Source organism: Cucumis melo, chromosome 6, assembly GCF_025177605.1.
Source record: "Cucumis melo cultivar AY chromosome 6, USDA_Cmelo_AY_1.0, whole genome shotgun sequence".
NCBI lineage: Eukaryota > Viridiplantae > Streptophyta > Magnoliopsida > Cucurbitales > Cucurbitaceae > Cucumis > Cucumis melo.
Window position 1 is genome coordinate 8736062 of NC_066862.1, and position 71657 is coordinate 8807718.

At 33.3% G+C, this 71657-nt stretch overlaps 7 protein-coding genes across 12 annotated transcripts; 2 read left to right on the forward strand and 5 right to left on the reverse strand.

The window, feature by feature from the left end:
- Window positions 1-2039: 2039 nt before the first annotated feature.
- LOC103485697 (pentatricopeptide repeat-containing protein At3g49170, chloroplastic) lies at window positions 2040-4877 on the reverse strand. The gene has a single exon (XM_008443393.3). It carries the CDS (start codon window positions 4737-4739, stop codon window positions 2190-2192), a length of 2550 nt encoding a protein of 849 aa, XP_008441615.1. The 5' UTR covers window positions 4740-4877; the 3' UTR covers window positions 2040-2189.
- Window positions 4878-9680: 4803 nt separating this feature from the next.
- On the forward strand, window positions 9681-10184 carry LOC107990507 (uncharacterized mitochondrial protein AtMg00810-like). Its single transcript, XM_017043921.1, has one exon. It carries the CDS (start codon window positions 9681-9683, stop codon window positions 10182-10184), a length of 504 nt encoding a protein of 167 aa, XP_016899410.1.
- Window positions 10185-11883: 1699 nt separating this feature from the next.
- Window positions 11884-12771, forward strand: LOC103485747 (uncharacterized). Its single transcript, XM_008443441.1, has one exon. It carries the CDS (start codon window positions 11884-11886, stop codon window positions 12769-12771), a length of 888 nt encoding a protein of 295 aa, XP_008441663.1.
- Window positions 12772-14607: 1836 nt separating this feature from the next.
- Window positions 14608-16111, reverse strand: LOC103485698 (RING-H2 finger protein ATL22-like). 2 transcript variants are annotated; one of them, XM_051086973.1, is made up of 3 exons: window positions 15905-16111; window positions 15434-15507; window positions 14608-15200 (listed from the first exon to the last, which is right to left on the reverse strand). In XM_051086973.1, the coding sequence occupies exons 1-3, from the start codon at window positions 16077-16079 to the stop codon at window positions 15165-15167; spliced, it is 285 nt and encodes a 94-aa protein (XP_050942930.1). In that variant the 5' UTR covers window positions 16080-16111; the 3' UTR covers window positions 14608-15164. The 2 variants fall into 2 exon arrangements, with proteins under 2 accessions (XP_050942930.1, XP_008441616.2); XM_008443394.3 differs by having other exon boundaries at window positions 14632-15200; window positions 15434-16111.
- A 6475-nt stretch (window positions 16112-22586) lies between these two features.
- On the reverse strand, window positions 22587-26212 carry LOC103485700 (RING-H2 finger protein ATL20-like). Its single transcript, XM_008443396.3, has 2 exons — window positions 25419-26212; window positions 22587-23183 (listed from the first exon to the last, which is right to left on the reverse strand). Exons 1-2 carry the CDS (start codon window positions 26113-26115, stop codon window positions 22756-22758), a joined length of 1125 nt encoding a protein of 374 aa, XP_008441618.1. The 5' UTR covers window positions 26116-26212; the 3' UTR covers window positions 22587-22755.
- Window positions 26213-28441: 2229 nt separating this feature from the next.
- Window positions 28442-39516, reverse strand: LOC103485701 (glutamate synthase [NADH], amyloplastic). 2 transcript variants are annotated; one of them, XM_008443397.3, is made up of 22 exons: window positions 38644-39516; window positions 38332-38451; window positions 37926-38039; window positions 37581-37733; window positions 37346-37446; window positions 37170-37263; window positions 36590-36699; window positions 36375-36478; window positions 36060-36239; window positions 35623-35966; window positions 35482-35543; window positions 34927-35396; window positions 33968-34837; window positions 33565-33719; window positions 33121-33282; window positions 31431-33032; window positions 31076-31291; window positions 30693-30961; window positions 30222-30527; window positions 29857-30124; window positions 29485-29742; window positions 28442-29173 (listed from the first exon to the last, which is right to left on the reverse strand). In XM_008443397.3, the coding sequence occupies exons 1-22, from the start codon at window positions 39031-39033 to the stop codon at window positions 28865-28867; spliced, it is 6657 nt and encodes a 2218-aa protein (XP_008441619.2). In that variant the 5' UTR covers window positions 39034-39516; the 3' UTR covers window positions 28442-28864. The 2 variants fall into 2 exon arrangements, with proteins under 2 accessions (XP_008441619.2, XP_008441620.2); XM_008443398.3 differs by lacking the exons at window positions 37346-37446; window positions 37581-37733; window positions 37926-38039; window positions 38332-38451; window positions 38644-39516 and adding an exon at window positions 37046-37108 and having other exon boundaries at window positions 37192-37263.
- A 20156-nt stretch (window positions 39517-59672) lies between these two features.
- On the reverse strand, window positions 59673-65198 carry LOC103485702 (uncharacterized). 4 transcript variants are annotated; one of them, XR_007822031.1, is made up of 8 exons: window positions 64904-65198; window positions 64758-64811; window positions 62296-62369; window positions 61895-62012; window positions 61531-61589; window positions 61189-61352; window positions 60863-60993; window positions 59673-59919 (listed from the first exon to the last, which is right to left on the reverse strand). XR_007822031.1 is itself a non-coding variant. In XM_008443400.3 (6 exons), exons 1-6 carry the CDS (start codon window positions 65003-65005, stop codon window positions 61274-61276), a joined length of 486 nt encoding a protein of 161 aa, XP_008441622.1. In that variant the 5' UTR covers window positions 65006-65195; the 3' UTR covers window positions 61040-61273. The 4 variants fall into 4 exon arrangements, 1 of the variants encoding a protein (XP_008441622.1); XR_007822032.1 differs by having other exon boundaries at window positions 59673-59931; XR_007822030.1 differs by having other exon boundaries at window positions 59673-60993.
- Between the last annotated feature and the right edge of the window lie 6459 nt (window positions 65199-71657).

Here is a 71657-nt window from a genome sequence, read left to right on the forward strand (position 1 = left end):
TACTTTTAAAGTATTTATAAATTAAAAAAAAACATTTATAAACACTTCGAAAATCAATTCAAATAGATGACGTGCAATAGTGTGTATCGAGATGGAGTTGACTACTCTTACACACGTGCACATCCTTGAAGCATTCATTCTTGGAATATAAGGGTGCAATGCACCTGTAAGAAAAAAACAAATAAATATTTGTATTTTTTTCTTTTTAAAAAAATAATTACATGAGATAAAGTTTAAAAAATATATAGAAAACAAAAGTTAATTTGGACAAAAGTAGTAAGAAACAATGTATTTTTCCGTGTAACCTCATAGTATACTATAATAATGTTAGAATAAAAGATATTAGATATATTATATATAAAAAATACTTAAAACAAGAAGATTTCAGGTTGGGATGTGTTTCATAATTAGTTTCACAATTCACAAATGCTACATAACTATAAACATCCTCCCTCTTTTGTTTTTTCCCAAAGGACTTCACAAATTCATGCTACCTGAGATACTTTAAAATCTGCTTAATAGAAAAAGAAAAAAGAAAAAAAGGGATTCATTATAGGAACATATTTTCGAAATATTACGTCATTGAGTGGGAATCATACCTAAAGTAAACATTTCAAAAACGAAAAAAAAATGTCTCTCCTACGGTACGGACAAAAGATTGTGTTTACGAATTTAATTTATTTTAGTATTTTATTAAGATATTTGACATATAATATTCTTTTTAAAATATCTAATAATAATAAATATTTTAATGATTGGAGGGGAGAGAGTTCACGTGTTGGGGAAGAACAAGCTAAATTAAATGTATTCACAATTCGAGTTGTAACAAATCTAATCTAATTGTCTCTTTTCAAATAAAATAAAATAAAATGACGGTTGAAAATTTTAATAAAAATTTGTCTGGAATTTAAATTAAAACAATTAGATTAAAAATCGAAATTGAAAACTTACTACATTGAGGCACGCCAATAACGTTACAATCTTTCAAACGATTATGTGTAGAAGCTAAAATCGCTTTACTTCAACCAGCCATTTGCTTGTATGCTAAGAAGGGAAAAAACACAAGAAAAACAAGTGTTCTGGGAGGAGCCACAGTTCCCACTAAAATTATGGAGGATTTAATAAGTGTAGGAAGTTTGAATTGACTGTTTGAATAAATATAAAAATAATATTAGATATTTTGGAAAAAATGTTTAAAATATCCAACAAAAACTAGGTGTCTCTTCTCACTTCTCATAATCATTTCTTCTTCATTCTTATCCTTTAATTTCTGAACATTTCTAATATTGACTCATCTATCAAAATATATGTATATAACTACACATAAAATATTAACAATGATAATGATAATTGTTATGGGTCATCCAAAACCAGAACTTTCGAATTCAGGAATAGCAATCGTCGTGTGAGGATCGAAGAATCACGTAAAACGGGCCAAGGAACCAAGGGAGGAAAAGACCAAACGACAGAAGGGAGTTGGATTGAATGGCCCAACTCGCCTGCTTCAGCCCTTGAGAGCCAACGCCTTGTGGGTCGTGATCTTTGCCTCCTATAACCAGTCCAAATAAACTTTTTCCAATCATTTTTAGCTTTGGGGGTTCAACTCCACCACACTATATATAGGGGTTATAAGGACACCTAGAGATAAGTTTCCTCACTCATCTCTAGCTTAATCTAATCCTTTGCAAATAGTAAATACTACACCGATGTTTTTTTTTTTTTTTTTTTTCTTTTGTATTGTAGGTGAAAGTCCTGTGAGTTCCCTTGTCTGGATTTTGCCCTCAACAATAATAATGAGTAAAGACAATGAATTGAAAGTAGAAAATCAAGGAAGTCAAGCCCAAAGCTGGACTTCACACCGTCCACAAGTCTTTTTTTCTTTTTAACAATACTATCTACAAGACTTGTCTTTGTATATATCAATGAGCACGAGAAATCACAATAATAATAATAAATAAAGCCAACGAATTGAAAGAAGAAAATCAAGTCCGGAGCTGGCTTCAGTCATCTACGAGGGGTTATCTAAATTGCGATGAATATGAAACATGTTAATGCTCAATAAATTTCATTTTGTACGGTGATTAAAAAAATAACCGTCGGGTTGAGAATCATTATTGGTAAGACATTTTCAACATCAAAGTTAGGGATGAAGAAGACATATCTGCTCCTGTTTTAAGTTTAAAATATCATCACCAATACTCATTGCAGGAGCATCTTCCATCTTTAATATGATGAAACCGGTTTGCATCTCTAACAATGATCTCTCTGCCTGTGGCCATTGAAATGTATTTGATTGCAGAGTGACAATCCCCACAAATTCGTAGGTTCTTGAAAACTCTGATGGGTTTCATCTTGGATGTGCTAATGAGACCAAACGCCACTGCTATTTTCTCACTATGCTGAAACAAAAGTTTCTCCTTTTGTTCTTCGTCCACATCATGAAGCACAAAATCCAAATTTGGGACATATCCAAGTTTCTTAATGTTTAAAGACAGGTTTTGAAGTTCATCGTATATTTCCTCAGCTTTTGGGTGTGAAGTATCACCAACATAAAACTTGTGCACTTTATTTTCAACCTCTACCCAGCTACAACCTGCTTCTTTGATCAAGTTTTTTTCTTTCATCGCCTTTCTGATGTTTGAAACTTCATCCCACTGAGAGGTGGATGCATACAAATTTGATAGCAAGATGTATGCAGCAGGATCATGTGGCTCTTGTTCGATAATCATTTTGGCAGCATGTTTCCCTAGCTCTACGTTACCATGGACTCGGCAGGCTCCAAGAAATGTTCGCCATACAAGTGCATCAGCTTTGTAAGGCATTGAATTGATAAACTGAATGGCTTCAGAGAGAGATCCTGAACGACCTAGTATGTCAACCATACACGCATAATGTTCCATCCTCGGAATGACTCCATGCTCTGTATACATTGATTTGAATTGTTTCCAACCCTCATTAACAAGTCCAACGTGGCTACAAGCTGATAAAACAGCAATGTAGGTAACCTCATTTGGTCTAATACCTTCCTGGAGCATCTTGTGGAACAGTTCCAAGGCTTGTGTTGCGAACCCATGTTTTGCAAAACCTGTGATAATTGAAGTCCAAGAGATGACATTTCTGTGTTCCATGTCTTCAAAAACTTGGAAAGCAGATTCAATATTTCCACACCTAGAATACATAGAGATTAAAGCATTGCACACAGATTGATTCAATTTCAACCCTGATTTTATCACCCGAGCATGAATTTGCTCGCCTTTTCCTATTGTACCGATGCTGGCAGCTCCACTCAGAAGGCTAGCAAATGTAAAAGCACTGGCCCCCATCCCTTGATCCTCAATCTCATTGAAAAGTACAAAAGCTTCCTCAGAATTTAAGTTCGTAGCATATGCATCAATTACCGTGTTATAAGAAATCAAATTCTTCTCAAACAGAATATCAAATGCTTTCCGTGCATCATCAATTCTGCCAGATCGTGCATACATGCTAATAAGTGAGTTTGCAACACAATTAACTGATGAAAAACCGAGCTTTACTGCATGAGTAAAAACCTGTTCTCCAATCCGTAGAGCAGCTAGATTTGCACAGGCCTTCAGAGTGCTGGAAAACGTAAAATGGTTCGGTATAACATGGGTTGAGATCATTCCACGAAAAAGATCAAGAGCTTCTTCATCATATCCCCCTTTTTGAACATATCCTGTGATCATTGCGGTCCAAGAGAAGACATTATGATCCAGAATCTGATCAAAAACCTTCCTTGCTGGACACATTGATCCATCCACGGAGCATTTAGCATACATATTTATTAGACAACAACCCACACATCGATCCAGAGTCAACCCATGTTTTATTGCTTGAGAATGCAACTGCTGCCCTAGCAATAACAATTCCATATTTGCACAAGCGGATATTACACCACTTAATGTGAATCTATCAGGTTCGTATCCACTTAATATCATGTCCAAAAACAAATCAATAGCTTCCCCTGCACACCCAAATTGCATCAACCTAGTAATCATCAATGTCCAAGTAACTGCATTTCTTTCAGGCATTTTCTCGAACACCTTAAATGCAGAAACCAAATCCCCACGTCCCTTTACAAACATATCAATCAACCCACACCCAACACATACATCCGATTCAAAATACCCAGTTTTAATAACAAATCCAAAGATAGAATCACCCACCGATACAAATTCAGCACTCGAACACGCACGAGTTGCAGCGGCAAAGCAATACTCATTTGGGTAATAACCATTTTCAATCATATCAACAAACGTAAGAAGCGCGCGAAACCCCATATTGTTATTGGCAAAGCAAGACACCATAGCACTCCAAGAAATCAAATCCCTACTACTTCCCATGCGCTGAAAAATGGAGGTTGCTTTCTCCCATTGCCCGCACTTGGAGTACAAGCTAATCAAGGAATTAAGAGTGACAGAATCGAGTTGAAGATTCGATCGAGTGAGTTTTTCATGAACCAGTGTACCAAGATCAAAACTTCGAGTTCTAATACATTTTTTGAGGAAAAGGGAGTAAGTTTGAAGATCAGGGTGAGATCCTTGGTGCACCATGTGTTCGAGAGTTGAGATTGCTTTGTGAAGGCGGCCATTATTGATTTCTTGAATCAAACGATCGGTGAGGGGATTAGGGTTTGTGAATGAGGGGAATTGAAGAGAAGATGATGGGTTTGGAGAAGGGAAAGGAATTTTGAGGGTAGTGGGAAGAGGCAGACTCTGCATCTTTCACCTTCTAACTGAATTAACGGCTGCTCTTTTTTCGCGCCGTCTTTTTAAGCGATAGGGAGTATCAAATTTCAATGGTTGAAAACAAAGGATTTTTTTTTTTTTTTTTATCATTATAATAAAGATTGTTGAAGTAATTTGATTTAGATTGCGTTCAGAGGTTTCAAAAACACAGATTTTAAGAAGAAAAAATAACATTATCGAGTTTAAGCTTCAACTGCAAGGAGAGATGACATTAATATGGAGTACGTGTGATTATGTTAGTTTTTATTAAGTTACTCAATCGAACCTAAAAATTAGAATAATATAAGTCTACAGTTATTCATAGAGAATCTAAGTCAATTAGTTTTCTTTAACATGTTGAATAGAATGATTGAATCCGTTGGAGTTTTTGTCTAAAAGATTTTATGGAATATCTTTGACTAAATATCTTTGATCATTGAATTAAAAGATGAGATATTTAAGAGATAAAAGATTTACCACTATGATAGGAATCTTGTTGAGAAAAGAAGATTTATACATATATTATACATGTGTATAAATAGGACGTTACGTAGTTGTTACGCGTGTGACGAAGAAACGGAAAAACACAAGTTGAAGAAGATCTTTCACGTCAGGGTCGTCCGCAGAAGCTACTGGGTTCCAAAGGTACGATGATCTTATGTCTATAAGATCGCCATGTTAATCGTAGTAACTATAATTGATGAGTAACAGACGAAACAGTGATTTGTGTGATCACGAAGATCTTTAGAGGGATCTAAAGACATTGTCAAAGATATTCACTCATGTGTACAAGGGGAGCCTGAAGCTAGACATCGTAAAGATAAGTAATTCAGGGGGAGCCTGGAGTCTGATGTCAAGACGCATGTCATTAAGTTATATTATTGAACAGAGTACCATAAGTTTTATCGATGAATATTGACTCAAGTGAATATTAATAAAGATTACTCATCAGGGCTGTACGCAGCTCCTCAGACATAGGCAATATTAGCTGAACTGGGTTAACAAAGTTTCATGTGTTATTCTCTTCTACTGTCTCTCTAGCTATTACAACTGTTATTAGCTTTAGTATTAACTGAAGACTTATTTGATTATCTCATTGTTTTTTCAATTGGTATCAGAGCGGGTTATTAGATCATGGGGATAATCAGAGAGGGACCATCAGCTTCTCGTCCTCCTGTACTGGATGGTAAAAACTACTCTTATTGGAAGCCTCGCATGGTATTTTTCATTAAAACCTTGGATGGAAAAGCATGGAGAGCACTTGTTGGGAGTTATGAACCTCCAAAGGTCACTGTGAATGGAGTATCAGTGCCAAAACCAGAAGTTGACTGGACAGATGCTGAATAACAAGCTTCAATTGGAAATGCAAGAACCATAAATGCTATTTCCAATGATGTGGATTTAAACGTATTCAAACTTATTAATTCCTGCACTACTGTTAAAGAAGCTTGGAAAATATTGGAAGTTGCATATGAAGGAACTTCTAAAGTGAAGATATCTAGATTGCAGTTGATAACTTCAAAATTTGAAGCCTTGAAAATGACTGAAGAAGAGTTAGTCTCTGAATACAATGAGAGGGTTCTGGAGATAGCTAATTATTCGCTACTACTTGGTGAAAAGATATCTGAGTCCAAAATTGTTTGCAAAGTGTTACGCTCTTTACCCAGGAAGTTTGACATGAAGGTCACTGCCATAGAAGAAGCCCAAGATATAACGGCGTTAAAACTTGACGAGCTATTTGGGTCGCTACTTTACTTTTGAAATGACTATGTCGGATAGAGAAAGTAAGAAAGGTAAGGGGTTTGCCTTTAAATCAACTTATGAACAGGAGACCTCTGTAAATCAGTTTGGTAATCAAGCTAATCAAGATGAGTCAATAGCTCTCTTAACGAAGCAATTCTCTAAGATGGCCAGGAAGTTCAAAAGTCTGAATACTGTTGGAAGAACTGAAAAAACTGGAAGACATGATGATGAGAACTCTACAAGAAACGTTAATGACCTCTCTTACAGAAGAAATAGCGACCATGGTAAGAAAAAGGAGGATTTAGGGAGGTCGTTTAGATGTAGAGAATGTGAGGGGTTTGGTCATTATCAGGTCGAATGTCCCACTTATCTCAAAAGACAAAAGAAAAATTATTATGCTACCTTGTCTGATGAGGACTCAGATGATGACAAAGATGATCATGGCATGAATGCTTTCACAACGTGTATTACAGAAATCAACTCTGAAGTTGATAGTGAGTGTTCCGATAATGATGAGGATGAAGAGCTAACACTTGAAAAACTCAAAATGCTAAGGAAGGAAGACTTAGAAGCCAGAGCTATTCAAAAAGAAAGAATACAAGATTTGATGGAAGAAAATGAACGGTTGATGGGAGTCATATCATCTCTGAAAGTAAAATTGAAAGAGGTTCAGAATGAGTATGATCAGATAACTAAGTCTGTGAAAATGCTGAATTCTGGAACTGATAGCTTAGACTCAATCCTGAACTTAGGGTAGAATGATTCAGGTAAAGATGGCCTTGGGTTTGATGCTTCAACTAGGAGTGTCAAGATTACGCCAGAATTAAAATTTGTTCCAGCTTCAGTAAAAGAAACAACAGAACCAAGTTGTAAAAAGTTGAGTACTGATACAGGTGCTACATTTTCTAGATGGGTCTATTATTATTGTGGTAAAAGAGGTCATATTCGATCATTTTGCTATAAATTACTAAGAGACAGGAGATCAGCAGAAATCAAAACTTATAAACCAGTAAAATAATTGTATGTTCGCCAAAAGGAACAATAATGTAAGGGGAACTTACATGATTTGGAGAGTGAAGACTTCTAAGAAGTGCAATGTTGCATTTACAACAGTTCAATCCCATGTTGATGCTTGTTACTTTGACAGTGGATGTTCAAGACATATGACTGGCAATCAATCATTCTTTACTGAATTAGAAGAATGTGCCTCAGGTCATGTTACTTTTGGAGATAAAGCCAAAGGAAGAATTATTGCAAAAGGAAACATTGACAAAAGTAATCTACCCTGTCTTAATGAAGTTAGATATGTGGATGGATTGAAGACAAACTTGATTAGTATAAGTCAACTATGTGACCAAGGATACAGTGTAAACTTTAACAACACTGGTTGTGTAGTTACAGAAAAAAATAATCAAGTGTTCATGAGTGGCAGACGAGAAGCAGATAACTGTTATCATTGGAGTTCCAATGGTTCAAACATATGTCACTTAACTAAAACTAATCAAACCTGGTTATGGCATTGGAAATTGGGGCACATTAGCTTGAGAAGTTTAGATAAAGTTATCAGAAACGAGGCGGTTGTAGGCATTCATTCGTTAGACATCAATGACAAATTCTTTTGTGGTGACTGTCAAGTTGGAAAACAAACCAAAACTTCTCACAAAAGGCTAAAGGAATGTTATACATCAGAATTCTTGAACTCCTACATCTTGATCTTATGGGTCCCATGCAAACTGAAAGTTTTTTTGGGGGGGGGGGGGGGGGAGGGGGAAAGAAGTATGTGTTATTTGTTGTGGATGACTACTCTAGATTCACACGAGTTCGGTTCTTTAAAGGCAAATCAGATACTGTTAAATTATGTATCAGTCTATGTTTGAACTTGCAACGTGAAAAGGGACAAAAGATAATCAGAATCCGCAGTAATCATGGGAAGGAATTTGATAATGAAGATCTTAATAATTTCTGTCAGACTGAAGGAATTCATTGTGAATTTTTTGCTCCCATAACTCCTCAACAAAATGGAGTAGTTGAATGAAAGAACAAAACGTTACAAGAAATGGCTCGAGTTATGATACATGCCAAAAATTTACCTTTGAATTTTTGGGCAGAAGCCGTAAACACAGCATGTCATATTCATAACAGGGTCACTACACGATCTGGTACGAAAGTCACATTGTATGAATTATGGTAGGAAAGGAAACCAAATGTTAAGTATTTTCATATTTTTGGAAGTATTTGTTATATTTTAGCCGATAGAAAGTATCATCAGAAGTGGGATGTGAAATCTGAGATCAAAGGATCTTTCTTGGATATTCTCAGAATAGTCGAGCGTACAGAGTCTTTAATATTAAATCCGGAACTATCATGGAAACAATCAATGTTGTGATTAATGATTTTGAATCTAATGTCAACCAGTTTAATATTGAGGATGATGAGACCCATGTTACACCTGATGTTACTTCTACTCCTCTTGATGAAATGCCTAAAGGTGATTCTTAGCCAGACAGTAGGAAGACTAATTCAAAGAAAATAACTAATGAATCCATGAATGATGAACTCGTGCTTGTCCCCTCTGCACATGTAAAAAAGAGTCATCCTCCAAGTTCCATAATCGGTGATCCGTCAGTTGGAATCACAACCAGAAGAAAAGAGAAAGTATACTACACGAAAATGATTGCTGATTTATGTTACGTGTCAGCAATAGAACCCACATCTGTTGAGAATGCTCTTAAGGATGAATACTAGATACATGCTATGCAAGAAGAATTACTTCAATTTAAGCGTAACAAGGTGTGGACCTTGGTTCCCACGCCTGATGGGGTTAACGTTATAGGAACTAAGTGGATTTTTAAGAATAAAACTGATAAATCAGGGAATGTAACGAAGAACAAAGCTCTTCTGGTGGCTCAAGGTTATGCTCAGGTAGAAGGTGTTGATTTTGATGAAACCTTTGCACCTGTGGCTACACTTCAAGCTATTCGCCTTTTGCTCAGTATATCTTGCTTCCAAAAATTTAAATTGTTTCAAATGGACATTAAAAGTGCGTTTCTGGATGGATACTTGAATGAAGAAGTCTATGTAGCACAACCTAGAGGGTTTGTTGATTCCAAATTTCCTTAATATGTCTATAAACTTAATAAAGCTCTATATGGATTAAATCAAGCACCTAGGGCGTGGTATGAACGACTAACAATGTATCTTGGTGAAAGAGGATATTCCAGGGGTGAAACTGACAAGACACTATTTATAAATAGAACCAACACTGATCTCATCATAGCTCAAATTTATGTTGATGACATCACTTTTGGTGGATTTCCTAAAACACTTGTTAATAATTTCATTAACATAATGAAGTCAAAATTCGAAATGAGCCTAGTATGCGAACTGTCTTGCTTTCTGGGGTTGCAGATCAAACAGAGAAGTGAAGATATGTTTATATCACAAGAGAAGTATGCCAAGAACTTAGTCAAGAAGTTTGGTCTGGATCAGTCACAATACAAAAGGGCTCCAGCTGTGACTCATGCTAAAATTACCAAGGATACGGTAGGTACTGCAGTCGATCTTAAATTGTACAGAAGCATGATTGGAAGCCTCCTACATTTAACAACAAGCAGACCTAATATTGCCTATGGTGTGGGATTATGTGCTCGGTATCAGTCAGATCCACGTACCTCTCATTTAAATGCAGTTAAATGAATAATAAAAATATGTTCACGGAACAACTGATTTCAGGATTCTGTACTCCTACCATACATCCTCTGAACTGGTGGGTATTGTGATGCAGACTGGGCAGGTTCTTCTGATGATCAAAAAAGCACTTCTAGTGGATGTTTCTTTCTTGGGAATAATCTTGTTTCATGGTTCAGTAAGAAATAAAATTGTGTATCTCTATCAACAGAAGAAGCAGAGTATATAGCTACAAGGACTGGGTGTACTCAAATGATATGAATGAAAAATATGTTGAATGAATATAGGATTATCCAAGATGTTATGACCTTATATTGTGATAATATGAGTGCCATAGATATATAGAAAAATCCAGTCCAGCATAATCGCACTAAGCACATCGATATAAAGCATCACTTTATTAGAGAACTCATTGAAAATAAGGTTATTACATTACAACAAATTCGCTCGAATTCACAATTGGCTGACATTTTCACTAAACCCCTTGATGCAACCACGTTTGAGCATTTACGTGCCTGTTTAGGAGTTTGTAAAATATAGCTCCTTAATTAGCTAAAATGACGGAGCACTTTTGCACGTTCCGTAATGATGGATTTTTCTACGCCAAAATAGGGATTAACGCCTATTTCTTCGGCTTCCGTGGTAATCCTTCTTGGTAAGAGAGAGTAATTAAGAAGGCTTCAGGGCTTTTTAAGCTGCACGTTTCATTCTCGGATCGTCAGACTTCTTCATCTTCTTATGTTCAACTGTGATTTTGGTTGAAGTTTATTATTCCTAAGAAGATTCAACAATGGTGAACACTTGTAAGGGAACCTACACTGACAAGTCCACTGAGGAAGTGCTTAAAGCTTCGAGTCCAAGAGCAGCTGTGCATGGAATACGAGTTTGTGGGCAACGATTCAAAAGCACTCCGCCATGGAGACATATAAACTTCCGTCTGAAAAAGCACATGCAAACATTCCTAGTGGTTCGACTAAATCGATACACGAAGAAATAGTTTCTGGAAATGTTATGAAAGATGCCGAAACTGCACCAACTGTATCTGAGGCTCATCTCTCTGACATGGACTCTGATGACCTAGATGATGTTCCTCTGGCCCGATTAGTGAAGAAGGTTACTGCATCTGATGTTGTTCCTGAAAAATCTGCTGATCGTGTCTTGTTTGATCACACTCAAGAGAGTTCGTCATCTGAGGGTGTGTTCGTCCCTACCCCTGATCTTCATCAAACGTCTTCTGTAGAACCAGGACCATCGCTTTATTCTTCTCCAATTCAGTCTCCTATTCTGGACATTGTTGCTCCGTCTGATTCACATGCTGCTTTGTCTGCTGCATCTAGCGTACCTGAAGGAGGAACTGAAGCTCGAAGTGAAGAAACCCCTTTTGATAATGTCGACGGTGTTGAGACTGTTGCCCTTGGTGATCATAATGATGAAGTTTCTGTTGCTGATACTGTCGATTCGAGTGCTCAACAAGAAACTCTACCAGTTCCTACAGAACCAAAGCCCTCTAAGAAGAAAGGTCAACAAATTCGACGAAACATTACTACCAAAGATGGTCGAAAGAAAATTCCTCTCAATATTCCATGTCCCAATTGATGGTATATCATTTCATCTTGAGGAAAACGTACAATGTTGGAAATTTGTTGTGCAACAGAGGATAGCAGACGAGGTAAATATTTCAGACAAACATCATTCATGTGTGAGCATTATGAATCTGATTGAGAAGGCTGGATTGTCTAAAACCATTTCGTATGTGGGTCCGTTCTATCCTCAACTTATTAGAGAATGTATAGTTAATTTGCTAGCTTTCAATGACCTAAGTAGCCTGGATTATCAGACGGTTCATATTAGGGACTTTAAATTTACAATTTCTCCTACTGTGATAAATGGTTTTCTGGGAAATGTTGTTTCAATTAACTTTTCTCCATCATCCCCGTCAACTGATGTTTTGGCTTCTGTATTGTCTGGAGAGACATTATCCTCTTGGCCTGTGAATGGTATACCTGCAGTTGCTCTAAGTGTTAAGTATGCCATACTGCATAAGATTGGTATTGCCAATTGGTTTCCTTCATCCCATGCCTATAGTGTTTTTGCTGCGTTAGACACTTTCTTGTATCGCATCTGCAATGATGACAGGGTAGACGCTGGTGCATTTATCTATAATCAGTTGTTAAGGCATGTTGGATCATTTGGGGTCAAGCTTCCGATTGCTCTACCCAAGTTCTTTTATGGTTTACTGCTACACTTAAATGTTGCTGTATTAACCACCTCGAACGCACCTGGTCCTGATCCTAAGACATTATCACTGAGCTATAGACTCTTTCAGGGCAGTCATGTGCCTGACATAGATCATGATGTGCATCCATCTCGAGGGCCTCGATTGTTTGATACGACAGACTGGGATGAAGCTACTTATGGGTTCTTTGTTGATAAGGAGTTGGCTTCCAGAATTCTTAATTCCTTTATAGCCGAGTCTCGTTCGCTATCTACTACCATTAGTCTGATGTCTGAACGACATTTGGAAATCGATTCTCTTATTCGTCATCTGAAGACTTTTGCTCCATCCTCAAGTCGAGGGGACCCTAGTGCTGATTGATGTATTTTTTTTTCTGGTTCAAAGAGGGAGTTGGTGGTAATTGGTGGTGATGGTGCAGGCTGATATTGTTGCTCTTTTTGTTGTTTTTGTTCGGTTGAAGATTGTTTACTCTGTACGTTGTTTGTCTTTTAGTAACAGAAGTTGTTTTATTGTTTTTTATATGACTGAAGAAATTGAAAACATTTTGTTCGTATTTTGAGAAATGATTTCATCAGTGCTGAAGTTTGTGGTTTATGACACATTGTTATCACTTGAATGTGTGACACAGTTGAACCAGAAAAGAAATTCTTTTTAGACAAAAGGGGGAGTTTGTTGGAGTTTTTGTCTAAAAGATTTTATGAAATATCTTTGACTAAATATCTTTGATTAATGAATTAAAAGATGAGATATTTAAGAGATAAAAGATTTCCTACTATTATAGGAATCTTGTTGAGAAAAGAAGATTTATACATATATTATATATGTGTATAAATAGGACATTACGTAGTTGTTCCGCGTGTGACGAGGAAACGGAAAAACACAAGTTGAAGAAGATCTTTCACGTCAGGGTCGTCTGCAGAAGCTACTGGGTTCCAAAGGTACGATGATCTTATGTCTATAAGATCGCCATGTTGATCGTAGTAACTATAATTGATAAGTAACAGACAAAACAGTGATTTGTGTGATCACGAAGATCTTTAAAGGGATCTAAAGACATTGTCAAAGATATTCACTCATGTGTCTAGGGGGAGCCTAAAGCTAGGCATCGTGAAGATAGGTAATTCAGGGGGAGTCTGGAGTCTGATGTCAAGACACATGTCATTAAGTTTTATTATTGAACAGAGTATCATAAGTTGTATCGATGAATATTGACTCAAGTGAATATTGATAAAGATTACTCATCAGGGTTGTACGCAGCTCGCCAGACGTAGGCAATATTAACCAAATTGGGTTAACAAAGTTTCATGTGTTATTCTCTTATGTTGTCTGTCTAGCTATTACAACTGTTATTAGCTTTAGTATTAACTGAAGACTTATTTGATTATCTCACTGTTTTTTCAGAATCTATGATTATAAGATTGATAGTACAAACTACAAAGTTTATGACAACTAAGTTATGTTCATGTTAGCATTTGATTAAGCATATTGTTTAGTTAGTTACTTATTGTGAAATTTTAAATAGTGTGTGTCATTGTCATACAATCAATCGTAACATAGTATAAGCTATTAATAACATTAACTAGTGTATTGACGTAACAATTCAAGAAATGAAAAATGAATAATTGAATTAATAAGAAGAATTAAATGATCAACAAATATTTTGGTCTTTAAAGAATACGAGTCAAGAAATCTCAAAAAAGAACGATATATGTTGTCCAAATTAACAAATCAAGGAAGTTGGCATTAACTGAAGTGAAGTGAAATAAGGCTTCATTTAAGTTCAAGCTCTTTCGAATGGGGTTTCATTTACTATTGAATGCTACTTCTTTGGAATATCATGAGAAACAAATTAGAATTTATGGTGTCTAGTAAATGTATTTTCAATTTTAAAGTTCTTTTTATGTGTTTTTAGGTTACATTTACTTGTGACTATGGTTATGATTAAGATAAAATGTTACAAACTCTTGAATATCTCATAGAATGTCTAGGATTTTATTGTAAGGATATACAAACTGATGTAATTTGTATTGAGAGAAAGAAACTTAAAAGTACGTGTTTTTGACCTCTTTTAGCTTAGAGCTAAGTTTCTTTTTAATTCTATGAAGTGTAGGTAATATGCTTAGAATCATTTAAGCTTTATCTAATCTGTGATTTATTTAATTATCTAAGGGTTTGATTTCTATATTGTTTCAGGATTTTTAAGTACTACATTTAAAGGTGTTGTTCCTCAGCAAAAGTGTTAGATCCAATTCTATGGATCGATTTTAGTACATCATCCCAAACTGAGAGAGATGGATAGGTTCAAATTATAAAAAAAAAAAATGCAACAAATTTGGTAATAGAAATTTAGGTGACAAAGATATTGATGTAGTGCTAAGCAGGGGGGTTGGAGGGTGGAGCTTCAAGGGGAGACTTCCTACAAACAGGGCAAGAAGCTTTCAATCGGAGCCATTCATCAATACAACATTCATGGAAACAATGTTGGCAATTGGGTATACTCTTCACAATCTCTTTGGGCCGATATTGGGCCAAACAAATTGGGCAAACATTGTTATTGGGCTTTGGTAGGCTTAAGCTTTCATCCAATACAAATTTTGGGTAGGAATCAATTGTCAGCCCATTTAGGCCCTGAGAAGATACGATCCAATGGGCTATATTGCTGGAATTACTACGTGTCCTACGAAAATTTATTTTGAAACAGAGGCAGCACAAGAGACCCAAAAAGCATATGACAGCAGCTACCACTCCCATTGCTATAGACACAACATTGGCACCAACTCTTGATCTACCTGAAAAAAAAAAAAAAAAAAAAAAGCAAAAACATTTTAGACTTTTTCACGTGGAGGTTACAAATATAACAATCAAACTTAGAATATTGACATATATAACAAAATTAAGAATAATAGTAGAGTATATATGAAAGTCGATAATCAATTATTTGATCTCCACACTAAAAATGGTTACAAGATCTTTGGTTAGAATATAGAGTAGCTAACTTCAAAAGTTTGAAAATTTTGTACACCTTGAGAGTTTGTACATTGAATTCCATTGCTTGAATTGGATTTGAGTTCACATCTTTGACCAATTGATTCGCACCTACCACAATCAGGATTTTTCCATTTTAACAGAAGATCATCCCACAGCTTCGACGAATAAGAAGATAAAGATGGCACTGAAACAGTTTTTATCATAACACAGTTTGATTCAAACATGTTTATAAGTAATGGAGAAGATGAAGCATAGACTGTGTATGAAAGGCTACTTAGGCAATAAATTGGATCAATATACCAATATGGCATGTAACTAGATGAACAATTATAGAAGGCAAAACTTTGACTATTTTTCTTGACAAATGGTGATCCAGAAAGATTGAGGGAGAGAATCTTTTTAGGAAGACAATTGTCTGGATCATTGATCCTTATTTCTTGATGCATATAATCTATATTTTGAACAATGAAATCTCCAGAAGGAGGAAGATGAAGCAACGTTTCACCTGTGGGATGGCAAGACAAATCAAAGCCAGGATAGCCACAAGACTTTGGTTGGCCATTTACAATCCTAAAAGGGAACCGAATCGTCTGATAATCACCAGTACAGTGAGAATCAAAGCATAATTCAGAGGTGGTTGCTAGGTTGAAGAAGGAGAAGAAGAGGAGAAGAAGAATCATTTCTTACTAGGGAATAATGTTTAATGAGTACAGGCACATTGCAAAACTTCCTATGGATTACTAAATATTGAATATTCTCTTGGAAAATAGAATCCTTGGAGCACCAAATGGGATTAAACTAAAGCTTAAAAGTCAAGAAGGGGTTTTATACAATAAAATATGATTGATTGGAGCCAAGAAGCTCCAAACATGATGTAATCTTAGCATAATTGACAAGTAAACATGAAGGAAGAAGTTTTTTAAATCACCAATAAATTTGATAGATTATGGTAAACTTAACCACAAAATAAATCCAACAAAGTCAAAAGTAATTCCAGAAACATGTAGTTGGATTCACAAATTTGGAAGTTGTGGTTGAATCAATCAAGCATAGACAATGAAGTTTAGCCTGCATCAATGGAGCATGGAATTGAGAAATTTATGGTAATTGACCAGATCAAAGTCAACTATAAATGGAGACAAATTAATAATAACTTATCCTTGAGCCAATTAAATAAATATGCAAGCCACTTAATATTTATATATATATATATATATATATATGAAATTATTTTGATGACGTGAGGAATAATTTATCAACAAAACTGGTACCCACTTTTATATTATAGATTCAATCAAATATTCGTTGAAACAAGAAGGCAGTGGCTGCAGAAAAAGATCTAAAATACGGAAGAAGAATCGGCATTGAATCATAAAGAATCTGAAATAGTAGGCTTTGTTTCGATGGTATGGTATGTCATTGATATTCATGTCACCATCAATAAATTACTTTAAAAGAGAACAGAGGCCATGAAAGTAGATTAGATATACATAACAGACCACTCATATTTCCACGATTTTGGTATAAAATTATGTGATTTTGTTTTTTGATTCATCCCAAAAGTCACAAGTCAAAAGAGACAGACAGTTGTCCTTACACATAATCTTCTCTTTAAAACCTTCGGTTGCAACTTCCAAGAAAGGTTATATTAAGAATAAGATTAGCATGAAACACAATAATTTTCGATAAATTTTATTTTGTGGTGAGAAAAATAATCCTAGCTCCCTAGTAAATTTCTTGTGTAATTCTTGTTCCTTTTTTTATTATTTGCTGATGAGAATTTATCAACATCAAGGTAGTTTTAGTAGAAAACTAGCTAATTGAAAGAACCCATACATGATATCTCCCTGTCCTTTGTAGCGGGTTCAATAGCAATATTCATGAGAGCACCATCTTCCATTTGTTTATATGATGATGAAACCAACTCTATCAATATAAAAATTAATAAAAGTTGGAGAATAAATAATAACGAATACAAGGGATGGAATATATATAGGCCATAATGAGCCTTGACAAAAAAAAAAAAAAAAAAAAAAAAGAAGAGAGAGAGAGAGAGAGAGAGATAAAGAAGGGTATTAAGATTAGACAAATACCCTTAAAATAATTATTTTTAACACTCCCTCCTCAAGTTAAGGCATTAATGTCAATTAAATCCAACTTACTAATACATGAGTCAAAATTTTGTATGAGCAACAACTCTTAGTAAGAATATCAACAAATTGTTAATTTGATGGAACATACGTAATACAGATACTGCCACTATCAAGTTTCTCATTAATGAAGTGTCTATCAATCTCAACATGTTTAGTTCCGTCATGTTAAATAGGGTTATTAGCTATGCCGATAGGCTTTGTTATCATAGAATAGCTTCATAGGTAACTCATCGTTCGTTCTGGTCAAAGTCACACAGAACCTTTCGTAACCAAATCTCTTCACAAATCCTAAACTCATAGCTTGGTATTCAACTTCTACACTACTCCTAGCAACAACCCTCTACTTCTTGCTTCTACAAGTTACAGAGTTGCCCCACACAAAAGTGCAGCCTTATGAAGCAGACTTTCTATCAGCTACTGATTCTACCCAATTTTAGTCCATATAGGCATCAATGCACCTTTTGTTGGTCTTCTTGAACATCAAACTTTTTCCTTGAGTAGTTTTCAAATATCTCTAATAGGGTTCAGAGCTTTCATGTGTTCTTTGTACGGTGCATGCATAAACTGACTCACTGTACTAACTACATAGGAGATATCTTGTGAAGCTCGCTTCTAGAATAGAAGGAAGCTGTAAAATTACTAAGTATAGGTACTACGCGTTCTAGGTGAGAGAAGTTAAAATAACTAAGTTGAAGAATGACGCGTTGTGAGGAAGGAGCATGTGTTCTGGTTAGGCGACGCGAGGAAGGAAAATACGCAAAGTTAGGCGTTGTACTAAGTAAAGATAACGCAAGAAGAGTTGTTTAGTGTGTTTTGAGCTAGGCGAGGAAAGGAAGATTGACTCATTAATCAAAATTAGTCAGCTAAACACTTGTTAAGCTAAAATTAAACATGATTAAAGAAAATATTAAATCTACACGTATAAGGCATTAAGTAGGAGCTGGCAAGGTAAGATGAGTTTAAGGATGATTAATCCAATTTAGGATTAGTATAAAGAGGCATCAAGAGTTCAAAGAAAGTCATAAGAAGTGCTAATTGTTGAAGCTCTGCCAAAAAACACCAGGCAAGGAGAAAAAGAAGAGTGTTAAGAAGGGAGGTTAGGAGAAAACGTATAACTTTTTGTGAGTGACACTTCCAAGAAAGAACAAAGATTTCTAAAGTTTTTCTTTCCAAGTCATGTCATGTTATGTATAGTTTAATGCATGTTATAAACTTGTCTATGTTTAATAAGAAAAACATGACCATTTGAAAGAATGTTTCCAATTTGAAAAGTTTTTTAGTTAAAGCATTTCATTTTATGTTGCTTGAATGAAATGCTTGTGTGCGAGTAAAGCATTAGCTTGATTCTATCATAAGTTAGCTATTATGTGCACATAAGAGTCAAGCCAACCATGCACATAGTGGTCCGCAAGGTGAGTAAAAGGTGGTGATGCGTTTGCGAGGTCTGTGTTTGAGTTAACCACCTGAGCAACTGGAACTAAACATGTAATCTCCAGGATTTGTTGATGATGATACTAGTCAACATAGTTGTCTATCTAGTCTAATATATGATAAATAGATCAACTTTCCCACTAATAGTTAATACTTTTCTTTATCAACAAAAACTTTGTCAATAGAACTTCTCAATTTTACATTGAACTCCATAGGTGTATCAGTCAGACAACATCCAATCATAGTACATTTTTCCTTCAACAAATCAAGAGTATGTTTCCTTTGTGAAATTGAAATTCCTTCCCATGATCGTGCAACCTCCATCCCAAGGAAGTATGTAACACTCCATAAATTTAAGGAACTTATTATGGGTATTACATTAAGTGGAATTGGAAGTTATGGAATTTATTAGGTGTTCGATTAATTAAAATTCGAAGTTAAGGAATATATATAGGTGTGTACATTTAATTAAAGATTATGGAGTTTGGTAGAAATTGTTATTAATTAAGACATGAGAGCCCAATATCCCAAGTTTTTCAAATATCAGAACTTTCGAGAACGAAAGTTTCTTAAAGGAGGGAGTATTGTAACGCCCCAAAAATTAAGATAATTTTGGAGTTAATTATCTTAATTTTGTTTAATTTATTTAATTTATTGGGCGTTATTTTGAATTCACTTAATGAGGATTATTTAATTTTTGTGGGAATTGAAATTAATTAAATATTTGTTGGATGAATATTTAATTAATTAGAGATTTTGGCATGTGGTGTTAGTTGAGTTTTCGATTAAATGGTAGGTTTAAAGGATTAAGTAAAGTTGTGGATTTTTAGTGTTGTTAAAGTTGAATTAAATTAAATAATTTTGGATGTTAACCAATTGCTAATTTCATTGATTAAGATACTGAAATTTCCTTTTATGATTAGGATCAAGTTAATTGGAGAATTTTTACTGTCAGCTAGGGAGTACTTTGTTTGGCTAAAATCTACAGATAAGAGATTCTTGTACTAGACTTTCGAACTGAATTTAAGAGACCGCATGTAATTATGATTATGCATTGATGATAGCTAAAAATGCATAACTTGATGCTATTAATAATGACTATCATTATATTGATGATTAATGATGATGACTGATATTATGTTAATGACTGGTAGTGTGTTGATGATGATGACTCTTGATTTTGATGTTAATACATGATATATTAATCACATGATTAAGGACGTTAAGATTAATATTCATGTCTTGTTTATGATGTTTATGATATGCTACATGTTATGGATGGACATTCTGTTAACTTTGTTTATTAGAATCGTACCCACATGGGTGTCCCTCGGGATCACCACTTTTTTATAACTATGTAGTTCGACGGGATTACTAGTCCAATATGACATAGACATGATTACGAGTGATTCGGCGAGATCACTCACTGCCCGATTGTCTTAGTGTTTCCTTCAGGTACATTAAAGACCAGTTTGTCCTAGGTGTTCATTTGGGTTCACCGAAGACCAAATATGTTCCTACAGGATCACAGATTGCACGTGTTCAGGAACGTGCCAGTTTAGGGTACTTCTTTACAGGACTCTAATAGGAAGTTAACAGACACCTAGCGGGACTAGTAGTAGGTCCCTTACTGAGTATATGTTTATACTCACTCTTTCTATGTTTAATATTTCGAGCAAAAGTAAAGAAAGAGGAAAGTTGGCTAGCGACAGAGAAGGATTCGTGACATGTCATATGGGGATTCAGTTTTGTTTTCGTGTCTATATATTAGTATTTTAGTATTCTGTCTTAATGAAAATTTAGTCTTCCTCCTTTCAATAAAGTGTCTCTTATTATTGTTTTTTTTTTTTTTTTGTAATGACCTCAGCTTAATATAAAGAGTTGGGTCGTTACAAAGTACTTCAAATTCTCTAAGTCCTTAATCTTAAACTCGTCACTCATCTTCCTTTTTAACCTGATAGTCTTGGTAGTATCATCCCTTGATAAGACAATCTCATCAATGTACAATCAACACAACAATTTTTTCTAGATTCAGATCTCTTTGTAAATAGCGTACGATTAAAGTGTCCTCTTGTGTAACTTTGGAACTTAGCAAATATGGTGAATCTATCGAATCAAGTCCTGGGAGATTGTTTCAAGTCATAGATAGGTTTTTGAAGTTTACACGCTTAATGGTTAAATTGGACCTCAAATTCTAAAGGAGAACTCATGTACACTTCTTGTTCCAAATCATCATTTAGTAAGGATTTTTTACATCAAGTTGGTGAATAGGTCACTCCTCATTAACTGCAACGGACAGAAGGGCCCTGGCTGTGTTTAACTTTTCCACAGGTGAAAACATCTCTGAGTAGTTTATTCCATACATCATAGGGTTCTTTGTAACTAGCCTGGCTTTGTACGAGTCTAATGCTTATGATTTATGCTTTAGCCCATTTGCACTCTATGTTTTGTGTCTTATGGGAAGAGTACACAGATCCTATGTTCCAGAGCTCTCATTTCTTCTATGGCAGTCACCTTCCACTTAAGACTTTCTATAGCTTCATATATATTCTTTGGTATTATTGCACCATCAATACTTGTAGTGAAAGCCATGAACTTCAGTGATAGACTGTGTAAAGATATGTGCTTACACATAGAGTGCTTCATGCACGACCTTGTGCCCTTTCTCCAAGGCAATGGACATATCAAGAGAGGGATCGTAACTCCCTGGTTTATATGAGTCATCCGAACTAGTCTCCCCTAGTTGTGTTTCAGCTTTATTTAAAAGGATTTTTTTTTAATAGATAAATTGACGAACTATTTACATTCCATAGAAAAAAGCAGCTAAAAAACAAAATTCATTCCACTAAATTTTTCTATAAAGTTTAAATATTTTATCAAATGTTCTATTTTTGATAATTTTTCTTTTTTTCTTTAAAATATTACACCACTCTATTTGTATCAGGGTACAACTTACAAGCACATCTTATAAATTGCATATAAAAAGAGAATAAATTAGACTTTATATAAAATTAAAATGAATAAAGAAAAACGATTTATAAAAATAATACAAAATTTCCAAAGACCACAATAGATCATTAATAGGTTTTTAGAAAAACTTAAGCATAATTGATTGATTTTTGGGAAGCTTCCAAAATAACAAAATTACTTCGACTATTTACAAAATATAATAAAATTTTAGATTTTATAGATAATAGATACGAGTAAAAAATTTATTATATTTTATAAATACTTTAGTTCATTTTATCATATTTAAAAATATCTTTAAATTTAAAGACCCTTGCGTATTATGAAAAGAAAAAGAAAGCCAAAAGAAAAACTCCAAAGGAGAAGAAAAATAGGTTAAAATATCTTTCTTTCTAGTCATCATACTTTAAAATTTGTTCGAATCCAGTCATTATACTTTTAAATGTCCAATGTTGTTATTTATATTTTCTATAAATCTTAAATTCAGTTCTTCAAAATTAATTTTTACCGACATTGGTCACATAATAACAATAATTAGCAAATATATATATATTTATGAAATGTATTTTTAAAATTTAAAGTAAAAATGTTAGTATTAAAAAAGAAATAGGTAAATGGATGATAAACTACCACAAGTGACTAAATTAAAATTTTATTGACGGTTATATTTATTAAAATTATACTATTTGAAGTAAAAAGATTAAATATAGGGATCAAAATTGTATATTAACTAAAACCAAATATGCACAATAATTTACAGATTGGATAAATGGAAAGCAAGTGAGGTGGCGAAAGATGAAGGGAATTAAAGGGGAAAATCGGACGGTGGAGATTTAAGGGGAGGCATTCTACAGAGAGGGCAAGAGGGATTCAATCTCAGCCATTCATCAATACAATCTTGATGGAAGAAATGTCGACATTGTGGAATAGTCTTCACAGTCTCTTTGGGCCGATATTCCGACAGACAAATTGGGCATATATTGTCACTGGGCTTTGGTAGACGCAAGCTTTCGCCCAAAACAATTTTTGGGTATGAGTCGATAGTGGGCCCATCTAGGCCCATTGTAATGGGCCGAGAAGAGATGACCCAGTGGGCCTCAATGCTTGAATTGCGCCCTCTTGTGGAGGATGATCTGACTCTAGCACAAAAGCAGCATAAGAAGCCCAAAACACACATGGTTGCCGGTACTCCAACTCCGATTGATATTGCATACCGAGCTCCTCTTGGCATCCCTACAACCATTTCCACTCCGTATCACTTTCAAGCATAACAATTATAAATATACTCAAATCTAACAATTGCTATACTCTAAAATACTATGTGTTAGTACACTATTTCTATTCATATAATTTTTTTTATCACTAAATCAAATCTATATCTTAGTTTTTCTTTAGTTGAATGTATAATTTTTTTTTATAGATAAATTACACTTTTGGTCATTGAGATTTGAAGTTGATATTTATTTTGAGTTTTGAAAATTGATACTTTAGTATTTAGTATTTGATGTTTTGAGAATGGTTTCAGATTTTCTTTTAAAGTTTAGTTATAATGATTTTCCAAATATTAAAGATAAAGTGTTATTTTTGAAACCTTAATGACCAAATAGACATAAACTTCAAATCTTAAGAACCTAACGTTGTTCGTCTTTAAATTATTCTAAACTTAATTTAGTATTTACTTGTCAAAGTAACCGACTAGTATAAGCCTAGATTTTTGGAACATGATATGTCTTAAAGCTATAACAATAACAAACTTGGCCTATCTTTTTTTCTTGTTTTGCTTCATTAGACGTTTATCTATTTTAATTTAATGTCATTTTATAATATTATATGTTCTAGTGTTTGATGAATCAACAAGACAACAACCATCAATAACTAATTTTGAAAACTAATTAAAAAGAAAATTCGAAAATGAGACTTTACCTAACTCTTTGATTCAAATAAATCTATTGTCGATGGGTGATTTTTATCCATATAATAGTCAACTCACAATTTGGTCTAACCCTAACTAATATAACACCTAAAATCCAATCTACTTCTACACCAAATAAAAACCTTTTAAACTGAAGTTATAAAATGTATACACAACAACTCAAATATTTTGATTTTCCATGACTAGCACTCTTTGAGAGAATTTGTTGGAATAACTTTTTCAATAATGATTGACAATCGAGATTCAAATAAAAATTTAACATTTTCTCTTAGTTTTTTAAGGTCTTTCCACTATAGAATCTTACGCAAGTGAACATAGTAGATATTAATCTTTCCAAATTTTATGGCACCTTTTTATGTTTTCAAATCTTCATCAAACCCAAGTCCATACCTCAGGTATAGTGCAAAGTGAGAAAGGAAACAGAGTGTGTGAGCGAATGCATTGGAAGTGCAAGAAAAAGTTATTTATCAACACACCTGGTGGTTATAGAAAAAGAGAATTAAGTCTAATAAAATAATTTAATAATATAAGCTTTTTTTAAGAATAATAAAAAAGAAAATTATTTACGTTTCAAGTTAAAAAATTACTGAAGAACAAAAATTTACTAATTAAGGTATAAATATTTTACTTAGTTTGCCATGTTTTACATTTTCCAACTGAAAATACACATTTAGGGTATGTTTGGGGTGGGGTTTTAGGAGGAAAAGGATTAGGAAATTGGGCCAAACCGTGTTTGGCCCAAGGATTATGATAAAGGGGGATTAGGGTTATCCTAATTCCTAAATAACCCTATCTTATCCTATTTTTACTTTTTTACAACTCTACATTACCCTACCCAAACAATCCAATCAAAAATTTATTATTGTTTTTTAAATTACTACAATCATAACTCTTCTCCCAAACACATATTACCATAACACTACTATCATAATCCCTCCTCCAAACACATACCATCATAACACTACCTTTCATATTTTCTCTCCCAAACACATATTACCACAACACTACCAATAATAATCTATTCCTCAAACACATATTATCATAATACTAGGATTATCATAATCCTAGGATTATTATAATCTTTTTCTTCCATAACTCTTTCCTTCCCCCAAACACACCCTTAAGTAATATATTGGCATAACAACCCAGACAACTCTCAAATGAATAACACCAAATGTTAGACAATTTTTTTTTTTAAAAAAAAACTTTTTAAGAAACAAAAAAGGAAAATGTATGAAATTAGTTGCACTTAGTTTTGTAAGATAAAAACTTCAACTCATTAATCCTATCAATTTTTATTTCCAGACACGGCCATCTTTTTAATATTTTATATTTATTAGCTTTTATTTTTGTTTTAACATTTATTATTTTTTTTAAAAAAAAACTAAAATAGTTTACACTTAGCTTAACCTAAATTAAAATAATCACACCTCTAAATTATATAACCGATAATTATAACAACTACTCTCGAACCGACCTAAAAAGGTACGTATAAAGGGAAGAAAAGACAATATGAACAAAAGAAAGAAACGTACCACTTGGAGTTGATGTATTGTATTTGCATTGAATTTCATTTGTTGAATTGGGTTTAATCCCACATACTCCTCCATTTAACTCGCACTTCTTACAGTTAGGCTTTTTCCACACCAATCTCAGATCATTTCTCAAATCCAAATCCCATGAATACGATTCCGAACTCATCGGCACCGATACAGTCTTCACCAACTCACACCTCGACGACAAAATCCCATTCACCATTGAAGAAGAAGAAGCAAAAACTGCATACGACAATCCACTAAGGCAAGAAATTGGGTTCAAATTGAAATCATATGGGATTTCATCACTCCCCGAACAATTAAAGAAGGTGAAATCTACAGTGTTTTTCGCATCAAACGGCGACCCAAAAAGCATAAGAGACAGAATCTTTCGAGGAAGACAGTTGTTTGGATCATTGACCCAAATTTCTTGGTTCTGATAATCTATGTATTGAACTATAAATTCCCCTGAAAGTGGAAGATGGATTAATGGTTGACCTGTGGGATGACATGTTAAGTCAAACCCGGGATACCCACATGATTTTGGTTGTTTGTTTTGAATTCTGAAAGGGAATCGGATGGTTTGAAAATTGCCATTGCAGGTGGAGTCGAAACAGAGTTCTGAGGTTGTTGTGAGGTTGAAGAAGCAGAGAAAGCAGAGAAAGCAGGGGAAGAGGAGATGATAATGAAGCATCATTTATTTTTATTTCTTTTAAAGTAAAAAAGGGAGAAGAAGAAGAAGGGGTTTGTATAATATTGGTTGTGGATTTATATATTGTCTTCTAAAGAAATGGAAAGTTGGTTTTGTAGATTCTAATTAAACAAATGGCATTAACTAAGGAAAAAGTCAAATGAAACTATTGAAATGAAGTAAGATTGGTAGGCCTAAGGGGCCAAGAAAGCTACCATCTACACTTGATGTGATCTTTAAGGACAAATGGAAGAAACCAAGGAACAAGTCCAAATTAAATTTCTAAATAATATTGTATCGTATCAATGTAGAGAACACGTTCGGATTTGGATTTTGACAAAATATTAGATAACTAATTGTCCCATGCCTAAGAAAGATTGTTCAAAAGCATTTTAATTTGAAAAGCTTTGTGTGTGCGTATGAATAGTGTAATGTTTTAAGAAAATGTTTTCTTAATTGAAACAATTTCTCGTGGAATCTTTCTAATTTGTGATTTTTTTTCTTCGATTTATAGTTTTTAATGTTAATTCTTGTGTTTCTAGTTTTTTTTCTTTTAATTTCTTTTCTGAAGGTCGTTAGCTACTAACAATCAAAGCCAAACTAAGATCCTCACAATGAGTATTGCTAGCATAACCAATCTACGAATGTCAAGGAGTAGAAGGTAACTACAAGGCCAAAAGTGCACTTTGTATATTGATGTTTCTTCGGTAATAATGTGAGGTTTTCTCCCAACATTAACATTTAGCTTCTCATCATGAGATTAGAATTTGACAATCAAGTCCTTTTCTTTCATTTTTTTTTAAATAAAGGTAAGGTTGAGTATAAAAACTTAGAGCTTTAATACTAAAAAAACAAAGCATGTCATTTAACATTGAATTGAAAAAAAAAATTGTATTAGAATGGTCCCTACTTTAATATATTATTTGACATGTCATTGACTAATTTATTCATTTATTTTGTAGATTCCAGATAATTTTAAAAAGCTATTTTTGTAACAAACAATGAATGAAAAATAAAAAGTATAAAACACTCTGGATTCTCTCAAACTAAACTATACTCATAGTATAATGGTTGAAATGAGGATTTCATTGATGGGGAAATTGGAGGGAAGTCATTTTCCTTTCCTATTGGGTAAATTTTATTTGGATGATAGAGCTGATCCAATGAGTTACATAAAGGTCAACGCAAATGCCAATGAAAAATAATAAATATGCAAAGCACTCAATAAATTCAATATATAACAATTAATACATTAAATTTTTAATGACATATGAGCAACGATGGAAACTTTGAGATAGGTAACTTCACAAAACAAACCATCCAATATACAAAACAAAAAGTCAGTAGCAAATCATTTTTTTCTAAAGAATGTCGATGTAGTATTTGATGTTACTCATTAAAATAGAATTTTTATTCTTTTTACACAATAAACAAATATGGGAGGTTTGCTTTCATATGAATTTTGGAATATTGTAATCCAACAAGTAAGAAGGTGTTTGAATCATCAACTTAGGGTAGTAGGTCTACTTTTTGTTGGAGCCAGTTAACTACATTCATCATTTTCAACTTAATATTGAGAAATCCATTAAAAGACTCAAATTCAAAATTAAAATGGAATTACCTCCTTTTTTTATAACTTTTTGTTTAATCTTGAGCAACTTTACAAAATGTAGGAGCACTTCCTGAAATAGCATAACGAGTGAAATAGAACAATCTAGATATTATGTGCAGGTGTAAATAGGTTGGGTTGGAAAGGTTTTTTGGGTTGGCTTAAATTAGGTAACCCATATTTTTAAAAATGTAATAACTCAACTCAAAATAAATCCTTGCCATTTGGAGTTAATCCAAATTATTTGAAAACTATAACCGTGAAAAAAAAAAAAGAAAAAGGGGAGAGTTATCTTTTATAGAAAAGAGGACCAATTTATTTCACTCATTTAAAGTCAACAAAGGGTAAAAAAACCATTTTAAGTAAAAAAAAAAAGAAAACCTATCGTGTTTACCATTTGGACTCCTGTAGGTATGCAGAAAGTTAAAAAGTATTATAAAACATAAACTTAAGAATCGGTCAAAAGATTGGATTAAAAGGTAAAATTTGAACCAAAAAAGTCTATGAAAAAGATGCCTTCTTTTTATCCAAATCCATAAATTTGGTCCTAAGCATGTTTTTTTTTAATTATTATTGTTATTCCACTTGTACCTTCACTGTATCATAAACGAGCAAGCAAGCAAAGATTTTAATAGCCATTTTGACTTCAAATTCTGATATTAATCAACTTCAGAGTGCAAGAACATTTTAACTTGCCAACAACCAATAACAATAATCAAAAGATTAACCCAAACTGTACATTATTCATTTCTGAGAAAAACAGAGCCAACTATCTAAAAAACTTGAAAGGGGGATTGAGACTTTTCAAAACACCTATCAACATGATAAGAAACAAAATGAAAAACCACCAAAGGACTACAAATATCACAATCCTCTCTACTATATATTATTTAACCTATCTCCACACCATCATTCACCATTCCTCCTTTACCTTACCCTTCTAAAAATATAATAATAATAATAATAATAATAATAGAGCCAACAGCAGAAACCCATTCCTCACATGCTGCACCACCTTGCTTTGGGGTGCTCCCTCTGGAATTGGCTTTTTATTGAGTAGAACAAGTTATCAAATCTTCAGCCAAAAGTATAGAATTTTTCCTTTTCTCCATTCTTAGGGAAAGCTTGGACAAAAGCTTTTATCGCCTATGTCATTACTGTGTGTCTGCTGCTACTACTACTATCTTGTTGTCTATTGTTATAATCTTGAGAGCCGTTACCAACGCCTTCATACCCTCCTTCCCCTACAATACCGCCCTTTTCCTCCTTAGCTAAATACTTGTCCACCTGAGCAGCTGCTTGCCGTCCTTCCGAGATAGCCCAAACCACAAGGGACTGGCCTCGACGGCAGTCTCCCGCTGCAAATACTCCGTCTACACTAGTTGAGAAGCGGCCATACTCAGCCTTGAAGTTAGACCTATTGTCTTTCTCTATGCCTAGCTTCTCTGCTACTGTCTGTAAAATGCAAAGAAACAAGAGCATACATGTTAAGTAACTTGAGCAAGTGTTGTGTAGTCATGGTTCAGCTCGAATTAGATATGTTCTACTATAGGTTAACAATAATAAGTCATCCGTACAATCAAGGATGTGGAGCTCGAATTAGATATATTCTACTGTAGGTTAACAATAATAAGTCATCTTACAGTCAAGGATGTGGTTGGTTTAACTTGTATCCAATTTTGAAGATAATTTATTTTACTTTTAAAAAAACTCAACTGAAAAACATTTTATTCTCCTTTACTCTAGTAAGGAATGAAGCTACTAACCGATTCAGGCCCCAGGAACCCCATCGCCAATAAAACAAGATCCGCCTCTATTATTTCCTCGCTGCCTTCCACCTCCTTAAACTGAAACCTTCCGTCGGCATCTTTCTCCCACTGAACACGAATTACTTCAAGCCCTTTCACTACCCCATTCTCATCTCCAATAAACCGCTTAGTCAAAACCTCGTACGTTCTTGGATCTTTTCCGAATTTGGCAGCTGCTTCCTGGTGCCCATAGTCAACTCGGAATATTCTAGGCCACTGCAACTCCGCAAATGGTGAAATTAATAAATATGTTAACCCCATCAACCAAAGTAATTTAATAACAATCACCCACTGCTTATACAAAGCAAGGTGACAAGTTAAAAGGCAAACCTGTGGCCAAGGGTTTCCTGGAGCCCTGGTCTGTGGCGGCTGAGGAAGAAGCTCGAGGTTTACTATACTGCTGCAACCATGCCTTATAGAGGTTCCTATGCAATCTGTTCCAGTGTCACCACCACCAATCACAACTACCTTCTTGTCTTTTGCAGAAATGTAGTTGCCGTCTTGGAGATTGCTATCAAGCAAGCTCTTCGTGTTTGAATGAAGAAATTCCATGGCAAAATGGACTCCAGCTAGTTCTCGTCCAGGTACAGGAAGGTCCCTGAGACCAACAAACATTACTCGGCTTATTTCCCAGATATTCTTCAAGATGATTGAAACTGTCCATCAAAATTGGTTACTAAATTTAAGAGACTTACCTTGGTTTTGTGGCACCAACAGCCAAAACGAGTGCATCATTTTCCTTGCGAAGCTGATCGAGAGAATATGACGTATCAGTTCCAACGTTGGCATTAACAACGAAGTTAACACCTTCCTCTGCCATGAGGTTAACCCGCCGCTGAACTACATCCACTTTGTCAGTCTTCATATTTGGAACTCCATACATCATAAGTCCTCCAATTCTGTCAGCTCTTTCATACACAGTTACCTTGTGTCCCATTTTATTTAGCTGGTCGGCTGCAGCCAATCCAGCTGGTCCACTCCCAACAATAGCTACTCTTTTCCTGCATTCATTAACAAAGTTTATGAAATTTGAATTGAGCGGTCTAAAACAAAACAACCATTACATCGGTGTCCTAATAATATTAAAATAGTTACTAACATAGAAAAAATTGATCTATCCACAAAGTTGATGCCTTGCACAACAAATGACAGAAAAAACAGCATACCCGGATCTCACTTGAGGAGGCCGTGGAATCATCCACCCCTCTTCAAAGGCCTTGTCTATGATGGCACATTCAATGTTTTTGATGGACACAGGATTCTCAATAATGCCAAGAACGCAAGATCCTTCGCATGGTGCTGGGCAGACACGGCCAGTAAACTCTGGGAAGTTGTTTGTTTCAAGAAGCCGCTCCAGGGCTTCACGCCACCTATTCTGATAAACTAACTCATTGAATTCAGGAATTTTATTACCAAGAGGGCAACCAGAGTTCTCCTGAAATTATTTTTAAAAAATGATCAGGGTGAGAAAGAAAATGTAAATGCTCGTAAAGTAAGCAAAAAATGCATAGTATAATCTCAGCAAAAGAAAGGCAGTAATGATCGTCACCTGATGGCAAAAGGGGGTACCACAATCCATGCATCGAGCTGACTGAGTCTTTAAGAGCGGCCCAGGTTTTGATTCCTCCATAACCTCCTTCCAATCTCTCATTCGAACATTAGGATCTCTGTACTTCACTCCTTCACGTTCATAAGCAATAAAACCTCGATGCTTAACAGCATCTGGTATCTCAGTAGGTCTCTTTGGAGGTTCTGTCTTTTCAACCTTTAGATGAAAATTCAAGTCAGACCGGTACAGGTCAAGCAGATCAAATTTAACACCAATCAAGATAAATTGACTTCCAAACTGGAGACTGGTCAATGATACTTTAAAGTAAATTAGTCTATTGGATCTCAACAGTTACCTGTTCAGAATTCCCATTCAACGAGGCAGCAGCCATTTTCTTGAGCTCCTCAAACGCATCCTTTTCAACTAACTCTGCCTCATCTGACTCCTCAGCATCTTTAGCAGATGGTTCTAAAGCCTCTTTGACAGCTTCTTGAGCTTTCATGTCAGCAAGAATACGCTTATATTCCCTTGGGAAGACCTTAATAAATCTAGGCAATAGGTTCTCAAAGTTGTCAAGGACTTCTTTGGCTAAATTGCTGGATGTGTGACGCTGATGCTGCTGTATCATCATTTTGAGAGTCAAAATATCATCCTCTTCTTCAACTTTATCAAGATCCACAAGCTCTAGATTGCATCGGGATTCAAATTTACCATCCATGTCAAGAACATAAGCAATACCTCCACTCATACCAGCAGCAAAATTCCTTCCAGTTTTCCCAAGAATGACAACAGTGCCACCAGTCATATATTCACATCCATGATCACCAACACCTTCCACAACAGCCTTTGCCCCTGAATTACGAACACAAAACCTTTCTGCTGCCATCCCATTGAAATAGGCCTCACCACTTGTAGCACCATAAAGAGCCACATTACCTATGATTATGTTCTCCTTAGGATCAAATAAACTTCCCTTTGGTGGGTAAACAACAATTTTGCCACCTGATAATCCTTTGCCAACATAGTCATTGCTGTCACCCTCCAGCTCTAGCATTATCCCAGGGCAGAGAAACGCTCCAAGACTCTGTCCAGCACTTCCAGTGAATTTGATATGAATAGTTTCAGAAGGAAGCCCAGCCATGTGGTAACGCTTGGTTACCTCATGGCTAAGCATTGTTCCGACGGCTCGGTTAACATTGATAATTGGTGTTTCAATGTACACGGGGATACTCTTTTCTAAAGCAGACTTTGAAAGTGCAATCAGTTTTTGATCCAAAGCCATGTCCAGACCGTGATCTTGTTTCTGCACGCAATATTGAGCAGCTTCAGGTCGTAGATCAGCAGCAGGTCTGAGAAGCAGAGATAGATCAATATTCTCTAGCTTCTCATTTTGCCAAGCAACTTCTTTATCAACTTCTAACACATCTGAACGACCAACCATCTGATTGACAGTACGGAATCCAAGTTGTGACATGATCTCCCTCATTTCCTCAGCTACCATAAAGAAAAAGTTGATCACATGTTCAGGTTCTCCTGCAAACTTCTCTCGAAGAACAGGATCTTGAGTAGCAATTCCAACAGGACATGTATTTTTGTGGCACTTCCGCATCATAATGCAACCCATTGTAATAAGGGGTGCAGTGCTGAAGCCAAATTCCTCTGCACCAAGCAAAGCAGCTATAGCCACATCTCTTCCAGTTTTTAATTGACCATCCGTCTGAAGCACTGTACGACCACGAAGGTCATTAGCAACCAGAGTTTGGTGAGTTTCAGCCAACCCCAGTTCCCAAGGAAGCCCAGCATTCTTGATGCCGGTCCACCTTGATGCACCTGTACCTCCATCATGACCTGAAATTAGTACATGATCTGCGTGGCCCTTAACAACTCCACTAGCAATTACACCAACACCTGCTTCAGAAACCAACTTCACACTAATCCGAGCAGCTGGATTTGAATTCTGAAAGCCAACAGGAAAGAAAAACACTCAAAAAGTCGGTCGTAAGAGGTTTGTATTTGTAAACTATTGGCTTCACAGTCTAGTTTACCTTGAGATCATGGATTAACTGAGCAAGATCTTCAATAGAATATATATCATGATGAGGAGGTGGGCTGATAAGCCCTACCCCAGCTGTAGAGTTTCTCGTTTTTGCAATTTCACCAACCACCTTATGACCAGGAAGTTCACCACCTTCACCAGGCTTGGCACCCTGACACAATAACAATTTTGCATATTAAAATAGAGCAAGTTTTCAGACAATAAATAGCGATAGTTCTTATTTCACCTCACCACATTCAAATGTAGATATCAATTAAAGATGCAAAACACCCAGAGGTGCTTTGCAGACACAGCAACATCTGCCATGAACATAGTTCCATAAAAAAGATGAACCTCTGTTCCAATAGGAGTGAAGAGGCAAAATGGAATGCAAATAGGAAAACACACCAACATGAAAAACCAAATGAATTCAAACAAAATATCAAAATAATACCTGAGCCATTTTAATCTGCAGTTCGTCTGCATTAGTGAGGTAGTACATTGAAACTCCAAACCTCCCACTCGCAACTTGTTTGATAGAACTTCTCTTTGGATTCATTGAACCATCAGGAAGAGGCTCCATTCGAGATGGTTGCTCACCTCCCTCACCTGCAACCAAAATTACCATACAAAAAAAGTTCAGCACATGGCGAAGGTAGTGATGCCAACATCTATCACTAAAAAGCATACGTTTGCAAAGTTTAAAGGGAGAGACAGAGTATCTATTTGTTAAAAGACCAAAAGAATGCAACAATAAAATGAAAAATCTAGACTCAAAAAGAAAGTTGGAAAAATTACAACTACTAGAAAATTCTTCATTTCCCTTGAAGGAACTTTTGGTTGAGAATAGGACACACCTGTGTTTGACTTTCCACCAATTTTGTTCATAGCCATGGCCAAAGTAGTGTGCGCCTCCAGAGAGATTGATCCATAACTCATTGCACCAGTGCAAAAGCGCTTAACAATTTCACTAGCAGGCTCCACTTCATCCAAAGGAATACTCGCCCCCGTCTCTTTGAATTTCAGAAGTCCTCTCAAATTACATGCTTTATTTAGTTCATGGACAAGCTTGGAGTACTCCTTATAGGCATTTACACTATTAGTTCGAGCAGCCTCTTGTAATTTTGCCATGGCAACTGGATCATTTAAGTGAATTTCACCACCTTTCCTCCAATGATAATCCCCAGGGTTTGGTAATGCTACAGCTTCTGCACTACCAGGGGGGAAAGCTCTAGAGGGGAAAGCCATTTCATGCAAATTATGCGCATCACGAGCCAGCATCTCAAATGTTGCACCCTCAACTCTGCTTGGAGTTCCAGCAAAGCACTTCTCAACCACTTCGGATGAAAGGCCAAGTGCTTCAAAAATTTGAGCACCTTTATACGAGGCCAAAGTTGATATTCCCATCTTTGCAAGAACTTTCATCATCCCGTAGTTGCTTGCCTTGAAATACTTTTTGACCAATTCCTCCTTGGTGTGGAATTCACCACTTGATTTTGCCGGAATTTTACCATCAATTTGTAATCTCCAGATGGCTTCAATAGCCAGGTAAGGGCATATAGCATCAGCACCAAACCCCACAAGTGTACAAAAATGGTGAACTTCGCGGGGTTCTGCTGATTCTACTATCAAGCCAACTTGAGTGCGTTCTAGATTTTTAACTAGATACTGATGGACAGCACCAACAGCCAGGAGCGAGCTCACAGCAACACGCTTGCTTGAGAATGCTAGAAAATAAATAGAGAAAATTAAACAGGTTAGAAGATGCATAACTAAAAGTAGAAAGCATAAATGAGAATGCAAAACACTAGAATACCTCTATCAGAAAGAACAAGTGTAGTGAAACCCTCCTGAATTGCATTCTGAGCTTCGGAACAAATCCTATCCAAGGTCTCCTCCAATCCTCTCCTACCAAGGTATTTTGGATATGTGATATCTAAAACTTTACTTCGCCAGCCCCTATAGTTCATCTTTTTTATTGCTTCCATTTCTCCAATGGATAAGAGAGGACCTTTCAATGAGAGCCGATGGCATTGTTCTTCAGTAGTCTCAGTCAGATCCCCTTCTGGACCAATCATACATTGCATGGAGGTCACAATCTTTTCTCTGATGGGATCAATGGGAGGATTTGTAACCTGTGCGAACATTTGCTTGAAGTACTCAAAGGTGAGCTTTTCTCTGTTGGACATGACAGCTAAGGGAGTATCATTTCCCATGGAACCAAGGGCCTCAACACCATCTTTTGCCATAGGAAGCAACAACATCTCCAAGGCTTCAGTAGTGTAGCTGCACAAAAAGTTCAATGAAATTACAGTTTGCCTTAGTACAGGAATGGAATTGGATGGCTTAGGCAGCAGCTCATTATACATACCCAAAGGCTTTCAAGGGAGTGAGTAAGCCATGAATGCCCATATTGTTCATATTGTCCTCAGCCTACAAGTCATATATGAGTAATCATTAGATAAGTATAATCAATGAAAAGCTATGGGTGATTGACTTCATCCATACTTACAGACAATGCTCCTGTAATCGCTGGAGTGGTCATTTCACTTTTATCAATTGAGCCAATGACGTCCTTTAGTTCAATCTTCTGGTTTTTAAGCCATTCTCCATAAGGCCTAGCAAGAGAATATTGCTGCTTCAGGGCTTCATCGTCTACAACAACATGATTTTCAAAATCCACTAAAAGCATCATCCCTGGGTTGAGCCTTCCTTTCCGTGAAACATCTTCTGGTGCAATGTCTACGACACCAACCTCACTAGCCATTATAACTCGCCCACTGTGAGTTACATAGAAACGACCAGGCCGCAGTCCATTGCGATCCAAAGTAGCTCCAAGATAGCGGCCATCAGTAACTACAGAAAATATTGCAAATTATCAAAAATTCAGAATTCTCATGTAAAACAAAATTTGAAGTGATTCAGAAGTATATGTATCATAATGATTACATGAAATAAGAGCCGGTCCATCCCACGGTTCCATAAGACATGAGAAGTACTCATATAATGCCTTCCTCTGAGGATCCATATTCTTGTCATTTTGCCATGCTTCAGGGATCATCATCATGACAGCTTCAGGAAGACTTCTACCAGCTCTAATTAAAAGCTCAAGAACACCATCAAAAGCTCCTGTAGGGTGGAAGCACCAAAAAAATAATATAAATAAATAAATCTATAACCATGTATCATGCAATAAGCAGGCATAGAACAATCAAGCAGTTTTACAGGCCCAAAGAGATAAAATAAAAAATAGGCGTAGTTCACCTGAATCTGAGGAACTGGCATCCACAATAGGCAATAGATGTTTTAACTCGTCTTCTGATAGACCGAGTTCCTTACACTTCAGTAGACCTTCACGTGCCTTCATCCTAAGGGACAAAGAAAAGTTTTCTTCAGATTAAATCGATGATGTAGTTCACAAGATATTGAAAGAGAACAAGGGAATGAGCAACTTTCATAAGCCCAATTAGATAGCATACCAATTCACGTTGCCTCTAAGGGTGTTTATTTCTCCATTGTGGCCCAAAACACGCATAGGCTGAGCACGATCCCAACTAGGAAAAGTGTTGGTTGAGAACCGGGAGTGTACCTGCACAGATATTTTAAAAACCCAATTTGTCACTTTTTTCCTTGTATCTTTCCTACTTTTGGGAAAATATAAAGTGAAACAACAAATTACAGGCAGTCATCATCTTCGGTCAACCTTGACAGTGATTTTTAGCCTAAGCTAGACAGTTACACAAAATGATTTCTTTTCAAATGACTATTGCAGGCTGAATTCTCGACCAACTGATCGCATATGACTGCCTTGTGTTTCTGTAAACATGATTCACTTGGTAATGAGGTTTCTTACCAAAGTCACCCAACCATCCAATCCAGCATCCAAATTTAACAAGAAATCAAGGGAGTGGAAGAACTTAAGAGATCATTCAAACCTCAATGCCTCAGAAGTCATTCCTCAACCTTGCATCTCTCTTCAGTTACTGGTTGTTCCCATGCTGTTTGTTGGAGTATATGAAGTTAGTGGAGAAGAAGAAAGTGAATGGATAAAATATTTACCAGGGCCATGTAGCTCGTAAACCTTTCATTCCCAAGATCCAGGTAATAATCTTTCAATTGTACAGGCTTCAACTGACCTTTGTACACAATAGTCCTACAAAATTACGGCTGTGAATTCATGTTCTGATAAAATTAAAGTCAAATCTTATAGGAAATTATCGCCCTTTCCGAATTACCTAGAGGAGAGAGAACATATGTAGAAATCTCTAGCACCACCGTGCTCAAGATTTAGTGCAGCACGAATAGCTACCATTGAGAGCCTTCTTAATATGTACATCTATTTGAAAAAACACACAAATAACCACCTGATTCTGATTAAATTTAACCAAATGGATTCATAATTGCACATTAAAGAAATAACAGGACCAAACTACTGGCGCCAGTAAATTAAAAAATGGATGGGAAGGTCACCTGTTTCTCCAAGTCAACTTTCGATTTTGTACTTGGGGTAAGGAACACTTGCTCAATCACAGGTTCCGTCAGCAAGGCAGACTTCCCCAATCCAGTATTGTCTGTTTGCACAGACCGCCATCCAAGAACAGAGTGCCCAAGTGATTCAGCAACCTTACACAAGCAAATACAGGATTGAATCATCAATAGATCACAGATTACATCCTACAAACTTCGACTTAACTAACCAATACGTTTCTAAACATAATAGAACAACTCAGCTCGAAACTTCAAGAACTTACCTGGAAGTTAGAGCAGAAAATCAAAAGAAAAAGATGAAAAGAAAATCCAGTAGCAGAAAAATACCTGTGCAAATACTTTTTTACTTTCTTCTCTACGAGAATCCGACGTGGGCAAGAAAAACATGCCAACAGCATACTGTCCCGCCGGTGGGAGTTCGAAACCATTATCTCTTGCCGCCTAAAAAGAGGACAGCTATCAGTACCCGTAAACAAGAATCAATCAAGCCTACGAAAACTTTTTCGGTAATTAGTAACTAATTTCGCGATAAGAAACCATGTAAAATATTACTTGTTTAACGCAAATCATTCATGACACCCTGATTAAGCATTATATTTGAAAAGTAGAAGGCAAATCAAAATCGAAAAGAAGAAATGGGATTTCCTTCAAAAACCAAACCATTTTTGTGAACAATCATAAAAGAAATGAATCAAAATTAAAAATGAAAGCAAAACGATATGAAAATTCATGCCTGTTTAAAGAACTCGTGTGGAAGAGCAAGAAGAATTCCAGCTCCATCACCAGTATTTGTTTCACAACCGCAAGCACCTCTATGTGACATACGAACCAACATTTCCAAAGCATCTGTAATCTGCAAAAAGCAAAACCACCCAAATTAAATCCAAAAAGAATTTTAAAATCAATATACCGAATACATATCCACGTTAAAGAGGAGTCCAACCCTAATATGGCATACAATATTTCCATACATTAAAAAAAAAAAAAAAAAAAAAAAAAAAAAAAAAAAAAAACAATTTACAAAACAAAATCTCATGATGCTAACCGTTTTGCGGCTGGTTTCGCCGGATAATTCAGCAACAAACCCAACTCCACAGGAGTCCTTATCGAACGAAGGATCATAAAGACCAAGAGGTTTCTCAGGCACAGCCGACAAACCCGACCGGATAGCAAGTCGAAGCTTCGGTGACCGGCCAGGACCATCCAAATGCCAAAACTGAAATCTTCCGGATCCCGGAGCCCTCAAGCGGGCTCCAAAAAACTTCTTCTCCGACACATTTAACAACCCGGACCCTCCCTTGGAAGCGGAACATCGAGCAGCTCTCGCTCCTAAACGAGCTTTGGGGTTAACATTCAATTGAGGCTTAACAGAGGTGTTATCAAATGAATAAGGAGCAGCCGGAAGTTTAAGAAGAGAACCAGGTTTCGCCAGCATTGTATAATCACAAACGAGATTAATACAATAAATATACTATCACACACAATACACAAATATAGAATTCCCACGTCGTACAAAGAGCAACTCAGCGGATCTGATAGTTTAATATGTGAACGAAACGCAAACTCAAAATTAACGAAATGGGTGTTTAGGATTTATCAAAATCAACAGAAAAAAAAAAAACAGAAAGTTGTATTAAGATTAACAAAGAAGAAGTATGGTTTAAATAATATATTGGGTACTATGTTTAGGGGAAAAATCTGGAAGATATATTCAAATCTGGAAGCTAGAAAATCGGAAGAATCTCCCTATGACCAGGTGATTTAAAGAGGAAAGAGGTTTAAACAAACAGATTTTGCCGAAAAATCGGTGGAGTCGGCCGATAAATTCAGCAGCAGCAGTTCTGCTATTAGGTTTCTTATTTCTTCTTTCTTCACATATAAAGGAAGAAGATGAGTGAGGATTTATAGAAAAACCCAACAACGAAACCATAGATGAGAGAGAGATAAACAAGTTTTAATTATTATTATTTTTCATTTTCTCTCTTAAGAAAGAGTGTGTGGGCACCACAAGAGCCCAAGGGAGGGAACCGAGGGCTAATTTCGTCATTTTACTCACTCTCACTTTTTTTCGATTTTTATAATACAAAGTGACAGCTCAGATTTCTCAAAATATTCCACGTGGATCTTTGGCCTATGCGGCACGCTACAGCCGCTTACGGTGGACCCCACTCCTAGATAAAATCATAAAACTTTATCATAATCATACAATAACCCTTCCTCCACGGTTGTTTCTTCTTTTGCCGTCATAGGTCACCGTTTTCTTTTTTTCTTTTTTTAATACCACGTAGGCTCCGACCCGAACCTGGACATCCAAAGAGGAAAAAGTAATAAGCAGAGACCGTAAAAGTAGAAAACGTATTCTGACATGGAATATTTGTTTTTTGTTTACTTTTTAAACTATAAATTACACACACCAATTACCAATACAATTATATAATAATAACTTTTTAAAATTCCATTGGAAATCAAAGAGATCGATGAGGGTATTTAGGTCATTTACCATACCCAACCTGCCACTCTGGTGGTGTCAATTCCCCTCTGTACCCTCTCCGCCATTTGAAAATATATTGCGTATTGTTCGATAAAAAATATGTAAATGTTTCATTAACCACTAAATTCCGACTTTTGGGCCAAAGTTGTAATTTAACGTTAATTTAATTGATTACTGCATATAGAATCTATCTCTTAAGCACTTACTGGCTTACCAAACATAATTAAGAATAAACAATAAATATTTATTGTTTTAAAAAGTATTTTTTAAAAAAATAACTTTTATAAATCCATGAGACGATAGGAAAGAACAATAAAAGGATAAATTTAAGATTGGTAAATCGTTATAATATAAAATTGTATTTAATTGCTTTTGCATTCTCTTTTTAATATCACAAACTAATCCTATCATCAACTTTTTAAAATTCTATCTTGAGTTGGAACATAGGGATTTTATTTACTAATTATTTGTGATATTTTTAAGTTAATATATTTGGAAGAGGAACTTTTAATTTTGACTTTGTAGTTTTTAGCAATTTATTTGAATTAGTACGCCAGTAGTAGTTCTAGCAATTTGCGAGAGAAAAAGAGATTTAGGTGAATCTTATATTAGTTTTCAATTGAAAGTAAAATAAGGAAATAAGAAATGTGAAAGTAAGTAGGGTAAGTTTGAGAGTTGGTAGGTGGGGGTAAAATGGTAAAAAAAAAGGAAGGGTTGGTGTAAATGTAAACGGGAAACGAGAAGTTAAAAAAGTAAATATAAAAAGAAGAGAAGAGGGAGAGACGCGGCCAATAGTATTTAGGAGAAAAGGCCGCCACCGGAATTTACGCGGCCAATAGTTAGTGATTTTTCTCGATTAATATTTTAATATTTTCTTCCTTTAACATCGATAATACATTCTCATATATGGTATGTGTACTTTTATATATAAATATTAAAATCTAAGTGACATAATTTTCTTTTCATTTTAAAATATGTCATATCACTGTTTTACTCTATTTTGTCAATGTCAATGACATATTTGAATCCTTATTTTAATAACAAAATTAACGTATATGTCTACCACTCCAACCAACTTTTATTTTTATTATTTTTCTTTTTTTTTTTTTGGTTAAATCAAGTGTATACATGAAGACTTGATTTTGGGGATAACATATACCATAGTCATATCTTGAATAATATACAATTCCAAATTTTGAAATGGATAGTATTATATGTACTATTTAATTTGGTTGAGTTATGTTCATATATTACATAGAGTAAGAGATTTGAATATTTGATTTTGAGATTCAATTGAATTACGGGTAAGGTTAGAAAGCATTTGTTCCATTCAATATTAAGAAATATGTTAAAAGAAAGAGATTGATGTTTTTTTTATTCAAATAAGGAATTACAGTTACAAAGCACTACCTAAAGTCATCGTTATAAACTATTGAAGAAGAACGTCATGCATGAGATATTTTACCTTCTGCACACTCAAAAAGGAACCATTATTAAACAAAATTTGTGTATTATATTGATCAAATCCCTCTCGACTCTTCGCATCTCAATACTACAATCCAAGTGACATAAGTTTTCTTTTTATTTATAAAATATTTTACTCAATTTGTCAATGTCTAGTGCGTGTATAAGTTAATTTTTATTCAAATGATTATGTATGTATGGCACTAGTTGAGGTTGCTTCCAATAACTAAATCAAGCGTATGAAGACAACCTTTTGATATCAAAACACTAATATAATCATACTTTTTCAACTAAAATATATTTAATGTAAAAAGTACTGGTTCACATCCAATAGTATAATGAAATTGTTGATACAAGACGCTACCTAAAATTCATGTAATAAAATATTAGAAGAGCAACGTCATGTTTGAGATATTTCACCACATACGTGATTTTTATCAAGAGCAAAGTTAAGTAATGACACGTAACTTAATTTTAATGTCAAACTATAAATAACATCATAATAATATATAGAGTTGACTTGGTTACACGTGACGTGATCGTAAATTTTGTAAAAAGGATTGGTAATTGTTACACATAATTATAAATTTGTTTATTTATTTTTTTAGAATGAAGAGAGAGAGAGAGAGAGAGAGGAAGATGTGAGAGAGAAATAAAGATTGTGATATTATATCAACTTGGGGTGACTTAAGGAGTCGGCATCACAGGAAGAGAGAGAAGGAGAAGTAAAGAAGCACTTTTCTTGCAAGTAAAGTTATAAGTGCTTCGTATTATCAATATCAGATATGTACGGATATATTTATTTATTATTTGTTTTCCCTTTCTCTCTCTTTTTTTTTAAAGAGAATAAGATTGTACGTTGTATTCAGGTTTAAAATCCATTATTTTCTAAATTTCCTACCTGGTGTACTTTCTTTTATTTTGATTTCTAAATTTTTAAGAATTTTTTTTTTAATTTTTAAATTTAAAAGAAATGTATATTTTGATATATTCGTTGACACTCAAATAGAAGTATGAATTGACTTTTATATTTGGATTACTACGATCAATAATTTAATCAAAAGAATTACTACGATCAATAATTTAATCACTTTTGAATAATTAAGAATTTCAAATTTTAAATAAAGTTTAGAGGATAAATTAACATTTTATTGGAGAAATAAAAAAAAAAAGAGTAACTCTCTTTAAGATTTTGATCACCACCATTTTGGTACATTGTTATTCTAATTCATTTTCTCAACTCATATGTTAGATGAAATTTCGATTTCGTAGAATTTTTTTATATATGTGTTTTGCACTTGTTTTATTTTTCTAGTTTATTTTACCTTGTCAATGATGTTTAATTTAATTTTACTTTTAATTCTATTCAATAGCGTTTATTTGCTTCAAGATTTCAATTTGAAATAAAGTAATGATAAGTAATGGGTGGGAAATCGGGTAAAGGATGTGAGATATTTAACTTTGAAAAAAAAAAATTAGTTTCTAACTTGGGTTTATTTAATTATAAGTGTTTTATGTTTCTTTTTTGTTGTAAAAAAATTTATAGAATAAATTAACAAAATTTATTGATTATTTATTAATTTAATTATTACAATCGAGTCTAATCATTCAAATATAGAAGTTTCACGTTTTCAAAAGTTTAGAAAAAAACAAAACAAAATTAAATGTTTAAGGATCAAAAATAGGATTTTAATCTAAGGTTGTTATTCATCCAAAATTATATTTAGTGATAAGTTGTAGAATAACGAATGTATTTGTTCATATATAAATGTGTTTCCAAAATTAGATAGAAAGGAAAGTGTATTTTATTTCACCCAACTTAGTGATTTTGACTCATTATCTAGAAATACACTTGTCTAACCAACTATATGCTCTGTCTTTTTCTCTTCTTTTCTCTTTCTTTCTTTTTTTTTTTTTTTTTTAAATGTATTTTTAGGATTCATATGAATTCATTTTATTTTTGTCCACTTAAATTCAACATCCAAATCGAAACTTTCAGAGGTTTTTTAAAAAATATCACAAAATATTTAAAACAATTTACAGAAAAGTTCTAAAAATACAAAAAATAGCACAATCGTTTAGATTTAACGATCAGTTTTTTGGGATTTTTATATTTGACTGCGATTGTTGTTTGTGTATTTTCGATGATTTTTTAGGTCTTTTGTATTTAATACACGAACTAAACAATATTTAAAATCAATATAAAATTTATGATCGATTGAAAAGAAAGATTATAATTTTTAAAAATATACAAAAGTAAAATTGACGATGGAAAGTAAAAAGAAATTGTGAAAGAAGATGAAAAAAAATAATAACCGACTTTATGAATTATTTATTATTAATGTTGTTTAATTATACACGTGAAATTATTAAATTCTTTTTGAAAAATAATTGTGTTTTCTCATAGAAGTACAAAGTGGCATATCTTATCAACTATTTTTCCAAAATGTTTGCTCCAAATTCATGGTTTCAAATCAAAGGGATGATTGAAATGAAAGGAGCTTGACTTGATGACCCCTTTTAAATATATAGCAAATGAGAAATCAAAATATATTGGTTGAAAGTGTTGAAGATAAAAGAGAAATGATGGATGGTCATGGAAATAAAAAGAGATAGTAATTTTAATAGTTTCTTTATTAACTATTTTGTTTTTTAAAATTTAAACCTAAAAATACCATTTTTACCTTAAAATTTCTCATTTCATCTCTAGTTTTTTAGCAATGGCCTAGACAACTAAACTAAAATTTGAAAACTTAAAAAGATAGGCTCGTTTAGTAATCAATTTGTTCTTTTTTTTTTTTTTTAAAGTTAAGTCTAGAAACACTAATTTTAAGACATGGAGATAAAATAAGTTTAATTTTAAAAAAACCAAGTTACTAAATGGAGCTATGACTTATAACTCCTAAAATACTTCTTTTATTTTTAAAATTTGGCTAATAATTCAACCATTTCACTTAAAAATATAATATTTTTATAAGAAATTATATAAAAAAAAAAGACTTGTCTTTTATTTTTTGTTTGGAAAGAACAATTGATTAGTTGCAAAACTTGACCTAAGTTTTATTTCAAATGGTAAAGAATGAAAAGTATATGATAGGAGATGATTTTGATTTGATGTATGATATATGTCCATGTGTGTTATTGTATATATGTTTTGAGTCAATTATGTCCAACACCATATTTAATTTAAATAATAAAAATGTCATTTCAATATTGAGAGATGAAAAATAGGCCTACCAAATGGGACCCTTTGTTTTAAATGATGTTTTTGGTTGAGAAAATTATTAAGCATGGCTTTGAAAAGTAAGCCCCCAAGACACTGATTTCTCAACTATGGTAGTTGGAAATGGACTTCTTCCATCCTTTTCTTTTCTTTTTTTTTTCCTTTTAATATTGTTTTGCTTTGGGTCATAGGTAAAAGGTAATGATTTTTGCTTTGCAACCAAAATTTAACCTTGTCTATATTAGCCCTCTTTTTTTTTTTTTTGAAAATGTATTAATTGAAATTTGGATATTTTAAGGTACAAGTATTAAAGTTAGAGTTATCTTAAGCAAGGCTAAAAACAAATAAGCCTCTAGTTGGTTTAGGTTGACTAACTGAACTGGTAAATATATATATTGAGAAATAGGATTCTAGATGTACTTGGTGTGCCTTAAATTCCCAAGCACCGTAAACTATCCTAACATCGCGAAACTACAAGTGACCACATGTGATGTCGAAAAAATGACATTATATAAACAATCTCATTTGACGACACCAAATAAAAATAATAAGTAATCTCTAGAGGAGAGCTTAACATTGCTTTTGTGGACTTAGCTGTACTATATACAACTCACTATATTAACTCAAACATTATGTTGTGGTAGACTATATATGTAACATAGATTTTTTACAAAGGTTGGCTCAAAAAAGATAGAATCATATCATCAAGTCCATAAGGGCCCACGACAATGACAAATTTGTGCGAAAAATTTGAATAGCATCAAGTATTAAGATAAGTGGTATATATATATATCAAATTAGGATCATTTTATGTTTATATATTGCGTTTATAATCATCCATAAGTTTTGTTCAACTAACGATACTAATTTAGAAAGGAAGAAAACTTAGTTTGCAGTGTAAAATGAATATTGATTGAGAAAGAGACAATTGTTAAACCATATATGCCCTTTACCCTTATAGTCTAAGAAATTCAAATGTCACTAGTGAAAGACATATGTCTATCTAATTTGGTCTGTCCTATTGTATATATATGTGTTATTTTCCATTCCTATATTTTATGTGTATATATATCAAGTATTAGATTGAATAGATGTCAACAAATTATTGGCACTATTCTTTGGGGTGATTTTCTTCCCTTATGTTAGTCTTTTTAAGTTTTGGCTTTATTAATTTGGTGTTATATTGCCTTTTAGATTTTTCTAAATTTGTATTTCTCTTTTTTTTTTTTTTCAAATTCTATGTCATATATCGTTTTATTTTTTAATCTAATTTAAAAATATAAAGAACAAACACATTTTTAAGAGAAAATAGATTATAAATTCATTAATCTAAACTAAAATAAACAAACGACAATAACGTATATAACTAACTATCATTTCTTAAACGAATTTTCAAATATTCCAATAATTCTAATATAATATGTCCATGTTGTTAGTTCACTTGGTCAAATTTTATTTTTCACTTTAAAAATAGAACATGTTTTCTTTCAATTTGTTTATAATATTTTAGGTAAAGTAATTAAGTTTTTTACAAAAAAAAAAATTCTTGTTCCTTTTATTCTGCTCCAGGATAGACTGACTGATTCTTCACAGTTTCTTCAAGTTCAAGTACTTATGGGAACATCTGAATTCCCCAACTCTGTCAACGGATCTTTTTCTTTGAGATCTCCCCGTGAAGGAAAGCTTGATTGACGTCTAACTGGGATGAAAGTTGGGTCCGTGCGGAATGTAAGCGGGTGCGAATGGTACCATTTGGAGGAACTGGACTGAAGGTGACGTCTTGGCATAATAAAGACCGTACTCTTTTTCATAGCCTTTTTCAAGGAGGGACTGAGAAAAGTCAGTAAGAGAAAGCCTAGGGCCCAGCCCCCGAAAGCATAACCAGGATGTGATTGCTGCGGCGACACAGAGTCTTCAATAGAGCAAATTCCTCTCCTTTCAGTCGAGACCTTGTTCATTTCATTTTTTGGTTTTGTTTTTAAAATTATTCCTAAAAATAGATAACAAAACAACATATCAAGGATAAAAAGAGTATTTATAGACTTTATCTTATAAAACTAAATATAAAAACATATAAACTTTACCTAATATAACACCAATAAGAATACTAAGGTGACATAGAGTCTTATATTCTGAATTGTTATAGTCTGTGTTTGAGGTGCAAATTATTATAGTTTATGTTATATCATGTTTATTTTTTTTTTACTATTATTTGTTTGGCACACATATATTAGGTACATAAAATACCCTTCTTTGAAAACATAGTTTGGATTGTACCTTCTACTAATTTATACAAACTGGTTTATTACTATTTGGGATGCAAGTTTTTTACAATTTTATATCGTAACATATTTTATAGAAATTAATATGTGATTTAATTAAATGGATAAAAGAGTTTTGTAAGGAAAATAAAAACATAATAAGAAATTGATTTGAAAAAATATTATTGGAATGATTTAGGTAAAAGTTTAAAAAAAATCATTTTTATGTAAACATTTTTTTATAAAATTTCTTAAAAAAATGAAAAATAAATTTCAAATCGACTTTTTTTTTTAAAAAAAAAAATTCTTAAGAAAAATGAATAATAAATTCGAAATAGATTATTTTTAAGAAAAGAGAAGATTTTTATTTTTTAAAAAAAGGATGCACAATTTACTGCTCCACAAGTAAGGTGACGAGTGAGAGGGCAGTAGGTTTTGTTTCTGTACGGCGTGGCCCACCATTTCTTCTCTCTTTCAAACAAAGGCTCCAATTCCATGCATCGGTGAGTCACAGCTGCACCGAAATGGACTTTAGTACACTCGAACACCTCTCCTCATGTTTTGTCCTTTTCTGTTCCCAAAATTGCAAACCAGCCCTGCGGCGTCGTTTTCGGCTTCTCGGTTTAACGCAGCATGTAACTAAACCACATCGTCTAGTTCATTTCATTATTTGTCTTCATTTTTCATTTTGGAAAGTACCTCTGTTTCAGGTCGTTTAAAGAAGCGGTGGCAGAGACATTGCCACATTGGTCATTTTAAATTACCCAACGACGTCCTCTCTTCTCATTATTTATATATTTATTTCTTTTCTTTTCTTTTCTTTTCTTTTTTTTTTTTTTTTTAAACTTGTATTCTATTTAATACATCACAATTTAAGACCCTTTTCCCTAGACTTTATTATAATCGTTTTTCTTTTCAAGTGTCTAATGATTATTTTAAATATGGATACATCAACAAACACTTTTTTTTTTTTTTTTTTGTTAATTTATAGAACAAAATAAAGTTAGAGAATCCAAACTCTACTTTAATCAAATGGAATCATGATTAAATTTAAAATGGGAATCTTATAATGATATGTTAGACTGGTAACTATTGTTCCAATTTCAGAGAAGAAAATTCATCCTAATTACCTGAATTAAAAAAATTAATAAAAAATAAACTATATACACTTTATAAAAAAAATAGTCATTACACTAAGTTACTTCTAGTCTTTTCGTTCTCATCTACGAATGAATTGAAAAAAACCAATAGAAAGATTCAATTATGACTTAGTAGAGCTGGTGTTGTTATTTGCGTGTAGGGTCGTCCCCCACCCCCTTCTCGAGACACTAAGGGGTTTTTGTTTTGGTTTTTTTTCTTAAAAAAAAAAAAGCTTTTCTATCGAATACAAATATTCTTGTTAATTATTTTTGATTTTTTTCTTATTTTAAAAATTAAACTATGGTTGTTAGAGTTTTATAATAATGAGTAACCATACATAAAAATACCATATTATTGGGTCAATAGTGGTTGGAAAAGTGAATCCAATTCTCCGTCAATTCAAATAGATATATGAATTTCTTTTATCATAATATATATTTAATATAATAATACGACCCTGAAGCAAAAATTACATATTTAATTAATTATAAATTTAGAAAAATATATTACTTTTTTATTCGTTTTGATAAGTATTTACATTTGAACCCTAAATTTTAGAAATATATCATCTTCATCTCTAGATTTATAATAATAAATTCATTTTAGAGAATGTTCTTTTAATTCAAAATATTATATATTGCCTGTTTAAAAATGAAAGTATAAAATTATTTGATGAAGTTTCTAAACTTATATTTAAAAACTTTGAAGCTACAGGAGTGTTGTAATTAGTAATTAATGGTTGGTAAATGTGATTGATAACCCAACTTCTCTACTAATAATGTGTTTACCAAATATTTAATAAAGTGTTTGTTCACATTAATGTTAAAAATAATAGTATATAGTATCGACAATTATAGCCATCCATGTGCCGTTATAAATTAAAAAAGAATTAAAGGGGAAAAGAAAAAGGGAAGCTTTATTTTTTCCTCCTAAAGGCATATAAAATATATTGCTTTCCAAAGGGAATCTGAAGCATATAATAGAATACAAAGTGAAAAAAGGCAAATATGTGTGCATCACATTTAAATCTAAGGTAGGGTCCAATCTTGAAATGACCCCCCAAAATATAAGATTCAATTCTACTATATATATATATATATATATATATATTTGTATATAAGGGCATATTGACATCTCCACGTGTTTCAACTTTTTAATATAATGTATGCTTTAAAGGGTCCATCTTGCTAGCCAACTTCAAAACAATCTCATTGAAATCAAAGGTCATCATATAGTTTTTTAAACATTCAAACTTGTACTTTTTTGCATATCAACTTTTGTCTATGTTTTTATCGGCTAAAGTTGTTAGAAAATAACTGTACCCCTCTCTTTAACATATCTCTCTATAAAATCATATCATATATATATATATATATACACACACACACACACACACACACACACTTCAACCAACGATAATTTTCTCCTCCATACAAAGGATCATAAAAAAGTCATTTTCAAATAGTTGTCATTTGCTCTTGAGTATTCACTCTCTTCAATATATACCATGGCTTTGTGTTGACAGTATAATATAAATTTTTGTCATACTTCAACATAAAACAAATTTAGTAACGAGTTTCCTAATCTTACAAGTTACACTTAGAAGTTTACATATTTAAAATAAAAAAATATTCTTTGTATTATAGTAACTATATAAAACTTGAGATCTAACTAAAGAAACTATTTTAATTATTGCTCAAAGTACTGAATGAAATGCATTAATAACATATTCCAATAACAGGTACACTATAAACCTTTTATTTAGAAAGCATAACAAATTAAACGAATCATAATGAAAGAAGGCCATAGGATATAAAATAAGTAGGAACATATAAAAATTAGAGTATCTTGTAGATTTCTTTTGGGTTTTTGAAGAATTAATACACTTGATTTTGTCCTCATTTTGTGATTGGAAATAATTTGTTCAGTTTTTCTACAATTTCTTTCTTTTTTTATTACGTCATTGATTATGTGGGTGACAAAAACAAAATATTTACTCAATTATTAATTATACATATTTGGATTTTCCAATCTAATAAAAAAATGAAATAAAATAAACTATATAAATTTATGTCGATAGTCCCAATAATAGTAAGTGATCAAATAATGAGGAAGATAAACAATTGCCAAATTTAATATAGAAATAATTTCACAAAATTGTCGGATACTAACACATAATTAATTTCTTGTGACAATTAATTAAGTAAAAGCAGCTTATTAACATTTAATAACCATTCAGTTATAGAACATAAAAAAAAAAAAAAAGATAAAGTTTGACTTCTAATTAAAAGATTATTAATTAATATTTTAATAATTCCAAATGATTAAATCATAAAACAAAACAAAACAGGGTATTGGGTTATCTATGATCTAAAGCTTAAGTAATTTGATTTGGTTAACCAAACTACTTTTTTCTTTTTAAAATGTGATTTTCTATATTATATATATAGTATATTAATATGGATAAAGTAGATTGTATGATCTGTACTGATATTAATCTAACCCTCATTAATCATTATATGTCCATAAGAATTATATAACTTGATTATTAGTGATATTATTTAATAAAAAAATCAAATCATATATTGGCTCTCAGTAATTGAAGTCCAATTTTCTTTATAAAAATATAGTATTAAGTAATTATAGAAATAGAGATATAAATAATTTGAAAATTTGTATATATAGTCTTCAAACTTTCACGAGTAATGATTTAATTTTTATATTATAAATTTTGTAACAATTCAGTCTCTAAATTTTAGAATGTAACACGTTAGTTGTTATACTTCAAAATTTTATTGATTTAGTTTCAATTTATAGAAATTAACATTAAAATTTAACAATACTTTCTAAGTAAATAAATCGATAAACTAAATAAAAACTCATTTCTTTTACAAAATATATAATCTATATCACAAAATAACAAAAATTAATATTCAATTTGGATGATTTGTTTTTATTTAAAAAATTTAAATTGGTACAAAATTGAGAGTAAAAAGACTAAATCTTACGAGCTAAAAATAAAATTTAAAAATGAAGTTACGTAAATTTTTAATTTAAAAATTTAAAAGTTTAGAATAGTATATATTCTTAAAAGTGGTAATACATGCTTTATATATTTGATTATGGAATGAGAATAAGATTAAAAAGAAAGAAAAACACATCTTGAAAATGGGTTATCATTCTCATTTTTAATTTGGAGTTGTTGCTGTTCAATTATTAACCATCTATTTGTAAACAAGTCAAATTATTCATCAACCCAAGACTCTACTTAATATAGTATATATACTAATTATTATCATAATATAAAGTTTATTTTTTTTTCATTAATGTTCTAATTTATGAAAATTGGACCTTCTCCTAGCTTCCACATGAATGACTCTCCAAATTCTTTTTATTTGGTATCCCTCTTCTACTTTAATTTATTCCATGCCCACAAAAAAGAGTTTAATTTGTGATAGATCTCTTTCACTAGGATTATACCAAAATTGCTACCAATTCTTTGTCCATACCATTTTTTAAAATAAAATATTAAATTATATTGCTCAAAATTTGGAAGATGATATTAATTTAAACTATATCAATTTAAATTAGTGGCAAGCTTCCATTGATTTGATTCAGTTTTTTTATCAAACCGACATCGAAACCAACCTTATCGAGATAAAAAATTCAAAACAGGCAGTAAAACAAGTTGGTTGGTTTTCTAAGACAAGTTCATATTTTAAGCCGATCATTTTCGATCCATTTTTATTTTATTTTTACATAAGTTTTCAATTTCTTTAATATTATTCTTGGCTTAAGTGGTCCGTTCTTTTTCTGTTTTTTTAAATAATATAATTTAAAATAAAAATATGTAACAATATCAATATTTATTTATATTATATTATATCATATAATATATATTTAAGAAAAATACATACTTTCGGGTTAGTTTTTTAAAAAAACCGCCTTCTCATCATTGGTTCGACCTGTTTGTTCGATTTGAGTTTTTGGTTGTCCTTGTTTATCTCTAATTCAAACCATCCATTATGTTTTATTTGGATATACTTTAAAATTTAGAGTTTAAATTGATACTATCCACAAAGTTCAAAATTTAAATTAATACAACAAAAGTTTATTCGTATAAATTGATATCTACCTTTTGTTTTTTTTTTTTTAACAAAATTCTAATTATTCTTCTGACCTTTATGTCTAAAAAAGAAGAATATATTTCAATTCATAATTAAATATATTTTTGATAAAAATGCAGTACTTTTTGTTTAAACTCGAAGAGATAAATTACTTTTATAATTAAATGAGAAGTATCATAGTAAGAAAAACCTTATCTAAAGCATCAATTATTTAATGTTGGATGTAACTTACAAACTATTAGTACCACAATGTTTATCTATTTATTTACATTGCTTTATAATATTAGCAATGGAAAATTTTATTATCATTATTTAAAAAAAAATGATATAGATAGAATTTCCATGTCTAGAAAGTTAATTAAAGAACTCACAAAAGTAAACCTAATAAACAAGAGAAGTGAAAGGTAAGGGAAATACATTATACCAATTTAAACCGAATAGCTATCATAACACCAACCTGTCCAAACCATATATTATATTTAAATTAACATTGAAATCATATAATATAAAGTGAAGAAATATAATAATAACGTAATTAAGGAACATGGAAATCTCCGTAAATTATTAAATAATTTCACTTTTATTTATTCAAGGTAAAATAACAACAGCCAACTGTACTATATATTGAATAATAAATAAAGGAAAATTAAAACCCAATTTTTTTTTTAAGTTTCGGAGTTTTTGACTTTGAATGGTTGGTTTAAACTAAATGGAGTGGGCTTATTTATTTATTTATATTTCATCAAGATCAAGACAATAAAGATTCTATTAAGAGATTTAAATAATTAAGTAATGTAAATAAAGTATTTGTTCTTTTAATTAATTATTAAGCATAAGAAAAGAAAGCATATAATGGCATAATAATCTATGAAATGTTATATTTTAAAATGAATTAATTTGTTTGGTAGGAGGAGGGGGGGGAGGGGGGGGGGGGGGGTCGTGTGCTCCACAAGGCATTCATGTTAGTAGGCCAATGAAATTTAACTATAAATTAACTTTTATTTAGTAAAGGTACCCATCTTTATTTTTTTTTATTATAATTATAAGTTATAACTTATAATTATACACCATTCAATTGAAAATGATAAAAGTTGAATGTGTACTAATCTTAATAAAAGGATTGAAGGTTTGAAGATTTGAAAGGCTTTTTTAGGTCTTATATGCAAAGATTTTTTTTTAAAAGGAATATATTAGACAACAAGAATGAGGGATTTCACACTTATGATCAAAATAACAAGCCAATAAGAAAAAACACACAAACAAAACAAACAAAGATGATTTGAAAGCATAGAGAAGATAACAAAAACCACTAAAACCAATCGTTTTTCATACCAAAAGACAACATGAATACAAACAATAATAAAAATGTTTTATATGTGCAAAAACCTTTTCATATGAGTAAGAATCTTAAATATCATTTATATAACTTCATAACGTAGGTTCATAACCAACATTTAATTAAATGTTGGGTCAAATATTAAAATTATTGCAGAATTAAAAAATAACTATCATGACCTATAAGATATATATACTTTTCTTCTATATTATTAGACAAATTTCCAAGTGGAAGGAATGAGATGGAAACTAATTTGGTGAGAAGAGAATTTGGATTCAACTTACTCTAAAAAATTAATTGTATTCTTTATCTTTTATATATTAAAGTCTAAACATACCTAAGAAACGTATATCTTCCCATAACCAAAACACAAATCTAAAGATCTTAACATAATTTTTAGTTCAATCAATAAGTTGCGTATATTATTGTTGAGTACATTCGTACAAAAGCTAGTTAATAGCCAAAGGGAAGAGATAATCTTTGGAAGAGGTTAGAAGGACCAAGAATGGTAAAAGTTGAAATTGGGAAGGTGAGGAGGATGATTTTTCACTTATACCCAATTGAAGTGTTTTTGTTGGTTTCTCTTAAATGGGAAAGACTAATCCAAGTATATGATAAAATAATAATAGTAATAGTAACAATAAAGTTTTTTTTTCCAATAACAACAAGATTGAGACACATAACGTGATGAATTTGGACACTACTCCAAGTAAAGGTAGGTATGCAAATATTAAGCAAGCATGTGCACCATTTTAATTAATTTGAATTCCATATATCATTTAAAATTTTCTTTTTATAATTAATATGATTTCTCCATCCCTATTTGTCTTCAAAATAATGACATTAAAAATTAGTGAAAACCAAAAGCAACAATATAATATATAGTTTGATTTTGAGACCATGCCCACATCTCTCCCATACTTATAATGTTTTTTAGAAGAAAATTAAAGAATCTCCATTAATATATATAATGGATCTATTAACTAAAAAAAAAAAAAACATGGTGTGTAAAGTGAAAGTTTTAGTTACAAAAGTGTTGTCTGTCATTGTTGTTCATTTGGAATAAAAACAAGAAATTAAGGTGATAGAAAATTCCTTATAATTAAAAAGAGTGTATAAACAAAATATGTGTTTTTTTCTTAAAAAAAAAAAAGAGAAGAAGAAGAAGAAGAGAGATGAAATGATAAATAGAGACAAAATTGTGTAACTAACCCTGACATATGAGCTATATATACTATTCTTGTTGAAAAGAATCTGATTTTCTTATTAAAAAAAATGTCATCTTTTAGGGTTTTTTTTAAGGTTAATGATGAAAATACAAATACTAACTAATCAAAGCTTAATTAGTTGCATGTAAACTAGGTCAAAATGTCCACAAACAAAATCTCTAGAGACAAGCTTTAGGTTTTTAATTCTTTAGAACTTGAATCAATTATAACTTGGGTTAAGGTTTAATCTAAATGTTTGGTTCTTTGGTTGAAGTTGGTGAAATTTTTGCCTTGTTTATATGGTTTACGTTTAGTTAGTTGAGAATTGTTCGTTTGGAATTTGACGTCAATGGTATGGTTAAGGCTCTCTTATCTCTTTTCTTTTCTTTCTCTTCTTTTGGTCCTATGTTGGGGTGGCTTCTTTATATTTAGTTCCTATAATGTTAGAGAACTATTTTATTCTCCTAGAGGTTGTAATATTAGCAAGATGTGCCTTTTCTGTTGCGCATCTCATTGTTGGACTTTTGCTTTGTCTAATTGAATTTTCCATGTTATTGAGGGTTATAAGGATGATTTTGGTTGAACAATAATTATTTACTTGAGGGTTTTTCAAAAAAGAAAAGAAATACACACACAAAAGTGATTGATAAAGAAAATTGTTCCAATTAGAGAAAGAAAAACTCTATTAAGCTCATGTATGAGGAGACGTATTCCATTCTCATTGACACAACCCAAACACTAATATTAGTAAAAGAGAATTATTCATAAAGAAAGATTGAGCTACCCAAAAAGGATCATCCGCCTTATTAATCATATCAATCCAAGAAGGCTAATAAGAGAAAGTTATAAATCATAAATACAATTATAAAATAAATTAATTGATATACATACCTTCTAAAATGAATTGTCCATCATGACTTGCGTATAAAAGAAATGTGATGTAGAATAAGAGAAGAATATTAGTAAAAAGTCAATATCTAATTTTAATATAAGTTTGCTTAAGATTAAAAAAGATATGGATTTTAATATTGGAAAGAAAAAGAAAACAAAGAAGAATAAGAGAAGTGAAGTAAGTTGGCCGTTTAAATGGTTAAGGGCCCCCAGTCCTTACTCCTTCAAAATTCCAAAGGTCACGCCCACTAAAAGAGTCAATTTGGTTTTACTTTTTTTTTTTTTTTTTCCCTTCAATTAATTAAAAAATAATAATCATAATTTAGAGAAAAGAACACACTCAAATTAATATATTTATATCAATCTAAAATATAAATATGTTACTTTTTGTCACCATATTATGTACTTGTATCATTAGTATAAAGTATATATAATTTGGAATTGTCTAATTTCCGGTTCTCAATTAGAACAAGTTTTTAAATTAATTCGATTTAATTAATTTGTTGTTTGTTGGACTAATGGAATTTTATGAAAAATAAAATGAATTATTTTTGTAAAAAAACAAAGAAACCCATGCTTTTTCTCAATTAATTGATTATAAAATTAAACTAGTACCAAATCAAGATATTCACAATTGTAACAATTGCAAATTTTAAATAAAATAAAAGTATTGGAATAATGTTGTGGTATTATGAGATGTTTAAAAGCAGGACAGTTGTTTGTTTGTGGTTTGTAATGATAAGATTTTGACTTTATAACTTCATTTTAGTTCAACTTTATTCACTGTCTTTATTTTAGTCAATAATTTATGGCGCACTTAATTGTATAATCAGTTTTTCTTCTTTTCTTTTTTCTTATTAACAATTAATTAACTTGCTATCATTGCCAACGTAATTTTACTTTGTCAAAAAAAAAAAAAAAAAAAAAACATAACTTAATTGAAATATAGATGCCATCTATTTTACCAAAACATTTTTTTTAAAAAAAATTTAGATATATACTATGCGTTATAATTTATAAACAAAATTAATTATTGTAATAAGATAAAAGATAACTACAATAAGGATAACTCAATGATTAGTCATACAATTTTGATTAAGAGGACAAAATCCTCTTCGGTCATTAAATAAAATAAAAACAAAAAACGTGGTAGCAAAGTAATCATTAGACATTTACCTATAATGTGCTACTGTTAAAGCAATGTTATGTCTTTATACATTACTTCACGGTGCTAAGATATTCGTAAGGAAATCAATTTAATTAATTACACCTCTAAACTTTCGAAGAACAAAAAAAACTTGTACAATATGAGTGTAATGACTTTTTGCAACCCATCTAGTTGCCAAATCATAGTTGTCAGTGTAGTTAATTTTTCATTCTTAAATATACTAAAATATAACTATTTTTTGAGTAAGTGACAAAAACATGAGTGAGCTTGAAATATACCAAAATAATAAACTTTTTAAGAACTTTCATAGCCAAATTTACATTGTAATGTGTATTTTAGTGAAGAGAAAAAGAATATTATAGCAACTTCATAGTTTTTTGTTAGACAATACGTGAGGTGTAGGGTCTGAGCCAGACACTCATTTTGGCTTGTAGCATCTTCATGCTTTTTAGTATATTAGAGGTAGAAAAGAGCGTTTGATTACTAACACTATGTTTAGTTTAGCTATCACATCTCTATTAACACTATAAAACGATGACCATTTGATACATCATACATAATATTTTGAAAAAGGATATCTAAAATCTATATTTGGCAATTGATAGATTTCAAATAATATAAAGAATATAAGAAAACTCCAACGACATTATACCCATCACTAAGAAAGTCTACTCATGATAGGATATCAACTATCAACGATAAACTTTATCATCGATACAAGTTTATCACTTATAAATTTTGCTACTTGTGAAAAAAAAGAACCATCAATATGAATCTACAAGAGTTAGTTAAAGACAATTGATAAAAAAAAAAATCTATCAAAGATAAAGTCTACCACCACTAATAAACTATCGTTGATAGACTTGAAGAGCTAGATCTTATTTTAAGATATATGCATTGAGAAAAAGGGAAAAAGAAAAAACAGTGAGAGTGACCAAACAAAGCACATGTATACAAGAAGACTAAAAGCAAAAAGTAAAGGGTGAGAAGAGGTAGAGACAAAGAAAAGGAAGGGAAGAAAAAAATGAAAGAGAAAGAAAAGGACCACACTTACAATATATTTGTTACAATGTCTATTTTCTCAAATTTGCATCCAAAAACTCTCATCCAATTATCCTTAAAATTATCTCTCTCTTTTTAAAGATATTTTCTTTGCCACTAGAACAATATTGTTGTTCCTATTAAAAAATAAAATAAAATAAATAAGTACAAGGATGAGCTTATAAAGGAGTTCACTTGATAGATTTCTATTTGTGTAGTTCAAAGAGGTTGATTAAAGCCCCTTTGGTAACCTTAGTTTTTTTACTTTTGATTTTTAGTTTTTTTTTTTAACTAACTAATTTTTTTTTGTTTTTCTTTGTTTTTAAAACAAGAAATTTGTTTTTTAAGTTAGGAAGAAAAAATGAAAATGAAAGAAAAAGGCTTTTGTTTCTAAATCAATTACGAAATAGATATAATTTTTGTTTTTAATAAACAAAAAATTAAGAAACACACACAAAAAAAAAAAAAAATGACATTCAAAAGAAGACCATATGAATATAAAAAGTGGTAAATATTATGTTATTGTTTAGTCAATTAATGATATAAGAATGTGACAAATGAGATTTCTTTGATGTGTATGAAATTGTTGCATTAATTTACGAAATCACTTCCATGGGGGAAACCAAAAGTTTATTTTGGAGGTTGAGTTGGTTTCTATGAAAGAGAAGAAAACGAATGGGGAATAAGGAAATAATTAGGCCAATGCTTGTGGCTATAAATTATTGAGGAAAACACAATAAAGTTAGTGTTGGCCACCATTGAATATGGTTAGTTCATGTTTAAGTTGTCAAGATGGTGGGTTGGTGGGGCTGTTTAAATTGAAAAATAAAACACTATTCAATGACCAAAAAGGAAAATAACTTGGATATTTAATTATATATATTATAAACAATTGGAAAAATTGGAGTCGCACTAATTTTTTATATATACACAATAGATTTCGTAATCAAAGACCAGCTTTATAGGTTAACAACCAAATTACCTAGTATCTCCGAGGCATTAAATTTTTGACCATATGTTGGTTTTTTTTTCATGTCTAATTCTACGACATTGAGTGTCAAAGAGAAGTTAATAGATGATTACCATAGATCGAATACATAATTTCTTCGACCTTTATTCATGTCTTGTCTTACTACTTACTATTAGACTAATCCATAATAGTTTTGCACATTTCCATGAACTCAATATAAGTTTTCATTACTTCTTAAGAAAGAGACTAAAACATAAAGAATAAACAACAAAATATTAACCTTTGAAGGTCAGATGGTATCGATAACAGCAAGATGTGGAAAACAAAAAAATTTCAAATACAATAGTAATAATGATAATAGTCATAACGGTTACTATATTTGTAATGGTAGCGATAGGATGTAGATCTCAAGCTTAGTCGAATTGAACACTCTCACCTCATCAATTAAATTGTATTTTTTCATCACAGATTTGAAAATGGATCACATGTATCAGTACAATTGCACAACACAAGCAACCAACTCCAAAAGTAACCAGATGGACTCACTTTTTTTTTTTTTATTATCATTGATCTATTACATTTCCATTGGGGCAAACGTCAAATTATTTACAAAATCTAAAGTGTTTTTGCTATTTATATAGTTGTATTTAGTAATATTCATCAATGTCAAACATTTTTTTCTATATATTCACAAACATTTCCATGGACTTCGATATTTTGGTATCTCCAAACAAAATCTAAAAGATTCGAAGCCTTCCCACCAAAACCAAAAATATTCTTTATATAGAAGCAGTTGATTTGTTTTTCACGTTTAGACACTGTTAGCTTAGCAGTTAGCCCAACCATTACTATAATGGGGGACTTTCTGTCAAAATACAAAAAAGAATCCAACTTTTTTGTAATCACAGGTCAAAACAATGGATTCCCATGCCCATACTCCTTCCCCAACCTCGCAGAAGTTTCATATAGTCCAAAAGATTCAAAAGACACAATCAGATTTCCTACAGAACAAGCTTCACAAAAGGTTAAAGTATGGAGCCACCATCATTATCAGAGAAAGGGGGTTGGGGGGCATTATGGTAAAATGAATGTGTAACATGGCCATATGCGTAGTGGAGCAGACATGTGTTGCCTTGAATGTGATGAGTTTATGAATTATGCCAATAATTTAAGAAAAAAGATAGTTTCATCAACTTGGAAGCGAAAGGTTTGGCAGTTGAAGAAGGCAAATCCCCCACATGGGTAGGTGGGAGGAGACCATTGAGGTAGGTGGAAAAGTTTTCCACATGGTGTTATGATGTAAGGTTTGTGTCATATACAAATATTTTATAAATTCTCCGGTCATAACAGTCATAAGAATGCACCCTAAGCATGATATATCTGGATTTCACTTTCAGAACCTAACTGACAAGTTGCCATTAAAATATAGACAGGAGCTCTGGTTTGAGTTCTTTTCCTGTTCATTTTTATGGGCTTGCAGCCCATCAGTTAACCCAAAATAGGGAGTGTTTGACACATCTACTTCTCAACTCCACTAATTTCAATAGTGTTTTTACTATTGAAGTTTACAAATATCGAAAAATTTCATCTTCACAATTACAACTCTACACTCTAAATATAATCTTCTTTTAACTCCAAAGTTTAACTCTTAAACTTTAGAAATCAACTCGTTTAGATGACAAGAAATTCATGAAACGAAAGCCAAGCTTTGTAACAAGGCTGTTTATTTCTACCTCTGTTTTTTCCTTTACTTACTCCTTTGATGGTTGGTTGAGTCTTTGGTTTTGAATGTTAAGAATGTGTATAAAAAACAAGCATACTCTTGCCTAGCAACTTGAGCCTTTTGAATTTAGTATTTAGTGGTGGTTTAACACGGAGCAATGCAGAAAATTTCAAGTAAACGGTTAAAACAAATAGATAGAGAAAGTGGATATTGTTGCTAACCTGGAGAATTGCTCACTTTTGTTGATTTTGGATCTGAGGTTTAATGGGCTTCAACAGATAATACGATGAAAGCTTATTGCATGATGATTGGGCTTCATACTTCCATTCTAAACGTTCAGACTTTGTTTTACCTGGAAAATACGCTTCCCCATTGAGATATAAAGAGAGAGAGGTATCTAAGGTAATATTTTGAAAAGAATGTTATTATATTTAAAAAATTAGCACAAGCATTGAACTGGCTTTTGGATTATACATTTATGTAGACAAACTCAACTTCGACCAAAAAAACAAGAAAAAAACAAATCTCCAACTGGTCTTGTGCTCACTGAAATGTAAAAAACAACTAAGACAAGAAACAATCTCAGATCTTGAAGACACTGAATCATCGATCATTATCGCATGTTTCATTGTCTATAGTTCCGTGTCACAAAATCGGACCATCAATTGAGAGACCATCCTCCGGGCAAAAGGAATATAGCTCAAACTATACCTGGAACATGATAAACCAAGAAAGTTATGGTTAATCTAGTTTAGATGCAAGAAGAGTCTCGCAAGATAAGACTGGACACATTTTCATCGACTGGAAATGTCTTTTCATTCTCTAGTTTTAAATGGAACTTGAATTGAGTGGACGATGGCAATTGAATGATTGATAAAAGTAAACGTACCATATTAGAGCACATATCTCGCTTATCATTGCAAACACTGTCAAGATTTTATTGTGGATCTGAAAAATGAAAAATGAATAGCAAGGAAACTCAGTTAAAAGACAATATGAGACAATAACTGTTTGCACAAGTCCATCCTAGGTCGATACAACATTTTGATACATTACATGCTTTATTTGTTAAAGAAAAAAATGCAAAACCGTATTTGGGAACCTTGTGGAATAGCTGAAGAGGAACCTAATACAAATGCTATTAGTATTGTGTTCCACAGATTAATTGAAGATTGTTTATTGAATATCTTAATGCATAAGTAATTTAAGTCCGTTTTCTCATATAATGTCATATAGTCAGAATAGTGACTTACCCAGAGAGCACATATAAGAGCTAGAACAACGCATCCCAGGTAAATAGCTGTCGCAAAAATACGAACAGAATCAAACATCATTCTTATTTGTTGCCCGGGTCCAAAGAGGAAAGCTGTGCTGCCAAATAAGATGCAATTTGAAATATTAATACCTCAAGGAAAAGGAACAACACAGTGATACATAAAAAGTTTTCCCCCACGATTTTCTTCCTGTTGTTTGAAAAAAAAAAAAGAACTTCTTCTTGAAAGAAATACATGAGATAGAAAATTACAAGAAGTATTAAATGCAAGCGAGAATGCAGTGAAAGAGAACAAAAGTGCTCCTCCAAATAATACTTCTCAACTGCTGATATAGGTAGAATGTAACGAAAACAACAGCTTTCTAATTTAAATGGTTATACCTTCCAACTGCCAAAACATTGCCAAATGTAAAAAGTACAGCAAATTTGAGAGGCTTAGCAAAAACAAGTAATGACTGCAAGAAGAAGAAAATGTAGCAAATGGATCAAATTTCTCACTTAATAAGCACGGGTTCAGATAATGAGCAAAACTGAAATCAACGAAGCTGGGCTATGTCGATCTAGAATCATAGAAATCCAAATGGAACTTAAAAGACAGAAGAACATGGAGATTTAAAAAAGTCACCAATCAAGAAAAGAAAAGGAGAAGCAATGAACAAAATCATCAATTGATACTAAAGGTGAAAGAGCACAACACTACTACACAAAAATTAGCCTGCAAAGTGTGCGCGTGTGTATAAATATTACTCAAAACTCATACGCATTCATCACAAAACAAAAACACAGCCCAGGAGCAGAGGGGTAAGGAGCCCGTCAAAATTGACAACTAACCCAGCCTCCCAAATTTGGAGGATTTCTTTGCAGTGATGCTGTAAAAAGAATCCTTGTGTTTATGACTTCACATCAAACCTCCCACACAAGCACACCGTGACACATCTCCAAAAAAATTTCATCCTTCCTTTAGACTCTACCCCCATTCAAGGCTTCAATAAGCCAATCCCCATCTTCTCAGGTAAACAAGAGCATAAACCAAAATTCTTAGGAAGCTGTTCCCATCCCCTCAAAGGGAAAGAAGCTCAATGTTTTCTTCTCCTTTTAAGCACGAAAAACAGACTGAAGGATTAATGCTGTGGTTCCTAAGCTTTCTTGAGCATTCACTATTTTATGGCCAAGATTCCAGAGGAAAACTCTTATCTTCTTCTTTGGAACATTAAACTTCCAAATCAGCATAATTATAGGGGCTTTTAAGTTTTTGACTGATTCTGGTTAATTTAATAAAGGCTGAGCAGAAAGAAAACAGTCCAGGCTTTTTGAGGGACCAATAAGCTTTGTACCTCCATCCCCCAATCTAGTAGAGTCAATCGCCTGCAATATATTGACAATTAACTTCAACTCTTGCTTAGTCTCATTGTTTACTGATTATGATAATTCAATAATGAAGAAAATTTTAGCTTGTGAATCCTGTATTCACTAGTACCCCATGATATTTCTTTTACTGCATTAATCCATATGATTTTATCTTTTTTCTATAGTCTGCGGGCTGATAACAATGGAACAATACTTCTTGTCTTTGACTGACTTGACAAGAGCCTAAGTGCACTGCATTTAATGAGTCGAGATTCGCAATACAGCTTACAGTTTAATAACAGTGAAAAGACAGGTGATCATGTTTCTTTTCTTCTTTGCAACAATAAACAAACTAACTGGATTTTAAAACCAAAATTTCTCCTTTGAGTCCCCTCCCCACAGCCTAATTTTCACCCTCATGTCATAATGCCTACACTGAGAAGTTGACTTCTTTATGGCTTCTTTCCTTCCGGATTGCTGTAGACAGCTCCTTGCTTAATGCTCACTGCCCATTTCTGGTTCAGTTGAGCTCGTTGTGGATGTCATGTTCAAACTCCAAGGACATGCTCTCAAGCTTCACTTTGAAAAGGACAATGAAACCTCCAACAATCTCTGCAATGGTATGATATTGTCCATTTTGGCATAAACCTTCGTGGTTTTACTTTTGGTATCGCCCAAAATGTCTCATTTAAATGAAGATAATCGTCTACACTTATATACTCACGATCATTTTTCACTTCATTCCCTAACCAATATGCTCCCATGATCTCTTCCCCTCAAGCAAAGATCTACTTCTCTACCAGTGAGTTTGATAGAGTTATTACTTGCTTGTTGCTCCAAGTATTGTCTGATTTGGGGATTCGTCTATGAGATTCACTACTTTCATTCGAAATCGCTAAGGATCTCACCCACACAGCTAGGTTTAGATAATGACTATGATACCAATTGAAGGCAGTAGCATCCAACCCTTCTTACGTGTAAAAGATCCTAAGTACTCTCCCATAACTAACGGATAAAATCCCATTACAACATTTCATCATATTCAGTAAAAAGTCTCCATATCAAATTGATAACTGAGGTGCATTTTTCTTCCTTAAATCCCCATCAAGAGCCCTCCATTTTCAATTGGTAGAAAATCTCCCAATTGACCAAGCAACTTAATTTTTCTTCACTACCCCCATTTTAGTTCTTAGAGGAAATTCCTTAGCTTCCCATCCAAATTCAATTCCACCTTCCTTCTTTGTGGTGTTTTTCAATTTACACTTCAAGCCTCAAGAGCCAAGTCCAACCAGTGGATAGTTACAGAATATGCATCTTATTAAATCCCAAAATAAGCAATGGATACAGAGAAAACCCAAGTTACCAGTCATACCCAGAGCTTAACTTGAGGCCCAAACCCAATATTATCATCAAAATTCCCCACAAATAAAAGATGCACAAAACATTAGAAGCAAGTGAAATTGGGTTAAACGTGGAAATGGGTCAAATGTCCATACCAAAATCATGCAAACCACGCCCCCGGTCAAGCAGCCTCCAAAAGCGTACAGCCTCTGTTCAGAAAGAAGAAGAAGAAGAAAGAAAAGTGAGCAAAACCCATGAAAATTTGCATAAGGGGAGACTGTATGATCGTTGGTTAAAGTACCTGTACAGGAGTTAGAGAGCATAGATCTTCTGAATCTTCATCCAACAAGCTCTGACTACGCTCTTCATCATCGACAAATACACCATCGCTGAGCTTCCACATTTTGAAAGAAATTCAGGGTCGGGGTTCAGCTCACGTTGTCTTGTGTCGACTCGTGGAATCGTGATTGATCGTCCACAAACTACTAAAATCCCCTATAAAATGCAACTTTGTTTTCTTCAAAGGCTAATTTCATTTTCTTTTGGATCTTTTTTCCAATTTGATTAATTTGCATTAAAAAATACTTTTAATGAAAATTACTTCTACATAGATGTACTTATCTTTATGCAGTCAGAACCACCCGAGTCTCATTAAATAAAAGTTCCAAGAAGATTTAGCTTTGTGTCCAAATATTTTGGTATTTTCTTTTTCATGTCATATCTTTCACAATCATTTATTCCTATAAAAGAAAGAAGTCTGGGAAGGGCATGATAGGAATTACAGAAGATCAAGGCTGGGAAGGTTCTTAAGGGGGAGGTTCGAGGAGGGGGGACCCACCCCGATGAGGTATATATGGAAAGCAAACCAGGTCGTATTTTGGGTAAAGGCTGATGAGGCTTTTGAGGAGAAGAATCTAACCTTTTTGAGGGAGCTAGAGAATAACCTTGACATTTATTTCTTTCTTATTTTACATTGTTGTCCTTTAGTGTATCCTGTAGATATTTTATAAACTCGTCTAGAATTTATCAGAAATAGAATCATAGTAGAGTCTTGTCTCCGTTTCTCTACTTTTTTGGGATTTTACTAAGTTTTGAGGTAGTAGTCCTAACAAATTGGTATCAAAGCCACAACAATCTTAGGGTGACACAAGTAATGGCGCAAAGAAAAAAAAACGGAGGAGAGACTAAAAACAATAGAAAGAGAGATTAGAGAGCTGAAGGAAATCATTATGGGATTGGCTAAAGGAGAATAATGCTAGTCAAAGAAGGGAGGAGTCTGGAACATCCAATGAAATGGTTCTAAGATGATTGGGAAAATCGAAGAAACGGAAGGGACGATGCCTCTTGAACAAGGAATGCCAAACAAAAGTAAGTATAAGAAACTCAAAATGCCCATCTTCGCAGGAGAGAACCCGGAGTTCTTGGTGTATCAAGCGAAACACTTCTTGCTAAAATTGAGAAGGTGAAGGTGGCTGTCGTGGGTTTTGCATAAGATGAGGTGAATTGATTCCTTTGTGATAATAACCATAATAAATTAACCTCATGGGAGGACCTTAAGAATCGAATGTTTGAGCACTTCTAACCTACCAGAGACGGGAGCTTGAGAGCTTGTTTGATTTAGATTTAGTAGGAAGGATCCTACGTTGATTATTTGAAGAAGTTTCTGAATTACTATACCCCGTTGTCAAAGATGGCAAATAGTGTCTTAATGGACGTGTTCATGACTGGGTTGAAGTTGGTATTAGAAGTAGAGGCGATGAGCCACCACCCAACATCTTTGGTGCAATGTATGAAAGAGGCGCAATTGGTTAATGATTGTAACATAGTCCTGAAATTAGCCTTATGTGAGTTTAAAACCATGGGCTGGGAAAAAAAGAAGCCCAATCAAGCAAACCCATTACTACCATTACCGAATTGGTTGGACCAAAGGGAAGTGGTGCCTAAACACATTACGATACCCATTAAGGGTAATTACGTAAAACGAGAACCCCCTATGAAACGGGAACTTTCTTTATGCTATAAAAAAATACTCATATGATCACTGGGGTAAGGTGTGGGAGGACCAGGAATTGATCTTGTTCATCATAAACGAAGAGGAAAATGAGATGTTGGTTGAGTTGGGAAAGGAGATAGCAAACATTGACGGAGAAAACCAGGTGGTGGAGTTGTGTTCAATAGAGGTACTAGGGGAGACTGAGGTGGCACTTCAATCTATTATATTCTGGATTTTCAGCAAAGGGAACAATGAAATTAAGAAGTAAGGTAAAGGGGCAAAGTGTGATAATTTTGATTGACAACGGAGCAATCCATAACTTTATCCATCATTGGCTGGTGGATGAATTGAATCTGTCAATCCTAAAGGAATCGAAATTTGGGATGACTATTGGGGATGAAACAACTTGATAAGGTAGAGGCATTTTTAAGAGAACGAAAGTAGTGCTGTTGGAGCTGACAATTGTGTATGATTTCTTAGCAATCAAACTGAGGAAGATGGATGTTATCTTGGGTGTGCAGTGGTTGCTCACAACGAGGTTTATGGAATCAATGACAATGACATTCTTGGCTAGCGAGAATCAGGTGATGCTTAAAGGAGACCCAACCCTAACTAAGCGAAGTACTCTTTTAAAATGCTTTCTCAAATATGGGAAGAGGAGATCAAGGTTTTCTAATTGAGTTTTGAGCCTGAAAATTGAAACGCAGAGTGCAGAAGAGGAAATCACTAGTGGAAAGGGGCAGAAGAAGACTTACCATTGATCCATTTTTTTATTGAAACAACACGAAGCAATTTTTGAAGCACCATAGGGGTTACACCAAAAAGGTGCATTAACCATCATATTCTGGTTGTTAAAGGCCAACCACCAGATAATGTTAAGGCCATATAAATATGGATATGTGCATAATGCCAAAATTGAGAGGCTAGTAACAAAGATGCTTGAAGTTGGGATCATATGCTAAGTAGTAGTCCGTATTTAAGTTTGGTAATTTTAATAAAGAAAAAGGATGGGGGCGGAGAATTTTCATTGACTATCACAAGCTTAACCAAGTAACAACAGTGAATAAGTTTCTCATGTCGGTCATTAAGAAACTACTAGATGAATTCATGCAGCGGTGCTCTTTTAGAAATTTCATCTGCGATCCAGGTACCATCACATTCGGATGAAGGAGAGTGACATTGAGAGAACGACTTTTCGAACCCATGAGGGCCACTACGAATTTCTAGTTAAGCCATTCGAGTTTATCAATGCACTAACCACGTTCCAATCACATATGAATCAGGTATTCATAAGGTGCTTTGTGTTGGGTTTTTTATATTTTTTTATTAGACAATATCTTGGCCTGTACACTACTAGAAAAATGAGTTTGAATGACACTACTAATCAAGACATTGTATCGTTAAAAATAAAAAAAGGGGTGGGGTGAGGTAAATTGTATCATTGACAATAAATATACAGTTTTTTTTCTTCAATTTCATACGAGTGAGCTCCAGATCATGGTTTCGAACCTCTCTGACTGTTATTTTGATTTCTTTTCTATAAATACATATTTTTCCCCTAATTTCTCATAAATTCATCAATCCAAACCCAATTTTCACCAAAATTCTCTCTAAATTTCATTTTAACAGAACTTTTCCCTCTCTATTTTGCCCTTTTCTCCCAAAAACTTGCAATAATCTACTGTCTATTTGAATTCAATCAGTATAAAAAATCTTTCTTTTTCTAGAATCAGGAGTAAAGCTGGCACCTTAAACTGACATAGACTATTCAGCAGAATCAGAAGCAAGAACCGGTCTTGAAGAGGATACTGATACGCATACATTATCTCGTGGAAGAACCTAGCTGAACCGGATCAAGGGTCCTAATCGAGTTTGACTGACCCTCTTTGGCTGGCCTCTGCCCTTTGCAATGAGGGCAACCCGTACGTGCTTTTTCCTTTCACTTAACGAGATAGCTTACCAGCTCTTTCGACTTATAGCAACATTATTCAAAGTGGAATCCTCATCCTGAGTCGAGTCTACATTGCCATACAAATCGACATCGACCAAACCCTCCTATTTTTTTTCACGAAAACATCAAAAGATAAAAAAGAGAAGATAACGATAAGTTCTCAAATTCTTTGACCACTCCTACTTATCATCTGACGATTCAAAGAAGGAATACACCTAGGAATGCCAGAGTGGTTAAGTGAGGTCGAAAAAGGTAAATGGGGGTTCATTGTCCTTTCACTAAGAATACCTCTAAAGGACTACACCGCAAAACTGAATATAGAAAGTGATGCCGAGGTTCAGTAACACCATCTCTAGTTCTTGGTAATGCCATCTGTCCTTTTTTGCCTCATAGCCGACTTCAAAAATTTCTTTGATAAAGAAAGACTATATACTGGTAATGTTGGGGCACGCCTTAAAGTCAAGTGCTTCTCCCCAGATCCATTGTCGTCACCTATCGATGACCTGCGTTCAGTCTTCTTCTAGCACTTCATAGTCTTTATATAGTCTTTCTCGTACACCTGTAGAGCAGCTCATCCAATTTTCCCAAGTCATCTTACAACTAGACGACTCCATCTCTCTCTTGTATTGCGTCCTGAATCCTCAGAATCGGTGTCTGATAATCTGAATCTCCACTGGAATCTGAACTTGGCATCTTGGCTTCCTTTTTCGATCCGTCTTGCAAGTGCAGGGTAACCTAGGGCCAGATCTACTTTCTTGGCTGTGTCCTTGCCGCCTAATCCTTTCCAACTCTGGCCGCTTGTAGCTATTTCGAGTAGCATCTCATAAGCATCTTCGTGCTGAGCTGTCAAAGCAAAAAAGTGGATACTAAACTAAAGGTGCATCAATGGATACCTTCTACCTCAAAGACTTCTCCAGTGGCTTTACTGGTCGTGGGTCTACCATTCTCAGAGTGACAAATGAAAGCAGCATAATGAATAAGATATGAGAATAGAGTGATTTATAGATATGAAAAGAGAATAAAATTGGAATCCGTGCGGAGATAGGTCAACTCCTTACTGTATTTTTGAGGTTCTACGCTGGAACAAAAGATCAAACCTACTTTCCACTCTATGATAGAGCGGTATGTACTTCAGGTGGCCGCAATCCCTATGGAGAAGGTTTGGAGTGAACCCCAAGACGGAAGTCCCAACGACCCCATAGTATGCTAGGCTAATGGCAAAGGATGAAGATGTTCAACTTCAACCACATGCCAAAAAGAGCATCTTTCTAGCCTTTCTTAGTGAGTTGGTAGCCTTTGATTGAATTTCTTCTCACCTTTATCCATACTCATAAACTAGAGTGCAAGCACAAACCCTTACACATGTCGAAGTTGACTAGGTTTGCTTGAGATCTTGTAGAAGGATGTAGTAAAAGAAAGCCTATCCATCAGAGGAGTCTTCTTTCCTTGCCGTAGGTTTAGAAGGATGTAGAAGGCTTCGTAGGAGTTGAATTGAGTTCCATCTTTTCCGAAAAAAGAGGTTCAACCTGTTCGGAGGACTCATGAAATTCCACTAACCCAACTACGTAGGACGATTTCCATATTAGCTTTCCATTTGATCTCCTTATCAATGAGCTAATTAAGCTACGTAAAACCAATTTAGAAGAGGCTTAAAGAATTTGAGAAAGCAAAGGCTCAACTAAAAGGAGAGCTTACGAAAACTCTTTCTTCCTCAGCAGCCACAACTAAAGCTACCGTTGAAACTACTTATTCTTTCTCCTCGACTACAGATGGTGAGTGCATCCTCTATGGGAGCTTTCTCGCGCTACCCACCGATGGAGAAAAAACATCAGAGAAACATGAGGCAGAAGACTAGGACCATGCTTTACTTTATATGTATCTAAACAATTTAGAAATTAACATGCTGTAACTAAACGACAGACCTAAACGAAGAATATAGAAGGTAAACGATGAACTTACCTTTGTAGTTCTCAACTTCTTCTTCGTTCCAAAACTTCTTCTCTGCTTGAAGATCACGAGCAAAGAACAACCACTATGTTGACCTACTAATCTCAGGACTAAGAACCGAGTTGTGGGACTCGTTTTTTATGAAGGATATCTTAGAGAGATAGAAGGAGGAAGGTGTATCGTTTAGAGGTTTTTCATGAGATTTTTATCATCATCTTCTCATTCTGTAAATGGAAGTTTATATAGAAAATTACATGCAATTTTCTTTTATGAAATCTCAACACCTAATTAATCCATTAACCCTTAATGGAATTAGTGGCTCACTAGCTGCCACATTTTCCACTAACATTTAGTAATAAATATATTAGTCAAAGGACAATTTGGTCATTTGACCAATTAAGTCAAAGTCAAACTTTGACTGTTCTTAATCAAAAGTCAACTTTTTGACTTTTTGCTATTTTATCCGTCTTGACTAATTCCAACCTCCTGAGTATGAATCCACATTCATTTTTCTAAAATTCAAGTTATTTGAATATAAATCCGATCAAAGTTTTGTTTTTCAAAGTCAAAAGTAAACATGTTGACTTTTACAACTTTGACCGTTTCAAAACTTTCCAAGCTTCTAAATATAAATCCATATTCATTATTTAAATCATATTTAAACATAAAGTTTAAAGTTTATATTTATCGACTTATATCATATACACTTGTCGGTTTCTCTCTCTTTACCTAATTCGAACAATTCGAGTTATTCCAACATATTGTTCTTAGTTGAATCCCTATGAGCTGGTAGGGGAACCTAATGGACCTATAGATCATGGGCTCCAGCGATTCGAGATTATCTAGCTAAACTCTTTTAGACCAAGCTTAATCAACATTCATTAACTAATGAGTCATTCCACTAAAGACTCTTAGTTGCACTCCCCTCACTATAGATATATTTCTGTCCACCTGATATAACCATGATGAGTAAGTTGATCCTTCACAGGTTGTTCGTAATCTTGGCTGGGTCAAAATATCGTTTGACTCTCGAGATTACATCTTGCTCCTTAAGACCCACTGATCCACTATTGAACAATTGGTTTAAGGTTCAACCTATAAACCTGAATCCTTCTCGGGCCAGTGAGAAGATGGGGCCCCTTGTTCAAGACTTGGATTCAGTCC

Coding starts and splice junctions, on each gene's coding strand:
- LOC103485697 (XM_008443393.3), bottom strand. CDS start 4,739: ATGCAGAGTCTGCCTCTTCCCACTACCCTCAAAATTCCTTTCCCTTCT.
- LOC107990507 (XM_017043921.1), top strand. CDS start 9,681: ATGTATCTTGGTGAAAGAGGATATTCCAGGGGTGAAACTGACAAGACA.
- LOC103485747 (XM_008443441.1), top strand. CDS start 11,884: ATGAATCTGATTGAGAAGGCTGGATTGTCTAAAACCATTTCGTATGTG.
- LOC103485698 (XM_008443394.3), bottom strand. CDS start 16,079: ATGATTCTTCTTCTCCTCTTCTTCTCCTTCTTCAACCTAGCAACCACC. Junction 15,201..15,433: donor TCAATGTACAAACTCTCAAG/GTGTACAAAATT, acceptor TTTTTTTTTCAG/GTAGATCAAGAGTTGGTGCC.
- LOC103485700 (XM_008443396.3), bottom strand. CDS start 26,115: ATGATGCTTCATTATCATCTCCTCTTCCCCTGCTTTCTCTGCTTTCTC. Junction 23,184..25,418: donor CAATACATCAACTCCAAGTG/GTACGTTTCTTT, acceptor AAATGGTTGTAG/GGATGCCAAGAGGAGCTCGG.
- LOC103485701 (XM_008443397.3), bottom strand. CDS start 39,033: ATGCTGGCGAAACCTGGTTCTCTTCTTAAACTTCCGGCTGCTCCTTAT. Junction 37,447..37,580: donor AAGTTGACTTGGAGAAACAG/GTGACCTTCCCA, acceptor TTTTTCAAATAG/ATGTACATATTAAGAAGGCT. Junction 37,264..37,345: donor ATATGTTCTCTCTCCTCTAG/GTAATTCGGAAA, acceptor GTAATTTTGTAG/GACTATTGTGTACAAAGGTC.
- LOC103485702 (XM_008443400.3), bottom strand. CDS start 65,005: ATGTGGAAGCTCAGCGATGGTGTATTTGTCGATGATGAAGAGCGTAGT. Junction 64,812..64,903: donor GCTCTCTAACTCCTGTACAG/GTACTTTAACCA, acceptor CTTTCTGAACAG/AGGCTGTACGCTTTTGGAGG. Junction 61,590..61,894: donor CTCTTATATGTGCTCTCTGG/GTAAGTCACTAT, acceptor TTCATTTTTCAG/ATCCACAATAAAATCTTGAC.